General features: G+C 32.3%; 8 protein-coding genes and 1 non-coding gene across 11 annotated transcripts; 3 read left to right on the forward strand and 6 right to left on the reverse strand.

Annotated features, from left to right (window-relative positions):
* Positions 1–367: 367 nt before the first annotated feature.
* On the reverse strand, positions 368–2,279 carry LOC137816210 (putative homeobox-leucine zipper protein ATHB-51). Its single transcript, XM_068619288.2, has 3 exons — positions 2,062–2,279; positions 1,185–1,507; positions 368–807 (listed from the first exon to the last, which is right to left on the reverse strand). Exons 1-3 carry the CDS (start codon positions 2,192–2,194, stop codon positions 559–561), a joined length of 705 nt encoding a protein of 234 aa, XP_068475389.1. The 5' UTR covers positions 2,195–2,279; the 3' UTR covers positions 368–558.
* A 7,865-nt stretch (positions 2,280–10,144) lies between these two features.
* Positions 10,145–16,157, reverse strand: LOC137814520 (F-box protein PP2-A15). The gene is made up of 3 exons (XM_068617306.2): positions 15,523–16,157; positions 15,324–15,442; positions 10,145–11,284 (listed from the first exon to the last, which is right to left on the reverse strand). The coding sequence occupies exons 1-3, from the start codon at positions 15,826–15,828 to the stop codon at positions 10,822–10,824; spliced, it is 888 nt and encodes a 295-aa protein (XP_068473407.1). The 5' UTR covers positions 15,829–16,157; the 3' UTR covers positions 10,145–10,821.
* A 5,569-nt stretch (positions 16,158–21,726) lies between these two features.
* Positions 21,727–23,710, forward strand: LOC137814521 (sequence-specific DNA binding transcription factor). Its single transcript, XM_068617307.2, has one exon. It carries the CDS (start codon positions 22,145–22,147, stop codon positions 23,504–23,506), a length of 1,362 nt encoding a protein of 453 aa, XP_068473408.2. The 5' UTR covers positions 21,727–22,144; the 3' UTR covers positions 23,507–23,710.
* Positions 23,711–23,920: 210 nt separating this feature from the next.
* TRNAR-UCU (transfer RNA arginine (anticodon UCU)) lies at positions 23,921–23,993 on the reverse strand. The gene has a single exon. It is a non-coding gene; the product is annotated as a tRNA-Arg (tRNA).
* A 1,128-nt stretch (positions 23,994–25,121) lies between these two features.
* On the reverse strand, positions 25,122–36,674 carry LOC137814523 (pyruvate kinase 1, cytosolic). Of its 2 annotated transcripts, XM_068617308.1 has the most exons (17): positions 36,379–36,640; positions 36,171–36,267; positions 35,952–36,049; positions 35,515–35,670; positions 34,881–34,958; positions 34,542–34,673; positions 34,342–34,422; positions 34,140–34,211; positions 33,942–34,031; positions 33,008–33,152; positions 31,586–31,674; positions 30,407–30,502; positions 30,119–30,186; positions 29,849–29,948; positions 26,349–26,393; positions 25,943–26,002; positions 25,122–25,599 (listed from the first exon to the last, which is right to left on the reverse strand). In XM_068617308.1, the coding sequence occupies exons 1-17, from the start codon at positions 36,445–36,447 to the stop codon at positions 25,447–25,449; spliced, it is 1,629 nt and encodes a 542-aa protein (XP_068473409.1). In that variant the 5' UTR covers positions 36,448–36,640; the 3' UTR covers positions 25,122–25,446. The 2 variants fall into 2 exon arrangements, with proteins under 2 accessions (XP_068473409.1, XP_068473410.1); XM_068617309.1 differs by lacking the exon at positions 26,349–26,393 and having other exon boundaries at positions 36,379–36,674.
* Positions 36,675–40,972: 4,298 nt separating this feature from the next.
* Positions 40,973–43,443, reverse strand: LOC137814524 (leucine-rich repeat receptor-like protein kinase PXC1). Its single transcript, XM_068617310.1, has 2 exons — positions 41,909–43,443; positions 40,973–41,835 (listed from the first exon to the last, which is right to left on the reverse strand). The coding sequence occupies exons 1-2, from the start codon at positions 43,257–43,259 to the stop codon at positions 41,153–41,155; spliced, it is 2,034 nt and encodes a 677-aa protein (XP_068473411.1). The 5' UTR covers positions 43,260–43,443; the 3' UTR covers positions 40,973–41,152.
* Positions 43,444–52,471: 9,028 nt separating this feature from the next.
* Positions 52,472–54,494, forward strand: LOC137814526 (cytochrome P450 76A2). Its single transcript, XM_068617313.2, has 2 exons — positions 52,472–53,591; positions 53,685–54,494. The coding sequence occupies exons 1-2, from the start codon at positions 52,683–52,685 to the stop codon at positions 54,321–54,323; spliced, it is 1,548 nt and encodes a 515-aa protein (XP_068473414.2). The 5' UTR covers positions 52,472–52,682; the 3' UTR covers positions 54,324–54,494.
* A 6,343-nt stretch (positions 54,495–60,837) lies between these two features.
* Positions 60,838–63,380, reverse strand: LOC137814528 (uncharacterized). 2 transcript variants are annotated; one of them, XM_068617315.2, is made up of 2 exons: positions 63,089–63,380; positions 60,838–62,717 (listed from the first exon to the last, which is right to left on the reverse strand). In XM_068617315.2, exon 2 carries the CDS (start codon positions 62,647–62,649, stop codon positions 60,934–60,936), a length of 1,716 nt encoding a protein of 571 aa, XP_068473416.2. In that variant the 5' UTR covers positions 62,650–62,717; positions 63,089–63,380; the 3' UTR covers positions 60,838–60,933. The 2 variants fall into 2 exon arrangements, with proteins under 2 accessions (XP_068473416.2, XP_068473417.2); XM_068617316.2 differs by having other exon boundaries at positions 60,838–62,681; positions 63,089–63,201.
* Positions 63,381–66,287: 2,907 nt separating this feature from the next.
* Positions 66,288–67,115, forward strand: LOC137816211 (plant/protein). The gene has a single exon (XM_068619289.2). The coding sequence runs from the start codon at positions 66,570–66,572 to the stop codon at positions 67,008–67,010; it is 441 nt and encodes a 146-aa protein (XP_068475390.1). The 5' UTR covers positions 66,288–66,569; the 3' UTR covers positions 67,011–67,115.
* Positions 67,116–71,519: the final 4,404 nt, after the last annotated feature.

Genomic DNA, 71,519 nt, shown 5'->3' on the forward strand with positions numbered 1-71,519 from the left:
AGACAATTTTGGTCGTTCTCATTGAAGGTATGACTTAGGCTTTTGGTTGTGTAAGTGTTGGGAGACCAGGACACTTAGCACACTCCTCTTAATTTATTTATTCATTGCTAATAATTGCTAATAATAAAAGAAAAACAGAAAAAAAAAATCAGTTTATAATGATGTGACACAATAAAATTTTAAAATTGTTCCATCTTTTAGTGTTTAGTGTAGAGTTCTCAATATACATTAATATTTACGATTAAACAATAGTTAATCACTTATATTCAAAGCAATGCTATCTATTTTATGTTACATAATGATAAAGTGGTAGCCATAGAAGTAAGTAGGCATAGTAGGTGATAATAAGACTTTATGCAAGTGAATTAATTAATTGAAACTAGGAGTTATATTAAAGTACGCTTGCCCGGATTAGCTGTTTCAGAGTCATAAAACATGTCTGCACAGATCCTAATGTCATTAAGAAAAGGTTATCATCGTCTAGCTAACAAACTGATATTAATTAATTAAGCTCAGTGATATAGTTCAAACTTGTGGAACATGAATTAGGTATAATAGCTAATAAGGCACAATAGGCCAGTGGCAGAGAGGCAGTGAAACAGTGTTATAATCCTCCACACTCAAAGAACAAAGGCCCTCATCTGCAACCTGCTCAATGTTACTCTTTCCCCATGCCTTGTTATTAGAACCCCTTAGACCCTCTGACGTGCTTTCTACCGTTTCTTCTCCAGATATTTCTGGATAACCGCCCAATCTTTGCATCCCAAAACCTTGCTCTTTGCCTAGCATTGCCTTCAACTTCATAACCTGCTCACAACACATATAAACACACACACAACAAAATAAACAAGACACACTTCTTTTGCCTAAAAAACATTGCATAACTTCAAATATACTGATGCAATCGATATATAACTAATTTTGATATGAAAAACTATATACAGTTTCATATTTCTTTCACCCTGGTGTCTTTCATTACCCAACCCTAATCTTAGAGATGAAAATCATATCATTATATTTTTGGCAGGAGAAAGACAGGAGATAGATGACCACTATACTTAACCTTGAAAAGAAAAGATGTGTATAATATATGGTTTAGTGGTAGATGGAGAGACACAAGGATATGTGTGAAAGCAAGCAACTAAACATTTGGAATGCGTGTGTGAAATGAAGTGCGAAGGTACCTCTTCTTGAAGCTTCTGCTTTTCGTTGGAGATGACATCATATTGGTGTTTGAGAACATCGTACAAGTGCTCAAGCTGTTTGGTTTTCCACCTTGTACGTCTATTTTGGAACCAAACAGCGATTTGGCGTGGCTGGAGGCATAGTTCCCTCGAAAGCTTCATCTTCCTTTCAGGGTCTAACTTTATTTCCTCCTGGAAGCTCCTCTCCAATAACTCTATCTGCTTGCTTGTTAACCGCTTCTTCTTCTCTTTGCTTCCGTTGTCCATTGCCGGATTCGACCTTTCTCCTGTCTCCAACAATGTCGCTTGTTTCACTTCCACTCCTGAACATATGTAACACAAGGGTTAGGTTGGAAAAGCAGCAAGGTGTTTGAAGATCTGGTGATAACTATTTACAGTTCTTAGTATTAGAAAGTTCAGTCTCTACTACATGAATGGAAGCATTTTAGCTAGGGTTTAATACCTATTTTACGATCAGTATAACATAAATATTCTATCTTTGAATATACTCCTTCAAAAATAACAAGAACATTTAGGCTGTCAGATTGATTTTTAGAGATTTTCCTAGCTGAATATACAACAACTTAACTAGTGCAGCTTTCAATGCCTTGTAACGGTTCCTTTGCTGAGTGTATTCAGAAAAAGCAAGAAAATGCGACAATTACTTGGGATTCAAGTTACAATTCATGTGCGAAACTCAGAAATATTCAAATATAGTGGTTGCAAAATATAGGCTGACTCTTGGAAGCTATACATTGATTCACACACGTATATAAGGTAACTGCATTTGAAAATCGAAAACCAAGGGCAGTAAAAAAGAAATGCAAGTTGAGATTTTGGAGAATAAAGATAAATCCTTTGAAGGATGTTGTTTTACCTGGATATGGGTTGTTGTTATAGTTGTAGAAGAAGCTTAAGGTCTCTGGCTGAGGAACAAATGGTTTTGTGGTGCAATGCCAATCCATACCTTTCTCCACCTTTGTTTGATAATCTCTTCCATTGAAATCCATCTGCAAATTTGATCTCTTATATGGCTTGATGGGTTGAGTGGATGAGAATGGAGTTGGACCACATAGGCAGTGAGGTGTTGCACGATCGTTCTGACTTGTTATTATGAGAGGTAAAAGCCTGTGTATATATTATATATTCCTTTCTCTTTTTGGGTGTAGCTAATTAGAGATCTGGAATTTTTGAATGCTTCTATCTAATAAATTTCTTTATGAAATAACATTCAGAGCATTTATTTCATTAGCTAGTAGTTATAAATCAAAGTTAAATTAAAGAAAGTTGGAAAGATAATATAGAGTTGTAGCTATCTGGGGCTATAGCGCAGAGAAGGAAGGTTAGAGTGAGATATGGAAATTGTAAGTGTGAGGTTCTTCTTCCTTCCTTTTGGGAGCAACAATGTCCATCGTTAAGGTAGAAACTGTGGAAAGGGAACATGCTTGTCAGGTCAAGATGTGAAAAGGGGAAACATGTGTTGAGTTCGCCACTCAGAACCCTTCATGCTTTGCCGTTTTAAACAAATGTCCCTCTCCTATATACCACTTCTTTTACCTTAATTCTTGTAATTTTACTATAAAAAATCATTAAAATTTATTTATTAAAAAATTATATACTATTTAAAATATATATATAATATTTAAAATAGTTATTCTATTAATAAAATTTATAAACTAATTTCTAATAGTAACTAATTAAATATCAAATTATATACTAGTTTATAAATTCTATTAATAATAGAAATTATTTAAATATTAATAATAAAAATTATTTTAAATATTAATAATCTTTTATTTTTAAAATAATATCTAATTTAATCAATATAATAATTAATTATTTTTATTCCTTAAAATTAGTTTTTATTTAATAGTCTTTTTTATCGTGTTTTTATGTTTTTATGGTAAAAATGTGTTAAGATTTTTTATAATTTTATGGTAAAAATGCGGCATTGTTGGGAAAGTGGATTTGGCGTCGGGAGACTGGGAAGGATGCTTAGTCTAATGTTTTTATGGTAAAAATGCGGTACTGTTGGGAAAGTGGATTTGGCGTCTGGAGACTGAGAAGGATGGTCTATGGAAAGAAATTCTTGAATGTAAATACGGAGGCTGGAGAAATTTGAAATTTGCAAGAACAAAGGAGTAATGCTAAGGATTCCAGTTGGTGGAGAGACCTGAAGGGGGTTTGGGGATGGAGGATTGGGGTAAATCTTTTCAGAATTGTTGCGAGTGGAGAGTGGGAGACGGGAAGGATTTTCTGTTTTGGAAAGATGTTTGGGTGGGCAATGAAGATCTGAAAAATAAATTCCCAGATTGTTCTCTTTGTGTAAGTCCAGCTGTTACAAGAAGTGCATGGAAAGACCCCTATCATTAATTCTGTAGATAGGCGGGTTTGGAAGGCTGGCAAGGATAATGGTTTCTCGGTAAAATCTGCCTATGCTCTTTTAAGAGGCCCTGTGGAGGGAAAAAGTGTGTTTGTCTTCTTCTGGAAGACTACTGCTTTACCCTCAGCACAGATTATCGCTTGGAGGGTGTTGATTAATTCGATTGCCACAAAAGCTAACTTGGAAAGGCGTGGGATTTTGGTGGATACCAATTTATGTAGTTTTTGCAGGATGGCGGTAGAGTCGACAAAACACATGTTTTTTTATTGCAGAATTGCCTGGTTAGTCTGGAATCAGTGCTATACATGGTTAGGGATTGCGTCGGTTGACCATGTTGTCCCAACAACTCACTTCTTGCATTTTAATTTGCTAAATGCTCCTGTCCAGGTTAATGTAGTCTGGAATTGTGTTTGGATTGCTGTAGTTAGTGAATTATGGAAGCATAGGAATAAACATTTATTCCAAAGAGGGGTGATCGATCCTTTGGAAGTGTTCACTTTGGCACAAGTCCTGGGTAACTTCTAAAACTGTTTCTGCTAGTTTTACTTACTCTGACTGGTGCATTGATCCTAGAGCTTGTATATTTTCAATAAAGTGAGTTTATATAAGAGTTACTCCTTCGGTTGGTTGTTTGTTGTTATAAGTTTCTGTTGTTCTTTTTGCCCCTTGTTGTGGGTGCAAAGAGATTGTATTGGGTTTGATTTTGAGTCTGTTTGGGTTTGTACGGGTTATATTTGATTTTGTACGGGTTAGTTCTGATTTTGTATGGGTTAGTTTTTGAAATTATACGGGTTGTACGGGTTTTTAGTGGTAAATTTGTTTTTCTCTTTATTTGTTGGTTTGGGAGACCAGAAAAATTGTTTCATTGAACCACCCTTAATGGTTCCTGTGGTTCTTGTTATTCAATCTTTATTACTGATAAAAAAAAGATTTTGTTATAAATAAAAAAAATAAATTAAAATTAAAGTGGAGCTATGAGGATATTTCAATCTGTATGTAAAAAATAATAGGACTGTGCCTCTTACAATTTATATAATTAGTTTATTCTTTAGTTTGATTGTACATTAAGATGAAAATTCTTATGTCTCAACGAATTCTCTTAATATATTGGGTTTAATATATTGGGTTGTTTGTTCCTACCTAATCTCATCTTCAACTTAAAACTTTAAAACATATAGTTAAATACTTCTCAATCTCCTCTATAAGTGTGAGTCATTCATGTATTGCAAATTCTCCCTTGAAATCCAAGCTATACACATACAACCCTAATCATTAGACTCAAGTCAACAATATCAAGAAAAATATACAAGAATAAATTTTTTTAAAAATACTTTTATTCATTAGAAGGTTCTATACAAATATTATTCACAAGATACTTATGTAATAAAGTTCTTTATATATAAGACACCTAGACTTAAACATTATTTAATACATGTTAAACTATATGTAAAACACTGTCATAGTAAATGGTTTTTTCTACTTTTCATTATGATTTGAATACTAGTATAAATTATTCAGTCTCTTTGTTAAAATAACTTTAATAATATTCTTATTATTAATATAATATTTTATAATAACAGGTTGGTCAGTTGTATACAGAGATCTCACTCAGTACTGCATAAATAAGCCAACCTACTAATAAAGTTGGTAATATTTAAAGTATAGTTTTATAACGAATTCATTATAAGGTGATTAATTGAATATATTAAGGAGTGATGATAAGTTTAATTATAATTAAAGTAAACAAAATATGGCATGAATATGATATGAGTGGGTGAATTGATGCAGTGAATAATGCAGAAAGAGATTTAACAGAGGGAAACAAGTGAAATGAGTTCCAAAATTGCAACACCGAGGAAGACAGAGAAGCTGCAATAACCCTGCTGCACCATTAAAAGGCAAGTGAAGGACGGTAAATAAACCAACTTGGGCTCATCTTATGTTCATTCAACACCATTTCCCTTTCACCTTAATTGTGTTTCATGCACTGTTGAAGACAGCACAACTTCACTCCTTCTTCTGTCGGTATCTTCCTTTCTAAATTTTTTTATGCAGTTTATGTGTTTGAGTTACAGGACTGTGCGTGTTTGGACTTTTGGAGTACTTGGTAGACACAAAAGTGATTAAGGGTTCCAAACGACAAGGGAAGTCCTTTCCTTTGGGCCCAAAATATGGTGAAAGTGACAATAGTGATGGAAAGCACAGCGTGTGACAAAGGTCATTGTAGAATAGATTAATATTCCAACTTGTCTTGAACTGAGTTAATTTATTGATTCATGCACCATGACAACAACACTACATACTTTTCAATACCGATCAGTTCTGACGTACCAATACGATACGGCATAAAATAATTATACACTGGCGTAATCGCAATCCCCAAGCTTCCAATGCTATTTATTGCTCCATCAACCGCTGCAAAATCTTCTTCACCATTTTTATTTTGCATATTAACTCTTCATATTTCATTTTATTTATTTTATTATTATTATTTTATTTTTTATTAAAAGTAAAATTTAAGTTTAACTTAATTTATAAAATAATTATTTAAGATTTCATATTGACTAAAGATAGGACACTTTATATATTTTATATATACAAGTAAATGTAAATTTCACAATATAAATCAGTTATTTAGACTACTGGTTATTAGATAGTTATCAAATCATGTTATTGGATCATTTATAATATATAGACGCATATACGAATTAAAGAGTTTCAGCATGAGAAAATTTATAGAGTAAAAGTGTAAATCTCATCTTATAAAGATTGAGATATATTTAAAATTTAGTTGTTAATACTTTGTAATATTTTCACTTCTTTATATTTTTTTTTATTAGATTGTTGGACTTGTATGGTGTTATGAGCTAGTAAATTAGAGAAAAAAGATTTTGTTGCATGAATGACATCTACACAGGAAGGAGGAATGCAAGTGGCGAAAGAATTGGTGATTTCAACTTAACCCAATCACCAAACTTCTTGAGCTTATTAAAATCCTTGGTGATTTTTATATTCCTACCATTTCCATGTGAAAAGATATTAGAGAAACCATTTTCCTAACTATATAAAGATTGTTATAATAAAATGCTCTTTATATTTTAAATGTAATGGTTATTTCTAATAAAATTATATTTGTAAGCTTTGTTTGACACCTCATCTTAGCCGATTTCTAGCTTCTTCTTTTTTATGAAAAACTTGTACGACCCTATTTGACCAAATATTTTTATTTTTAATATTTTATAGAAAAATAATGACAATGATAAAAAAAAATATTTATTATTATTGCAATACTTTTATATTATATAATTTATTTAACTATTATATCCATACCATATATAAAGAGATATATTTTTTATAATTATTTTCCATAATATTATCCTCTATTAAATTAAACAATTTTATTATTTAATAAAATACATCATTCTATTCAAAATTAACCACATCCTTAACTAAAAATAAAAATCATTTATATCTCTCTAACTCTATCATACAAAATGAGTTATCTTTTTTTATATTTCCTTAAAATTGTATTATTTTAATATAATAAGAATGCGGAGACAACCCAGAATGATTTGTTTGATTTTTTATTTATAATATTTATTTTACTATTTTGACATTATAATTTTGATATATTGTCGACTTGATTTATTATTTTTAAATATTTTTATGTTGCAATACTTCGTACTATTTTAAACATTTTATTTCTATTTAAAAGCCATTGATTTTATTTCATTTTAAAATTGAATAAAAATATTCTAAGATTTAGTATAGCATTAATAATAAATACACAATATATATAACTAACGAAAGTATATAACCTGCATTATTTGGTGTAGATTTGTTTGAAAAGTTACTATAGTTCCTTAACCAGTAAATAATAATTTTTAGCAGAGGGAAGATAGGTTTAAACAATTAAAGCTGAAGGTAAAGAAACTGCAAACCATAAAAACCTAGGTATAGCTAGAAGATGTATAGGTAGAGACTAGAGAAGAGAGAGCTTGGTGGAGATGTTGAGGGTGGTCCTGTGTATGCCTGATGAAGAAGTCGATGAACTACACACATTTGAAGCTAGCTACTTATGCAGAACAGATTTCAAAATATTAATTAGAATGTGTGCGTGGTCCTCAACAGGCGTTGGATGATACTGTAAATGCATGTCAACTTTGTTCATCAGTGAAATGTTTCGGTGAGGGAGAGAAATTTCTAAAACTATACGTCACTATATAACCCTAGCTACCACATCAGTGATATAAAGAACTCACTACCTGCCTAAGAAATAGTTCTGAAAGACTGAAACAGAAGCAAAAGGTGTGTCACTCTACGTAAACGGCGCCGAACATAAGGGCATGGACCATTTATTTGTTAACTTCGCCTCATACCACAACGCGTAGAGATCCTATAGCCACAGAATAGGTTCCTCTGATATATAGTATACACATAGATGATTCTATACGAAGTTCTAATAATTTAAATCTAATGTTATAAAACAGTGACAAAAATCTATAGCAGAAGAACCTAAAAACACGACAACCGACATTGCTCAAAGAAAGTTGAAGTTACAGAGTATGAGATGAGAAAAGAGAACCCTAATTATGGTATAAAAAATTCTTCTCCACCGTCCCACGATGTAGATCTGTTTGTTTTTCTGGCATGACCCAAACACAGCTTCAATTTCTCTCTGTCCATGCAAACCTTTTTCTTACTTCAACACTTCTGCTTGCTATATATCTAATTCAAATATCATACTACACGGTAATCAATAATTTGTTTTTATAAATACTTTAAAAATTAATTAAGTAAGTAAGTAAAATGATTTTATAAACTAAAATTAACTTATTTATATAAATTAAAAAAATTAAAGAAATTATAAAATAACTTCTATAATTAAAATGAAACATAAATTAATTTTAGTTGTTAGTTTTTTCTACCTTAAAAGGTATTTATAAACAAATTTATTGACAAAAAAAGTTAAACATTACACTGTTTAATAAACATAGACTCAAACATAATATTATGCTCTCAGAAACAAAAAAGGCCTAAAAAATATTATAAGTAAGTATTATTTATTATAGCTGATATTTTTATAACATTAAATTTAATATTTAAAACTAACATGAGTTTTATTGGAAGAACGGATCTTTGAAGTAATCTCATTTTTTAATCTCCTATAATATATACTTCCTCCGTTCTCTTTTTTTTTTTCTTTTTTTATCGGCAAAACAAAACCCGTTCTCTTCTCTAAAGGTTGTTAAAAAAATTCAAAAAAAATAATCAATATAATTTTTTTTAATCTATTAAAATATTGATAAGATTTTTATTTTACTTTTTTCATTTTTACATAATAATTAACACATGTATGTAAATGAATTAGAGATTAAAGGAAAAATAAGAATAGAAATGATAAAAGAATAATTAATGCTTTTTGGAAATTTAAAATCAATATTAAATTAAAATAATATATTTTGTAAATATCATACTTTAAAAAATCGTTTTTTAAAATTATGTTTTTTTAAAGATATCATATGAAAAACAAACAATTTTTTTTATAGAACTCGGTCACAAGTCAAGTCAGTATATATATATATATATATATATATAATATTAAAGGTATAATTAAATTTACTAATTCAGAACAAAGTGTAAACTTTTAAGTCAAATCAAATTTTTGAAAAAGTTCTAGGCCTTTTATAAAGCCTATTATGTTTGGTCAATCATTAAATTTAGCGACTGCATGAAGTTTATTTAAGGTGAAGCTTGTTTAAAACATTCACTTCAATCTAAAAATTAAAAAGGAAAAGGGTGGGATTAGGTTAGACGGTTTGAACTTCATGGTATAATATCTACCTATTTTACTCTTAAATGGACATAAAATTTCACAAATTTCAAGAGTTTTAAATACATTAATATTGAATAACTTTTATTTTAAATATTGTATTTAAACAAAACAATCTAAATTTATTCCATTTTATTTTTTATTTAAATAGAGTATTTCAATTTCTATGAATAAAAATTATTTCATATTAAACAATATTTAATAATTTAATCAAAACATTAATAATATTTTCATCCAAATAGTTTTGGAGCTGATCAGATTGCAATCATTTCAACTCACGTCTATCAAAATAAAAATTCAACGTTATTGGTGAAAGCCAACTTTTTGATCGGTCAACTATCGAATAACTCGTCAAATTTCGTAAAACACATTTTTCAACCTATATATTCACATGTCCAAACATTTATTATATGCTTTAACTTTTTTATATATATAAGTAGTTCTAATTTAACAAGTTTGTCGTCTTAAATCAGTAAAAAAATAATCAAAATCGTGCCAATAAATTGAAATCGATTTCAAAAGGACACTAGTATGAATATTTTAAAAAGACAAGGGACCAAAACAAAATTAGTGAAAATATGAAGGACCGAAAATATATGTTTACCAAAATAATTTAACACACATAGGAAAACCATTGCATAGAAAGATCTATTTAGAAATACATGAGACTAAGACATTTTCTTTTAGCATTCTATCAGAATTTATATATTTGTAGTGACGTAAAAGAAATCAGCACTATGCAACTCAAGAGAATGAGTATTGTATTTAGTTGGGAATTGTTATAAAGGTAAGTGGCAATTTAAATAGTCAAACATCAGCTCTGGTTCTTAACATAGCACTCAATAAGGTGCACCTACATTTTCCAAGTGTATTAAAATTTGTGTTAATACCTGATGGAAGGCACAATAATACGAGGAGAGGAAAATCTACTACAGCATCACAATTAAGTTCCAGACGGAACAGACCAGCCAAGGCAAGTGTTAGCGAAGTTTGTTTTCCTGTTTCTGTATTCATCTCATCTGACAAAGGTAGAAAACAGAGAATGGACGGACACAGAAACGGTGATTACATAAAAACTCAAGAATGGGTAAAATATGTTTTTATCCCGCTAAAATTTCTAAAATTCAGTTTTAGTTTGTCTAAATTTTTTGTCGGTTTTTTTTCTCTCTAATTTTGAAATACACCTTTCTTTCCTCCAAATGCTATCCAAACCAACTTTTTGTCATCAATAAAGTGTTCTTTAAATAATTTGGAGAGGCAAAAATGTGCATTTTAAAACCAGAGAAACTAAAAACTCACAAAAGAATTAAGAACTAAAATTAAACTTCAAAAATTTTAGAGACCGAACGTATATTTTACCCCTTCATACCATGCATACCAACTATCAAAAAAATTTAAAAATAAATTCCTATTCTGTGTGGTTATTTCAGAATGCCGCTTCTGGTGCGCTCTCTCAAATCACTAGGTATAATAAATACAGAATCTACACAAAGCCCACCTTTAGAGTGTGTACAGTCAATCTGTTTCATGGAGAATCTTACTTTGGTTGTAGGTTCTGATCCCCTGACAGTAAACTCACCCACCTTGTAATCTACCCAATGTCCGCACTTTTGATTGCCGTGTGCATCATCAGGTTCAGCTTCATCCAGGCAGCACTCGAATGATGCTTGCTGACCGTCCATTGTTGACAACTCAAATTTCACTGGTTTTAAATCCCAACCATGGGTATGTTCATAATTGCGCACCCGTCGCCCAAGCCTCTTTGAAAATCGTCCAAGGTGAAGCCTAAAGGAGAGAGTATAAATATCAGCAGGAAATGGGAAGCTGATCTCCCCATCCACTTCAAACCACCATATTTGCTGCAAATATGCTACATTTTTGAACCTGAAATAAACAAAAAACAAAAGTGTAATGCAATCCTCAGAAAAAGGAGCTGACTGATTAAACCGGCATCAGGATCAAGAGTGCAACAATTTGCAGAAAGCACAAATAAGCAGCAAAGTTGACATAATTAAACCGGAAGTACATTGACAATTACACGTCCAACTATTCATGTCTAATACCAGGCACTGCAGACCAACCAAAACCACCTCTTCATGTTTTATTCCTAAGTCGGGTCAGTTTGATTGAATTAGGTTGTCTTTTGCATGGATTAGTCAAGGCTACAAAATAAGATCAACCAAGCTAAGCTAAACCAAATTGCAACCATAATTGAAAGTTAAAAAATGATTCCTAAATAATTAAAATTGAATCACACTCCTCTCCTTAAAAAAAATAAGCAGGCATTTAAAGAACAGTTTTCCCCCTGTCTATGACTCTTGGCATAATTGACAGGCAGTTTTTTAATATACTATATTAACTTGGCACCTTATGTGTTTTTTGGGTAAAATCATAAAAAAATAGTTAGATCATTTAATACTTCATTTCAATATCTACCATGTAAAATTGATAACGGTGTTGAAATTAACTGTTGGTATATATATTGAACCAAGATATTTTGTTCTTCAGAGGAGGAAATTTAGTTGAGGATGCCTTTGCCTGGACAGGACAATATGATAGTAGGGCTACCAAGTAGTCCATACTCTGTACCATAGTTAATATTTGGGCCATACAAAAGTACAAAACAATTAACTCATTAAGTTCACGGGGTTATTTGATGTGTGTGGGCAGGTATCCCCACCCCCCCTCCTTTTTTTTGAGAGAGGGAGCTAGTCTCAGATTGATCATTTGATCTAATTAGTAGTTTAATAAAATACTTGAAATTTTGTACATATTTAAATTCAAAATTGAACAAGCAGCACCCAATGATTAAACACTCGCGTTACTAATAAGGTTTGCAACTTCTAGAAGATGTACTGGACAGAAAGACCACATAACATATGAAATGTTAAACCAAAATCAATACAATATAAATAAGCTTATCTTTGAATCTAATGCACATGACAACACAGAATATTCTCCTATTTCTCAAGTGCAGAATCATCATTCACAAACTAGAAAAATTATCATGCAGGATGAAGACAATGGAAAACAAAATGTTTACACTCTCTCAAAAGGACAAGCGTGAGTCATGAAGCAATTAAAGCATATCAGAAAGAACAACAGACTACAATGAAACCGTAACAGATTGATCATGTACATAAATTAAAACTTAATGTCAGACTAACAAAATTTGGATAGTTGGATCCTAGATTGAAAATTCATGGTTGATAACAAATGGGTAGTTTGGAAATTAAAATATCAATCTCATTGAGTACAACATACAGACAAACGGTTTTCAAGACTTCATCCAAGAAAGCTCCAGGAGAATAAGTAAGATGTATAAGATAGAACTCCTAAGCATCAGCAAGCAAGATGCTTATGGGCCTAATATACTGAAAGGCCCAGAATATGGCAGATCCACACTGGGAGAAAGAGAGTGAGGCCCAATAGTGGAGAGAATGGAAAAAGAGTGGGACCCGGTAGTGGAGAGAATGATACAGAGAATAAGGCCCAGTAGTGGAGGGAATGAGAGTCAGTTACTGAATGGATGAGGTGGCATGAGGGACGTGCAGTGAGCAGTCAGTATTTTGGGAGAGGAGAGTGGGGAAGAGGCAGGCTGGATTATTGTTCAGAAATATGTTAGAAGAGTATTCTTCTCTCTGGGAGTCTTGGACTTCGGGTGTTCTTCCTTGCTTGTAGAGTCACTGAGCTCACTGATATTCTGGAATTAATAATATTATAGCCTCTTATATTCTATCCTCTATCAGTATCACTTCAACATATGAGCAGGCTTGTGAAATTCATCTAAGACACGGTTCTGTCAATATATAATATAGAACTGTGAGTACAATAAATAGATTTTGAGGCTCTAGACTATATAAGAAATTGCATAAGCATACATAGTTGATCTAAGGGTCGCATAAAAAGGTAAACATGTCTAACACCCTCTATCACCAAATTACCCCATTCACCGAATAATGTTGGAAAAGCAAAATAATAATCTTATCATTGCTTTCTAAGATTTTGATAACAAAACACATTTTGACTTACAACTTGAGTTCAGCATTCTCAATAAGGCCACCTGTAACATACATTTCATGGTTCATAGTGGCATGTAAAAATATTACAACAACAAAGCAAACACAATACTTTTCTATCACAGCAATGAATTTGCATTACTGGAAGCAAAAACAATGAATCAAAAAGCATTCTGCAGAGATGTGCAGCACTCGGCACCTTTGATTCCCTCAACCTATCCACTTGGCAAAACTCCCCACCACTACATTATGTTGGTAGTTTGGTAGAAATTGGTTATTAAAGGGGTTAGAGATATGATTTGATTACATTAAATAAGGAAATGAGATATGATTTGAAGGGAAATATCTTACCAAACCCATTATTAGATATTGATTTGGTTCCCTGCTACTCTATCTCTTCTTCATTATAAATAAGAATACTCATGTGGTACACAACATACAGAATATTCCTTCTCAGTTTCTCTCTTCTAAATATGGTACCAGAGTGGTACCATCCTTCGTGACCTATTTTATTACTAATCCATCCAACATGGTATCAAAGTCTAACGAGAAGGAAACTCAAATTCATGCTTCCTATGTGGCCCACTACTGTAAACAAAAATTAGAAACTGTGATACGCTTTCCAGTTTCTTTATTTTTGCCGTATATCATTGTTCACCACTGGTAACCTTCCCACAAAGTTTTTTCCAGGCTGCACCGCCACCATTGGCATTACCTTGTCATGCAATGATCAACTCCAGCAACCACCATGTCTTCTGAGCATTTTCTTTTTCTCTCCAACAGTCGTTGTGTCCTCTGCATTTTTACTCTCCGGCACCCATCGTGCCCCCTAACCATTTTTAACAAGCTTAACTCGTATGATAATATGTTCCAGCTTGAGGGAGTGTCAAAGATATGATTTGAAAGGACAAAGCACGCTTAAGATTGATTGTCACTTTGATAGAGATATAGTCTTGGCAGAGAAATATCTACTGGCTTTGTTATTATTTATTTTGTTAGCTTTGGCAACCCACTAACTGACATGTTTACTAAGCCTCTCAAGGAGGAATTTGTTGATGACATTTGTAGCAAGCTTGTCTTGTATTGTATGTATGATATATATGCTCTAGCTTGAGAGAGGGTGTTAGAGATATGATTTGATTGTATTAATAGGGAGATACGATATGAATTGATAGGGAAATATCTTACCAAATATTGCTCATTATTAGACACTGATTTTGTTCTTTATTACTGTATCACTTCTTTATAAATAGGAATGTTCATGTGTGTATACAACACACGGAATTCATTATATTCTTTCTCAGTTTCTCTCTTCTCAACATGGTACCAGAGTGGTCATCCTCCGTGACCTGTTTGTCACTAACAGGTTAGTTAGTTAATTAAGTCAGTTAGAAGTTGCCTATAAGTAAGAGGAATTGAGATGGAGAAGAGATCTCTTTGGGTTGGGGGAAGTCGGGAGAGAACCAGGTTTCTCGAATACCTAGAGTGTAACATTGTTTTCCATCAATAAAGAACATGTCCTTCTACAGTCTGATCCAGTTTCTATCACTTTTCAATCCTCTTGTTTTTGTCAGAACCCAGTCCAGCAACCATGCACAAACTAAAACATGTTCTCTTCTGGTACATGTCCCATTAAGGCCTCACAGAAGTATACAAACAACATTAAGCACTCCATCTTGCTGCGTGCTCAGTAGAAGCATGCATAGCATGGGTTTTAAAACTCCAACCTCAAATATCAGCAGAAGCATGATTTCTCTAAAGTTGCCCAAAGTCCTCACATCATTTTAAGAACAAAAATAAACACAGTCATAAAACAAGGTCACACACAACAAACCTAACCGTAAATCACCACAACTCAACAAAAACATAACTTAAGAAAAAAATGCAGGTTCGGAGAACCTAACCTAGATTCCTCAGTAGGAACCCAAGTCCAGTATCTGCGGTCATCAATTCCAGTAATAGACATCGCCTTCGCCGAAATTGACATGCAAACCCTTCCCGTGACCCTGTCCAGCCACACTTCCTGCAAAACCATAACCCGTCAACTAATCTCCAAAAAATCAATCACGCAACTCAGAGACACAAAAGAAAACCGCGCAGCACCTTGTTGCCGTCGTCGAACGGCACTGGCCGAGAGAGCAGCGCGAATATGTCCTTCTTGGAGAGATTCCGGTACCTCTCGGGAGGCATCAAATCGAGCAGATCTTGGTAGTTGCTAGGAAGCTTCGTTTGCCAGACGGTGTCGGCGGAGGCAGCGCCGCGAAAAGAGCGATTGAGGCGCGCGAGGTTGCATATCTCCGGCGGAGTAAGGTGGAGGAAAACGCGGGCGACGCAACTCTCCGGGATGTCGCCGAGGCCCAGAGCGGCGGCCGAACCGTTGGTTCCTAGGTTCGACAGCGAGGCCCCCATTCCCTCCCGATTCAGCCGTTCTTTCCTTTCATTGAAACCTCGGCAGAGGAACGAAACGAAGGAAGGAGGGAAGAGGAAATCGAAGAGTGAGTGCGTAATTATAGAATTGAATTGAATTGAAGTGAGAGGTGAGTTCTAGAATTGCCTTGGAAATAGGAACGATGGGATTTCTATTTTTGTTTGGGTCCTGAGGAGATTCGATAGAGTAGAATGTTTACTTCTCCTCCACCAATCACCTTCACTCCTTTTAACTATTTCTTTTTCCTGTTCCTTCCTTAATTCTCCATTTTTCTTCAATACCCCCCTTCTTTATTTTCCATACCAAATTATCCTTATTTTGCATACACATAAAACAAACATTTCATTCATAGATAGAAAAATTATGTGATAGTTAGTCTTGTTAATCAGATCCAGTGATAAAAGGATCTATTATAATCATATAAACGGACAAAGCAAATGTAAGAGAGAATAAAAAAATGTAATAAAAAAAATAAAGGAATTAATTGTTTAGCCCCTTGCATAAGTTAAACACTTTAAACTTGATTTGTTCTTTCGAAACATTTAAATTTAAAGTTTTCTATTATTTCACTGTTTTTACGAGATAGTGGTAGAAATATCTTTAATTTTATTTTCATCAATAAATATATTGTTTAATTGGTGAAACTAAAGTTGGTATGAACTTTTAAATATTTAGTAACTAATATGATTGAGAGATAAAATAAAAAATTATATAGTAAAAGAAAAAATAGTATTTCAAAATGAATTTAGTAATTTAAAATGGGTAAGTATGAAAATGATGAAATGGTATGAAAATCATAATAAGGATTACATATATTATTATTTTATTTTTTTTGTTACCAGATCCAGTTTAAAGAATTAGATATTTATCAATACTTGAACTCAATAAATATAGGAGTTTTCTATGTTAAAACTATAATTTATTTGGATAATACCTATAAAAACAAAATTATTTGTCATAGCTACACTATATCTTAAATTTTCCTTCATAAATTTACCAAAATAAAATGAGTTTAATGTTTAGAAAAATTTATAAATATTATAAAAATCACATGAAAAATCAGTGCCACAAATAACCATAAAAGAACTACAACATTTGATTTTTTTTTAATTATTTATCAAACTCAGTTTTCACGATATAAATAGATGGAAAAAAAATGGTGTAGTAGCATCTTTGTAGATTACTCTAACACCTTGGGAGGTTGTCAAATGAGGCGTAGTCAAATATTGTAAAGTTAAGTTTGGATTGAGAATTGAAAGTATGAGAAATTGAAAAAGTGAATACGTAAGCATTTGAGAGAAAAAGTAAGGAAAAATTAATTGTGTTTGAATTTTTCTATATTATACTAAATTTTTTTATATTATAGTAAATTTGTGAGAAAAAATTATTGAAATTTGTGAGTAATGAGATAGTTGTCATGATATTTTTTATTTTTGTAAAGGTGTAAAATGTAAGATTACATATTTATCTTTATCTTTCAAAAATATAATATTCAAATATTAAGTATTTTTGTCTAAATTTGGATTAATTAAAATTATGTATAATTACCTTTTTGGTCCCTACATTTAGTAAATGATATAATGTTGTTATGTTTCCTACATTTATGGTCGATATTCAATTTAATACCATGGTTTTTTTAAAAAAAATCAATTTAGTCCCAAAGTTTTTTAAAAAGTTTACAATTTGGTCCCTTCTGTTACTTTTCCACCAACGACGTTAATTGGTGATAATGTGACACACAATATGTCAAATTTATGTAGAGTTGCACTCTACGTGTAATCCCCTTCTCTTCACTTCCCCAGTTTCTCTAGCATTTAATCATTTTTCGCACCAAACAATTTGCAGATGCGGATGAATTATATGAATTCAGCTAACGAGTATGGTAGGTCATCATCAATGCCAGAGACATATTATTAGAACTCTAGTAGTTGTTCAGGCCCTCTCAATCCAATCTCAAGCATTGGGTTAAAATAATTCCATGTTATCTAACAATTTATCTTCTACTCATGTTTCTCTTTGCATCAGGTCTTAGGTGTGAATTCACCTGCATTTCGCCATCAGGTCGACGACGCGTCGGGCGAAGCACTGGTACACCAACCACCACAATTGTTCCCACGACTATAAGGTCACCGAGAGAAAGGTCATCGCGAGGGATAATCCACTGTGAAGGCTGTGAATATCGTGAAGGCCAAAAAACCCTAAAATCGAAGAAGGGGAAAACACTTTGATCGATCATTAAGACAAACCCCTAAAATAGGTGAAGGGGAAAACACTTTTGATCCCTAATTTATGGTTGAGGTTTATAAGTTATTGTGATTATTATGTGAATCAGTTAATTTTTTTTTCTTTGAAGGTATTTCTTATGCTAGGAATGTTCCTCCAACTAGTACCATTGCTCATAGCCAACAAGTTAGGGGTTTGACTCTTAATCAACCTACTAGATCACCACTATTTTTGGTCCAAAATCAAAGCGGTGAGGGTGAAGGGTGGAGTGGAGGTCATGACGCGGGAGAATGGAGAATGGATGGAGGGAAGAAGAAAAATCCTAAAAGTTGGTGCCTACGTGTACCCTTCACGGTTGCATATTAATGACATTGTATGTGCCAAATCATCATTTGTTAATGTCGTTTGTGAAAATTTAACAAAAAAGATCAGATTACATATTTTATTGAAAACCTTGGGACTAAATTGATTTTTTTTAAAACCACAGTAGTAAATTGAATATTGACTTTAAATGTAGGGACAAAAAAGGTAATTATACCTTAAAATTATTAGTAGTATAATTTGATATAGTTGAATAATTAATGTCGAAAAAAATACGAGTTACTTGACGAAAAATAATTTACATTAAAATTTTAAATATATATAAAAATTGTAAATTTGTATAAAGAATTAAATAATTTAAATATTCATAAATTTAAAATTCTAATTAAAAAGTTCTTTTTGTATTAAATGAAAATAATAATATTATATTTATAATAATAATAATTATATAATTTTTTATTATAATTTTTTTTATTATAAGTAACTATATATTTTTATATTAAAATTTTATTGTATTATTAATTTTTATTATTTCATTTTATTAAAATATTTGTGTTGGTTAAATTTATTTAATAACTAATATTTATAATGAAGTCTACTTTTTATTAATGAAAAATATAAAAAAAGTAAAATCCTAAAATAAAAAAGATAAATTTGAAAAAATCTCAAATTCTAAACTGATTTTCTCTTTTATTCTTTTTATTTCAAGGGAAGGAAATATTTACTTTTGAGAGTTATATTCTCTCATTCTCTTCTTCACGAAACCAACACTATGAATTCAAAAAGGAATATACACTCACGTCACATTTACTTGTATTAAAATTATTTATTCTGAATATTTTAATTTAGAATTCAAATTTTGTATTTCAAATTTTATTAACTAAAATACAATTTTTTACATTGTAAATTATAAAATTAAAAATACAAAATATTCATTTTTGAGTTATTACAATCTAAAATATAAATTTATATTTTAAATTGTAAAGTTTATAAGATATCTTTTATTTTGAATTGTAAAGTTCATAATATATTTTCAAATCAAAAAAATATTTCGAACTCTACCATTCGGAAAGAATAAATTAAAATTTCACAAAAAGAAAGATGTGGAAGAAGAAAACACTTGGGATTTTTTTTTCCAATTTTCTTCTTTTGTCAAAGATAGTATACTAATACAAGTTTCTCCTCTTAAATATATAAAAGACAAATCAAGTTGTGTTTAAAAAGGAAAACAATATTCAAATAAAAATAAACAAATATTTCTTTTACCACTACTCAAAATTTATTAAATAAAAACTAATTATTAAGAAGAAAAATTAATAGATTAACTAAATTGGATATTACCTTATATACTAAAACATAATTGATATCTGAACTATTTTTTATTAATAATAAAAAAAATTAATATATAATTAACTAAAATTTTAGCTACAATTTTAGAATTAAAGTAATTAATAGTTAAAATATTGAAAGTTATGTAATTAGATAATAATTTATAAATTTTTATTTAAAAAATAATATACAATTTAATTAATATAATAACTAATTATTTTTTTCTAAAATTAATTTTTATTTAATGAATTTTTTTAATGTATTCCATAAATAATTGTAGTTCTAATATCAATCTTATATTTACTAGTATTGTTATTTCTCTCTTCTTTTCACTTTTTATGACTGCATGCATGCACTTCAAAGATTTTTTCCCCAAATCCTAGTAAATAAAAATCGTGAATTGGTATAATATAAAATAACTTACCAATTGGAATTAATAAAGAAGAAAAGACAGCATTTGGATAAACTAAGAAAGAACTACAAAACCAGCGGCACCGTGTCGTGGTGCGCAACGGTGGTGTTATTCGACCGCGAATCTTCAAAAGAATTAGTAAAAAAAGTTTAAAACTGAAGCGAAGAGAGAGATATACATTTTTTATTGCTTGAGGAAATAAAATATCTATATACATTTTCTAAGCTTTTTGCCTATAGTAAAGTTGTAACATACATTTACTTTAATATATATTTTATGAAATGATATTAAAACATATACATAAATAGTAAACTCTTGAGTTAATTTGAAAAATTGTATAACCAAGACATGAAAATTCGAAATTCTATGTTAACTTCTAATTCCATAAAAGATTGTGGACTTAATATCACATTTAGATTTTTTAACTGTTATAATGGTATAATTTTGGCCTTTTAGATATTAATTAAACAATTTTGTAATCTTTCACTTATGGTAAGATTGTTCAGTTTTGATTCTTTGATAAAATTTATTAAATATTGACAACAATTTTTTGTCACCATTTAAATGACACGAGGATTGATGTCTTGTTTGACATAGTTTAATTATATTTTTGGTCATTTATAACTATAATTGAAAAGAACAAAAATATAATTAAATTATATTGCCATCATGAAATAGTCATGTTAACAAGTTTGTTAATAAAAACCTTTTCCAATTACTACATTTTTGGAATTTTCAGTTGACAATTATAGAACAAAGTGACCATAATTGAATAATTAGTAAAAGTATGCGAATTTATTATTTATGGTAATTTATTATTAAATGAAACTACAAAATATATATATATATAACCCTAAACTACAATATATATATATATATATATATATATATATATATATTAGTTCAAAACACATATCAAATGAGATGAAAAAAGAATTAGTAAATATTTTTTTCTGAAGAATACTCTTGCTTTAAATTGTAAATACAATACATTATATTTTTTTTGTGAGAAAATATATAATACATTATAAAATTGATGAGAAAACAAGTTAAAAAGGAAAAATATTTAGATTAAAAAAAATCATTCAAGATGTTATTCATGGTGATGTTTGGAGACTATTTCAGAATTCAGTTTTGAAAACTTAATTAAAGAAAAATGTATTTATAAACTAAATTTGAGAATAAAAAATGTTTATAAATTATGTTATAGATGTGGAATTTTTGAGGTTAGAAGAATGAAATTTCTTTAGTAATAAATGAAAGGTTTATTATATATTTACAACTCCAATTTTTTATTTACAATTTTTAATACTATTATTTTAATATTTTTTATATCATTTAATTATAAATTTACCTTGTTCTATACAACTTCAAAAATTATCAAATTATATTTTCCTAAAGAGAATGAGAATCTAGTGTAGTGTGTGGTTGAAAGAAGAGTTTAAGAGGACGTGGAGCAACCCATTTGGCACAAAACCTGTGGGTTATGTTTTTCAAAGCACAAACAAAACCATGGGCAGTTTTCTGTCAGTGCTGTAGCATAACCAGCTGCTTCACCCTTTGTATTTTATTTCTATTATATTATTACCATATGCTATATATCCTCCTTCTCTTTCTTCCTTCTACCACCAATCCACCATGCTTCTGCATCATCATCTTTCCTACAATACCAGCTCAGCCCTTTTACTTTTTCCTCTCCACCATTGACTTCTGCATAGTCTTTCAAAGGCTGAGGAATAATTCCATGCACGAGATCTTCGTGGAAGCACATACCATGTCATTTTCCACAGGCCAAGCGAGTTATTGGTAAGGTGAACGTGTGTTATGATGTTAATTACACTACGTGGATCTAACTATTTCTCAAAACCTGAGTCCTTTAGTCAAATTGCTTTTCACCCCTTTTGAATTTTGAAGTGTTCTAACTCCAATTTGGTTCTAAATTTCCACAAGAATTTAGTGGAATTGGTGATTTTTATAGACTGAAATATTGGTGAAGTGGTCTTCAGGAGTTGATGGAACCCAATGCATTAGGTGGTGGAATATTTCCTAACATAAGTAGTGGTTTGCTAGGAGTAGAAAACCTTCAAAAGCTTCAAAACCAGCAAAACCCTCCTCACCCTTTGCACCACCCCCAAATGGTTTCCTATGCCTCTCACCATGACACTGACACACATCAACAACATCCACCACAATCAATCAAACATGGCTACAACTATTCTGCCGCGAAAACCAACAAGTTACAAATCACACTCAGTGATGAAGATGAGGCCGGGTTCACAGCAGAAGACTCTGGTGACCCCAAGAGAAAAATGTCTCCATGGCATAGAATGAAGTGGACTGACACCATGGTAAGGCTTTTAATAATGGCTGTTTATTACATTGGAGATGAGGCTGGTTCAGAAGGCAGTGATCCCACTAAGAAGAAAGCCACGGGGTTGCTGCAGAAGAAAGGGAAATGGAAATCAGTGTCAAGGGGCATGATGGAAAAGGGCTACTATGTATCTCCGCAACAATGCGAAGACAAATTCAATGACTTGAACAAGAGGTACAAGAGGGTCAACGACATTCTGGGCAAGGGCACAGCTTGTCGGGTGGTGGAGAACCAAACCTTGTTGGACACAATGGATCTGTCCCCAAAGATGAAGGAGGAAGTTCGAAAACTGCTCAACTCCAAGCACTTGTTCTTCAGGGAAATGTGTACCTACCACAACAGTTGTGGCCACAACAACAATTGTGGCACATCCAACGCGCAACAATCAAGTGAGGCTCAACCACAACATCAACATCAACATCAACATCAACAGCAGCGGTGTTTGCATTCATCGGAGAACGGGGTGGGGGGTCTGAGAATGTTGAAAGAGGATGAGGATGAGGATATTGAGGAGGAGGATTCGGAGGATTTTTCTGATGAGGAGGAAGATGAATCGGGAGAAGGAGGATCAAGGGGTATGGAGGAGGATGAGAATGATGTGATGAGGAAGAGAGCGAGGAAAGGAGGGTTTGGTGTGTTGTCATCCTCATCATCCGTATCATGTCAGGTGATGATGCAGCAATTGAATGGCGAAGTGAGCGGTGTGTTGCAAGATGTTGCGAAAAGTGCATGGGAGAAAAAGCATTGGATGAAGAAGAGGGTGGTGCAGTTGGAGGAGCAGCAGGTGAATTATCATATGCAGGCCTTTGAATTGGAAAAGCAACGGTTGAAGTGGGAGAGGTTTAGCAGCAAGAAGGAGAGGGAAATGGAGAAAGATAAGCTTCAGAATGAACGGAGGAGGCTGGAAATCGAAAGAATGCTCTTGCTAATTCGCCAGAAGGAGCTTGAACTGGTTACTGTTCATCAACAGCAGCAGCATCAGCAGCAGCATTCTTCTACCTAGAATTGAAGAAATTACTGTGTAAATTTTATGTATGGTAGTTTAAATTATTATAAGAGCATATGTAGACTTGGAGATTGTTCATTTTCTGGGGTGATCATTCCAAGTAATTTCGAAACATGTCGTATTGTTGCTTGTTTGTAGAAAATTTTTGTTCGTTCTTGTTTTTCTGTTTTAAATAAAATATACATCAAATTTTTCCACTCACGTCTGATTTTGCGGGAGCAAATTAAACTTAATAAACACGAGTTGTTTATTGGGGACCAAAAATAGAAATGTGGAAAAGGAGAAAGCAATTGAGGACTGTCTGATCTACAGAGTGAAAATTTTGTTTATGAAGTTTTAGTAAAAGAATTGAGGTGATTAATCAAAGCAAGTAATAAAAATTAATGTTAAAACAAAAAAAATATTCAAATTCACGCCCGGTGGGACTCGAACCCACAATCGCCTGATTAGAAGTCAGGCGCCTTATCCATTAGGCCACAGGCGCTTATTGATTATAATATTTAATTGTTATTATTTATCGCATTATATTTAAAAATAGCCTTATTTTGACCTTGCATGATTCACGTTCTAATATCTTAAACCAATGCTCCAAATAACAATTTGTTATATCTTCCCTTGTGAAAAGTGATAATTTGGTACATAATTGAATATTGCATAATGTATTCAATTATTAAGATGAAAACCAACATAAACTCTATGTAAATGAAATTTTAAACTAATACAAAAGATATACCAAATGTCTTGTAAGATTAAAAAAATACATAATAAAGGTACTTTCGGAATAACTGTGAAATTAATTTTTTTGGATAATTAATTATGATTATAATTTGTTTTTGTTTGGACAAGTTTATTGAAAATTATTTTAAGATTATTAATTTCGTTTGATGCAATAAATAATTTTTTGTATAAGAGAATGAGTATGAACTTTCTTTTGTAGATTTCAGCTTTGTCCCAAACTCTGAATTACAAACAGCTTTTTAATCCAAAATACGGCTAAATTTATAAAATTCTATATTTTTCAAACGTGCTCTATGAGGCTAAACGATAATCATAATCATGTCCTTTAAATAACCATACGTTATAATTAGTGCTTCATAGTCCTGAGGGACAATCGATAAAAAATATGAAAAAGGATGTTGAATCATCTCACGTGCTTAATCTTGGTAACTTCGTATTCAACCTTCATTCCGCTCAAGAAGGATTTGTGGTTTCATTGTCGATTTTTTTTAAAAAAAGACTTCAAGACCATACTTCGGAGGTAAAATATGAAAAATTGAGATTCAACAGTACGATAAAGAGATTTGAGTTGTTTAGGGTTTTGAGTTAGAGAGCTTTGAGTTGTTTAAGGTTTAAGGTTTTAAGTTGTGGTTCGATTCTCAAGGAGCTTAAAGAGGTAACACATGCATTGGTTAGTGGCAGAACCTGATTAATTTATGCTTCAGAATCACAACCATTGCTTTTTGGTGCAAAGTGAATGCAGAGAGTTGAACTAGTATAAATCCAATATGGATTATATCTTGTTTTGATAAACCTTGAGATAAGCGCGGCTTTGCGTGTCAACAAGTTATTACTTCGTCTTATATATAGACAAGTTCAGTAACTCAGATCAATATAAAAGGTAAAATAGGGTCAATCACGAATTGTTTGGTCCGTATGACACATAGCATATCACACTCTTGTTCATGATTAGACTTACACTGCTGATACAGTATAAGCACTACTCTGAAAAAATTGGCATCAGGGCATATTTCCTCTGATTTTTAACTGACAGCCTATAATATAACTATTCTAACATTCAGTTTCAATCACAAAATATAAACTAGTCACCAAACCCGGTGGAGATAACCTCAAAAAGTGGTAGCTGAATGATCTGCTACTGCCAAAAACTTGTAGACCAAAAAACAAAAGCCTAAACTGTAGTTAGATTAATGCATCACTTAATCTTCAAGCTCGATAATCTTAACCACAGATGAATCACCAACTTTCTGGCAAACAACTACACGATCGTGCGACTTTATAACTCCTGCTGCTTTTCCATGATCAAGGGCAACCTTTAGAATAGATTCGTTTGAGGCACTAGTTGAATCGGCCTGCAGGCAGAGTATTAGATCAAGTCTGGTAAGTCTCCGATCATTAAGTGATGGAATCATTGTAAAGCAGCATGTATACTAGTCAAGCAAACTGTAGCTTACGTTTCACACTGTAGCCATGACGGTGATTACTACAGAAAAATATAAAACTCATTTCTAGATCTCCCTAAAGGAAATACAAGGACTCAAGGAGCTCAGGAGTCACGATGAATTGAAGCGGAACAGATAAACAGTACCCAACCCCGATAGTCTAGCTACTTTTAAGCTTGATCAAAATTCAGTAGTCATTTCCTTCCCCCAAAAGAACAATGCATAACAATAATGCGGATAAAGATTGACTTACTGGATGTCGAGGATCGGCAAGTATGGGAAAGAGACCTCTTACAACAAGCGATTGCCTAGCCTGTGCCAACAAATTGAATTATAAGTTGGTAAACAAGATATTTCAACATGACACTATAAATCCTGGTAAATGCATGCTTCTAATCATTATACGGAACAACTGTGACCAAATGCAGGCCGATACAGCATCATCTTCCAAAGTAAGTCAGTACGTACTGTTTATGGCGTATTTCCATTACAGAGGATACGGTACAATTAATTACGGCTGAGAAAACTGGAGTAAGATTAGATAGTTTACTAAATGATATGTAAACAATGTCTAGTACATAAAAAGTCGAGAATATTTGACATAAAAACAAGATTGCAAAAATAATAAATATATATATAAGGAGAAGTATATTAATTACATTAATTGTAAATAGGCTTTCCCACAAATGAGTTGGCAGTTGATCCTGGAAAGGGCCGGGAATAAAATGAGCAAAGCATAAAAGAAATGATTTATTTAAAAGCTACAAAGTTAATTAGAAGTATTCATATATTAATCTGGGGGGTCAACTAATGCCTGGTGATCTCTTTATTCGATAACCTATCGCCGCCACTCAATAGTTTCTTACAGAAAATGATTTGGATCAACAACACATTAATTAAAAAATAACTAATTTTATGCAATTCATGCACGAATAAATTCAGAAAAGTTAAACAAAAAAAAGTTTTGCAATGTAATGGATGTTTTTCGTTTTCTTAACAATTTTAATACATTTCAATAGAGCAAAAAATGATTTTGGATAAATGTAAGATTATATGGACACGATATTTAACAAAAATGTTATTCATTAATCATTAGCGTTATGGTGTTTTTTACTTCAAAAGATATGTCCTAATTCAAATTATCTTAGCAAATAATATCCTTAAAAAAAGTAATATAGTTTAGAAAAGCTATACCGAAAATTAGGGTGGTCATGCATCCAATCTATATTCAATCTAAATCCAAATAAATGGATTGGATTTAAAATCTTTATTTTTTAACTAGATCAAATTTAAATGAATTTTTTTTAAATCCATTTAAAGTGGATTAAATCTAGATTCAATTTATTTTGTTAATTAGATTAAATCCATTTTGTTAATTACATTAAATCCATTTTGATATGGACAAAGACTAATTTGACTCGAATCGGGCCTAAACCGACTCAACCTTAACACGGACCAACTCGGTTCAACAAGCCCGGACACGGACGACTCGACATCAGCCCAGACCCAGACAACTCGACAATGGCCAGGGCCTGGATAATTTGACATCAGCCCGAGCCCGTTCAACTCGACATCAGCCTGGGCCAGCTCGGCTCAACATTAGCCAGGGCCCAATCGACTCAACTTTGACTCAAGCCCGGACAACTCGACATTAGCCTGGACCTGATTGACTCGACATCAACTCGAGCCTGCTCCACTCGACATTGGCTCAAGCCTGGACGACTCGACACCGACAAGGGCCCACTTGGTCAGGGCCAATCGACTCAACATCGACCTAAGCCCGAAAGATTCAACACCGGTCCGGACGACTCGACAATGACCCGGGCCCAATCGACTCGACATCAGCCTGAGCCCGAATGATTCAACATCGGCCCGGACGACTCGACAATAGCCCGGGCCTGGATGATTCGACATCGGCCCGAGCCCACTCGACTCGACATCGATCCGGGCCCGTCCACTCGACAAAGGCTCGAGCCTGGACGTATCGACAATGGCCTGGGTCCGAACGACTCGACATCGTCTCTGGCATCCTCGACTTGACATCGGCCCGAACCCGTTGGACTCGACATTGGCCAACTCCAATCAACTTGACATAGACCCGGGCCTGCTCGACTTGACATCAGCCCAGGCCAGCTCGGCTCGACATTAGCTAGGGCCCAATTGACTCGGCATCGACCCAGGCTGCTCCACTCGACATTGGCTCAAGCCCGGACGACACGACATCGGCCCAAGCCCGCTTGGCTCGACATTGGCCAGGGCCAATCGACTCGACATAGACCCATGCCCGCTCCACTCAACATCGGCTCGGGCCTGTTCAGCTCGACATTGACCCAGGTTCAGACGACTCGACATTGGCTCGAGCTCGGACGACTTGGCAATGGTCTGGGCCCGGACGACTCGACATCGACCCGAGCTCAAAAGATTCAACATGAGCTCGGGCCCGGACGACTCGACAATGGCCCGGGGCTGGATGATTCGACATTGACCCGAGCCCGTTCGACTCTACATTGGCCCGACATTAGCCAAGGCTTAATCGACTCGACATTGACCCGTGCCCGTCCACTCGACATCGGCCCAAATCCGAACAACTCGACATCGGTCCGGGCCCGGACGACTCGACAATGGCGAGGCCCGCTTGGCTCGACATCAACTCGGGCCCGTTCGGCTCGACATCAGCCCGAGCCCGGGAGACTCGACATTTGCTCGAGCCAACTCGGCTTGACATTGGTTTGAGTCTAATCGACTCGATATTGGGTCGTTCGGCTCGACATTGGCTAGGGCCTAATCGACTCGGGCCCACTCCACTCAACATCGACCCGGTCCCATTCAGCTTGACATCAACTCAGACCCGATCAGCTCAACATTGGCCCGGGCCCAATCGACTCGACATCGGCCCGGCCAGTGCAATTTAAGAGAGGGGAAACGGTACCGTTTAAGCGGTTTTCGTGGAGGTCGAGGAAGCGGAGGTAGAGAAGTGGGGAAAGGGAATCAATTGGGCCACGGAGGTTAAGGGAAGGGGGGGAGAGGCCCACCACTCTGCCATATGGGGAGCACTCCACTCCGAGCCACGCGGCGGAAGAGGCGTCCGCTCCAGTCCAGTTGGAGAGAAGGTTGCCGTGGGTGTCGGTTTGGAGGCGGAATTGGGTTAGGGCGAGTGTATCATTTTGCCATGCAGCATCTGCAACATAGAGGAAGGCCAATGCCAGTGACAGGTTTATGGAAGAAGGGTGTTTCATGTTATGGTGTGGGAAGGGGACAAGAATGCTTATGCTGCTGTTTTTAATTTGAAAAGAAGGGTGGAATTCAGATTTCAGATTTGGGATTTGGGATTGAGAAGGAAAACGTGGCATGATTGGAGAGAGTGAGGGATTGAGGAAAAGTGTTGCGGTGTTATTATAAGTCCCTGAAAGGTAATTAGGACTAATGCGATGATTAAAGTTTGTGGTAGCGTTCATGATTACTATTGTCGCTTCCTCCTAAGATATGGAAAGATAATAATATATTAAATTAAGTTATTTAATCAAAATATAAATTAAAAATAAAATGGGTTGTAGAATAAAGTGAAATTTGTTTAGAGCGTAAAAAAATTAGGATAGTTTCAAGACATTGATGAATCGACTAAAATCATGTGCGACAACAAATTTAAATTAGAAATGATAAGGTTTCAAAACCAACTCTGGTTCATAAAGGTCAGTTTTTGAGTTACTATGGAAGGGTAAAGGGGGTTCACTGTTGCCAATCATCTAGTCTAGAACAACTCATCCTAAATAATTCTGAGTCATCCATCTAACTCGACATAGACTCGGGTCCGCTCGACTTGACATCGTCTAAATTGTCTTTGCTTAACTTGGATATGGCCAAGTCAAAATCCATCCCAAAATACAATTTGGATAATCTAAAAAGGTATCCAATCTATATCTAATCCATATCCATGGATTGGATTTAAAATCCAAAAATATGAATTTGAATTTGAAATAAATTCATTTAAATAGATTAAAACTAATATAAATATAGATAATTATGGATTGGATTTTGTGTCCACCCTTACCGAAAATCATATCAATAATATAATCCAGACTGTAAAAAAAAGACAGGGGTGTCCGTGCAATCCACGTACACCTAACAGAGGATAAGATGCAAACAACATAAAAGATCTAACCTCAAAAGCTCCGCTAAAGCTCCATTTCAGCTGATTTGTCTTGAGTCGGGGGATCACAACAGAGAGAACTGGCATGGTTGGCCTATATTTTGCTATCAATCTAAAAAGTGCAAGAAACCCTATTAGAAAAGCCTCAAAGACACAAGTACACAGGGAAGAAAAATTGTATCGGACATTACTTGAATATTGAATCCAATTTAGAAGTTGGGTAGTTTATCTCTCCTAGATATTATATGAACATTCACAACAAATTATTCATTGAGACAGTACCTTGCGGCTCTTCCAGATGAAGTGAAGCAAATAATAACAGAAGCCTTCACCTTAATAGCTGCTCGTACCTAAAAAGTATAATTTGCATATAAGTTTAAAAGATGAAATGGAACCAACCACTAAGACAAGAAAGCAAGATTCGTAGACAAACTATATGTTTTCAATGTAGACAGGCAATCACTAGCAAGAAGAAACTAAAACTGGCCCACAGCACAAGGCTACCTCTCACCATTCCATGCACTAGGAGCCACATAAAATAAATAAGAGGAAAGATTGAAATGAAAGTACCGCAGAGGAGGCAATAGATTCCAAGTGGGACATGGGTTCTCCAACATATTTGACAGTTCTCTTAAAATAACGGTCTTGATTAAAAACTTTCTCAGCCTGAAATAGAAGGTGGAAATCTCAGCCAGCATTTTGAGTGACATTTCAAACAGGAGACTATTTAATGAGTCAAATCAACTCTCTCAACAAAGGATTGACATTCAAAAAACTAATGCCACAGTATTATACAAAGATATTCTTTAAAACCACTATAAGATAGAAAGAAAAAAGGCTAGGAGAAATTGGAATTCAGAAAAAGAAAATTTGTGAGAACAACGTAGTTTCCATCATTTCTTAGCAAGTTTTATCTAAATGAAGTCAATAGTATCTTCATCTATTTAGATGAAACTTCGGAGATAAAATAGTACATAAAATTAGAGAGAAAATGATATTCAGATAAAGAAAAGTGATGAGAATAACGTAATTGCCAGACTTTCATACTCGTAGCAATTTTTATCACAAATAAATCATACAATAAAAGAAATGAAAAAATTAAAACATTTCTTGCAGTCAATGTTCTTATCAAGCCACTCTCAGGTTTTAGTTTCACTTAGCTTGTTTTTCATGAGAAATGGATGAACATGGAAAGATAAAAAGAAATTAGATATCTGGCTTATCTCAGGTCATTCAGAATATAGTATCTTCATCTGGTTACACTAACTCCAGAAGATAAAAATTTACTTTTATTTAATATTATCTTCAGCCATAAAGTATGCACACATGTAAAAAATGGTAATAAAAGCAATAAATACTAGATCGAGCAAGAGAGAATTATCCTATTACAGAGTAACTACTATACAACCAAAAGATTAAAAGCAATTTTTAGTTAAACAACTGAGATATTTGGTTATATCAATGATAATAAGTCTAATACAGAAGTTCCCTAAGCCTGTCTGAATGTCTTGAGCAAAAACTAGATGCAGCATAGGAACCCCCCAACCATACAATTGCAAAATCAGAAATGCTTGAAATAGTGAAGTTGTCAAACCACAACACTAATATTCCAATTCCAAATTATTTAGGCAACAGGCTTCTCAATACACAGAAGAATTTCATCAGAAATGTTCCATAAAATACAATACTAACATACTAAAACAAATTTGAAGTATCAAATGAAATTAAAGAGCAATCAAGTGCACTTACTTCTGCACAAATTTTGCCAACTGTAGAAATAGTTTCAACAGGGTATAACCCACGTAAAGTCTCGGCACCTAGAAGTATTGCATCACTCCCTGTATACATGTTAATAACAGTTCAACAAATATCCAATAAATGATTCTGAGAAAAACATGCAGAGCAAACAACAAAAAAACTCAATGTGAAAGGTCAAAATGAGGGGGAAAAAATCAAGGGATAGAGATTTTGAAGTTGGGTAACACAAACAAATATCAAAAGCACAGCAAGATGCACAGCTATATATAGTCACCAATGAAAGAATGACTAAATTATTGAAGCAGGCCTAAATCTGAAAATGAAGATAGCAATACATCAAGTCGATAGTCATTTACAGAAGGTTTCAAGTTACCATGCAAATCAATGTTGATGACTCCGTAGACAACTTCAAGGCTCAAGCACATAGATAGGAACTAATGGGGAGATAAATGACATCAGTGAAATGTGGGGAAAAAGAATCCAGTATCATTGTGTACAATAATAAAATAGTGCCATAACTTCCTCTCTCCATATGAACACTCTCCTCTCCTGGTAGCCCATCAGGGTTATCAATGGTGGATGGTGGAACACCAAAATTTCATCATATAAACATGCCATTGTGGCCTAAGGAGCTCCCATTACGAACCTCCATTCACCAACCAAAAACACCATGTTATGGTGTAATGGCAGCAAATGGTTATTTAACAACATTGAGCCCCCATCACACTTTGTTTTCTGCTTATCACAGAAGATATGGCCATTTCAACTTCTTAACTCGCTTACCTTCCCTTCTCACACAAGCACAACAGTTTACTGGACCATTTCTCATATTTACAAGTCCTGTCGTTGGTTGAATTTCACTATTTTACAATACCTAGAAAATTCAATGTAAATCACCTTAATTACCAAATTCTTAAATCTACAATATTCTAGACCATTGCACCTCAAATGTCTACTAAAAATCAGAACTTTTGGGGATTAAATATATTTCATCATGATATAAATATAAACTTAACAAGATAAAAATTCCAGGACATCCTAGTAGTCACCACCACCCTGACTAGTGGGATCATGTGACAGGTAACTTACCATCTAAAACTCGCTTACCTTCCCTTCTCACACAAGCACAACAGTTTACTGGACCATTTCTCATATTTACAAGTCCTGTCGTTGGTTGAATTTCACTATTTTACAATACCTAGAAAATTCAATGTAAATCACCTTAATTACCAAATTCTTAAATCTACAATATTCTAGACCATTGCACCTCAAATGTCTACTAAAAATCAGAACTTTTGGGGATTAAATATATTTCATCATGATATAAATATAAACTTAACAAGATAAAAATTCCAGGACATCCTAGTAGTCACCACCACCCTGACTAGTGGGATCATGTGACAGGTAACTTACCATCTAAAACAGCATTGGCAACATCAGTGGCTTCTGCACGAGTTGGTCTTAAGTTGTCAGTCATGCTATCCACAACGCGTGTAAGCACAGCAGGTTTCCCAGCCATATTACACTTGTAAAGGGCAGATTTTTGAAAGAAAAATACCTACAGAAGCAAATAGTAGTTGATTAACACCTCTGCAATGGTCAGTCTATAAATGATTAGGTTTCACTTTATGGAGACAATTATGATTGACAATACGGACATTGAAATTAAGTATCAATTCAATACAACTGACTCAGGTCAAACATCCAATTCCACTCTAGATGATATATTCCCTCGCTCAGCAAAAGTCTCATTTATTTCTTTGCTCGAAATTTGTGGTTTTAACAGCAAACCATACTCACTCAATGACTATTGGTACATTTATTTACACTTATAAACAGATGAAGACTCACAACACCAGTCATGTATAGTGGTTCAAAAACGGACATTTGGAACATTTGCACAAGCTTGGTAAACTATGTTGTTTTGAAAAAAAAAAACTAGTCAAGTTATTAGTAAAAAGGTACTCGGGGAAATTCATAATTTCACAATCAAATATAATATAAAAGACTCCATACTTAGGATATCAACCTACTAGCTAAAACTTATTTGAACCACCAAGTGCCAACCCCATCCATTAAAAAAAAAGTGGACCAGATGATCTAGGCAAGAAAAAATTGATTCAAGCATTTAAATAAAAAAATCATTTCAAAAGAGAGCAAGAACATAAAGTAAAATAGGAACTATTTTGTCCAGTATCAGCTCTTACTAAAACCTATTGAAGCATATACTTATTTCAATTCATTATGAAAACAAATCTATAATATTTGAAGTAATAAATACTTTCTTGACATACACAAGTAGAGCCCTCCAGTCTACAAATAAGATTCGTTTATCAAAGAATCTAACCTTCTCCGGGGGAAGATCAATGCCCAAATTCCCACGGGAAAGAATAATACCATCTGCTTCTTGTAGAATTTCATCAAAATGGGTCAATCCCTAAAAAACAATACAGGTGTGCATATGCTGTTGAATCAGAACACTGACAGGAATTTAATTTACATAAAAACTAAATTGTCCAGTGAATTATGAAAAAATGCAGTTCACCTCAATATTTTCAATCTTTGCAAATATATGAGTCTGGCTTAGATCTCCTAACTTAGAAAGGAATTCACGGGCCTGCATTTCAAGCACACAACAGTTTTTTAATAGAAAACCTGAAATAGCTCTAGAAAAATAAATTAAATGGCCAATTATGAACTCCAAAAAACTAAACAAAGTAAAGAATGTGGAAGACTAGACAAGTTACCTGGCGAACATCTTCAGCATGCCTAGTATATGACAATGACAGAAAATCAATTTTGTTTTTTACTCCCCAGGTGCTTATAACCTACAAGGAAAAAATAATAGCCCAAAATTTTTAAAAAACCCTATATTTAGGCACATACAAACTATACATATTTGATGATAAGTGACTCATTTAAACATGCAAGTAAAAGTAGAAATTACCTCCTTGTCTTTATCAGTGAGGGTAGGCAAATCAATATGAACCTGAGAGGCATGCAAAGTGAACAATGACCCTGCTAATGTTGCTGAATTCTTTATAGTACAAACAACGTCCTGACCTGTAACTTCGGACACCTGCATAATTTCAGCATAACTACTCAACATGCATGTAGGACTTCAACTATTCCTACTTATGTCAGCCTATGCCATTGCCATAGATTTTGATAACATCAACAAAGTTTTAACGTCAACTATATGAAAAAAAAATCACAATATAGACTGAGACAAATGACAAAAAGGAGCTTATTAGAATACATTTTGTCTTATGTACCCAACTCATACCTCTAGCCAAACAGAAGTAGTTTCACTTCCCGTGAACAAGTATTGACCAACAAAAATTGTGTCTCCCTTCTTCATTGACTGTGAACAATCCAAATAAGATTAGGGTTTAAACCAATTCAAGCATTGCATTGGGAAAAAAATGAAATGAGTCTTAATTATGTATTGAAGAGAGTAACAAATTACAATTTCAGCAAGGGCCCTCCAAGGAAAAATCATGCAAATGGAATTTACCACTAATAAGTTCTAACACCATAAGCAAGAGCAAAATTGCTAAGCAGTGCCATGAAGGTGCAATAGACTCCAAACCAAGTACAATCACATGCATGAAGAGTATAAATGACTAGACTAAACCGCTCAGGTTAATTCGGAGAAAATATGTACATGAAAAGTAAGTATTAAAATCCTAATTCAATCTCACAAACAACTTGCAAGATGATAGTTGTTTTCCACTTATATTATATTATTTTGATCTTATCACTAGCCATGTAGAACTAAACCACCAGCCTTGAGACTGCAATTAGGAAATCCCCAAAGAGGCCAACATTAAGGGGGCTAGGGGTGATCAGAACCAAGACACTTTCCAATAGTAAGTCAATCAAAGAATATCACGACAAGGATGAAAAGTTTAATGAACCTTTGCCAGTCCATCATAATTGATAGGCAGTATCTGTGAAGATGCTTCTTGTCCCCGGTCAGGAGTCAGAACTACCTGAGCCTCAGCCTGCAGCGAGATAGATTTCTCACTTTTGTTAACAACCTGCATCTCTGCTCCCACCGTGTCCAGCATTACCTGTTAACAGAGTAACCACAACACTCAGCACCTTTTCCATTACATTAACAAATTCAACAAGAAACCTAAACAATAACAATGCATGCATGAATAAATTTGAGGGTCAAAAAAAGATATTCCTCACGCACTCAGAAAAACCTTAATCCCAACGAAACGGACAACAAAGATGTGAAACACAAGGGTTTCATGGGTAGCTTCTAACCTAAGCAATCAATTCTTTTTGAGAATGTTTGAACCAAAAAACGATATTAAGTAAAAAATAATGAAAAAGAAAAACTCACAGCACAGAGTTTCTTAGTAGATTTGATAGAAGTTTTCAAATTCTCCAAAGTCTCTTGGTGATATTCAGGATCGCACCAAGAGAAGTCGAAACGAGCCACTACAGCAGAAAAGGAGAAAAATCATCCAACATCAAATAAGCGTTTCACAAACGGTGGAGAATCAGAAAAATGAGAGAAATATCAGAACAACAATGAAGCAAAAGGAAGAGAAATATATACCTGACATTCCAGCTTTAAGGCAAGAAGAAATAACCTCGACCGATCGAGATTTGGGACCGAGCGTACCAACGATCTTCGTCATTGCGGGAAAGAAACTCTGAAAATGCAAAATAAATATAAAAAACAAACAAAAGAAAAGAGCGTTGAGGAACAAGAATAATAATAAGAAGAACAAGAACAAGATGAAGAAGAAGAAGAAGTTACTGACGGCCTTGGATGGTTTGAGGATGGAAACCATACGAATGGGTTCCTCGAGAAGTAAGTGACCGGAATGCATCCTCGCTTCTTTTCCACGCACACAGAGTCAGAGAGAAGAAGAAGAGTTGATGAAGAAGTATATGAGCACAAGGAGTTTGCGATTATGCTTGCACTCTTATAATGCTCTTTTTAAAACACTTTTTGTTTTTAGCTCTTTCTGTGCGGAGAAATTGTTTGTACTTAGTCCAAGGAAGAAAAAGATGATGATGACCTATTGTAAAACCAAATTCCGTGTAAGATAACTCCACTGTTACAGCAAACATTTTTCTCCTTTATTATTATAATTTAAAAAATCTACATGTCTATTATAAATTTAGTTATTTTCAATTAAAAAAATAAAATTTATTTAAATTTATTGTTTTGCCATCTGAATTAAATATTTATTTGATCATCCCTATAGAGTGAAGAATGGGAAGAATCAGCACACAGTATTCAAGTTAGGTGTGCACTAAAGCTACAATTTTTATTTATTAAATAAGATAGTATAAAATTAAATTCAAACAAAGCATTAATTATTTTTTCTAACAAATGCAGAGTGCTTAATTTTTTGTTAAAAAAATAACACTTCTGACATTTTTTACCTAGAAAATCTTAATGAACATTTCACTTTATTTAAGTAGCTTTGATTGGATAAAAAAATTTAAGACCCAGCTTTTTACAGTGGCACCCTGAATTGCAGGGCCCATCTAATTTCTTAGTCAAATGTCAAATTCTGTGGGTGGTGTTTACCACTCATGACTTAATTTACTTTTATCTTGGGACTTTGATTTATTGTTAGAAACTTAATTTTGTAAAGAGTCAAACCTAAAATTAATCTGATAAAAATTTCATTTGTTACTTATTTATTGTTTCGATCTGTCCATTCTATTAAAAAAAATCTCATAAAAACTATGACAATGTTTTCTCAGAATGTATATTTTGAAAACATTGCTCAGCTATCTCAATATTACACTATTTTTTTCATATCTAGTTAACTTTTCTAGAATCACCATATTTTTTAAGTTAGATATATACTCCATTTATAAAGAGCTTGCTGAGACTCCTGATTTTGTAATTATAATGAAATTTATAAAGAAAATTATTGGAAATGTATTGTTAATTTAGTCTCTTAAATGTTTTTTCATTATCACTTTAATTTTTGTTAAGTATGTATGATTTTGGTAGACTTTTGATATTTTAATGAATAAAGCATTATTAATATTAATAATATAAACTAAAATATACAAATATATGTTAGTTTAAATTTAATTCAAGTGATTAGTAAATTGATTTTTATTGGTAATATGCGGAATCTGTTCTGTATTTCACATTAGTTAAAGGATTGTTTATTTGGTCAGTTATATATACTTTCTAGACTATTTATATAGATTTTTAGCAAGTAAAAGAAAATCACGTAGAACTTTTCTAAAGCCTTTCATCGTTATTTACTATACTATTAAATTACATTATCTGAATTTTTTATTTTTTTCATAATTTCTTTTATATTATATAATTTGAAATTCATTTTAAAACTTCAAATGGTATAATCTAGAAGTCAAAAAATGAATTATTTTACCGTCTAAAACCAAAATGATTTCAAAATTGATTAATCTGAAAGTCAAAATAACAAAGCTTCCATAATTATTATGCTTGTTAAAAATTCTAAGATAACTGATTAAGTCACGACCATAATCGATTATCAACTGTTTTTAACTACATAATCGATTATGTAGTGAGTTATTTTGCAATGATAATCGATTATGCATGAAAAAAACGTAACTTCAAAACAAACATGAACTACCAAACTCACTCTCCTACTCCTATACTTACTAAAGACCCTCTCCAAGCACCATATATCAATGCAACTCTCTGTGTGAAGGCTAGACAAATGTGGTGTTTGCTTAGCTTTGAAGGCCCATTATATAATTGTGCATCACAATTATGATGCACCTACTCTCTCACCAACACACTCCTGCATTCATTTTCATTCAAAATGGTCAAAGAGATTCCTGAATCAAAGTCAGGAATCTCATGCATACTGACTGGACTGACATGTGGTGCGGTGCTTGCAGCAGCTGGTTCCATGCAAAGTGAAAGGTTAATGTTGTGTAATGTGAATAAGGGCACCATGGTTTTTCAACCAATCATACGTGGCTTTCCATGCTTTCCACTCTCCTCTCTCTTCATATTTCATATGACCCTTAAACCACTTTCCTTTTCATTCACTCTCACCCTCCCCCTCTCATAGAACCAAATGAGGGTGACCACCCTATAATTCGTCCACGCTACAAGACCATCCCCTGATCCAAACATTGCGTTAAATTTTTCACAGAAGTTATAAAATTAATTTTTAGATTGTGCCAGAAACGATGTAGTCTTCTCTTCTCCAACTCCTCCTCATTCTCTCCACCATCCTCTAATTGAAAAAGGAACTAGTGTAATTAAGGTATTGTTTAGTGCTCATGATCCTTTCACCGGAAGTCACCACGATTAGGGAGACAACAACATCATTATTGAGAAATTCAATTTTGGTGGTGGTTTTCTTATTAGGAATGAGTAATGTTAAAGAAGACAATTAAGATGATAGAAGTCATCTAGATTTACAATTTAAAAATAAAATATGACTTTTGAATTGTATATTCCAAATATTTTTTTAAAAATAATTTGTAGACCATGTAGTTTAAAAATACTTTTAATTTTCAAATTACACAATAAAAAATGAAAAAGTTGAGAATTTTTATATTTATAGGATTGAAAAGAAAAAGTATAATATAAGGGTGCAAAAGAAGAAATAGACTTGTAGAATACTTGGCAAGGCCTCGCCCGAATGGGCTTCTGGATTGATTTCGTGTTTTAAAGAACGTAGTTCCTGTGGAGTTGCAAAACTTTCGATAAATATCTTAAAACAAGTTTTGGATTAAAAGTTGAATATTGATTCATTAGTTGTTTTTTTAGGATTTTGTATCTACATATACACTTCAATATTATATTATTTGTCTTTGTTTTTTTTAAAATTATGTTATGTATTTTTTACTTTATATTAACATATCACATTATCAATAATAATAAAAATAAATATTAATTTATGTTTATATATTTAACTTTTATGTGGTTGTAGAGTTTGATTTTTTATTATTTTTTATTTTAAAAAAAATTAAAACTAAACATTTTAACTTATTATTTTTTATTTTGTAAAAACTCATTTCTTTCTTCAATAATTATATTTCTAACTATTTTAAACATTAAAAATATTTTTTTACAATCAATATATTTATTTTTTTAATACATCCAAAATTAAAATTATGATTTTTTTTAATTTATTAATTCTTTTTCCTTTTGAAACAATGCTAGATATGGAAATAGAACAAAAATGTTAAATAGAAAAATAAAAATAAAATGGTGCTAGATGGGGAAATACAAGTGAAAATAATGGTATATGAGAAAAATAACCATTTAAAAAGTCTTACACTCAAGGTATATTTGGCCAAGTCTTTTTAAGAAAAAAAATTATTTTTTATAAGTATAAATTAATTCATGTATAAATAAAAAGTATATAAGATAATTTCTACAAATCAATTCAAGATATACATAAATTTTAATTTATAAATAAACTAATTTCAAAATGTTTGGAAAAAAATTATGGAAATACTTATTTTTTTATATAATTATTTTTTTTAATTTATATAGTAAATAATTTTAGTTTGTGATTTTTTTCTCACCTAAATGTATGTATGAAAAACGTGTCTAACATACATAAAATTACATTTTGAAATAATAATGATCTTTTATATGTTTTTATTATCTCACTATAATCACAATTCTCTATTTTCTTAAAAAAAAACATTTCTCACTTTATTATTCACATTTTACCAATGGGATCTATATATACCCAAGTAGCCAGTGCCAATTCCTCTCACTTATACAAAGTTAAAAAATGAAGAAAACAAACAGATATAAATAGGAAATTTTAGTTTCTTATAAGAAAAGTAGAATATATATCTAGTTGGTTTGAGACAAACCAATAGAATAATGATAAACTTACACAACTTTGATAAGTCGAAGAAAAAGAGAGATAAAGAATAAAAAAAAAGAGAAAATAGTGAAAGTGTTGTGATGAAAAAAAATGGTAGTAATGAAAAAAATATATATATATATAAAAACATGCAAAAGACAATAAAATAAAAATATCTATAACAATTATAGTAAAAGGTGTAATTAAAAATTACTATAAGAATAGTTTATCTTATAAAGGCAAATCTCTCATGGTAGAGCATTGGTTGTGTCTTATACGAAGAACAATTTAGCAGACAAACAAAATTAAAAAAAGAAAAAGGTATTTTTTTTGGTCAATTCATATTTTAAAGAAAAATAATAGTTTCGTAATTCAAGCTCATTGATATGACTAATTTAATAATGAATATATATAATTAAAGATAATTTTGTAATTAAATTTGGGAGTTGTAATGTGGTTTAGGGTTTTAACCATTTTGATTTGTTTGGAAAAAATTAAAAAAAAATTCTAAATCTAAAAAGTAAAAAAAATTAAGAGAAAACCCAAAACGACATTATACACAAACGGGTTGCCATTGATTAATTTAAGAGAATTAAGAACAGCAATTAACAGCACTTCACAAAGAAAATAAGATTTAAGCAGAAGAGGAAGACTGTGAAACTAAAAATGAGGAGGAGCAGCATGACACAGTAATAAGTTAGTGCAGCAACCATAACAAAGAACGCCGTTACGATTAAGCAAGGCCATCTTCGGTGGTGGGAAGCGACGGCGAAAGCGAATTGCGTGACCGTGCCTCATCATAATCCTCCCCCAGAGGAGACTGTTCCACCCTCAGATCCTCAACCATCTTCACAACCTCCAACATACTCGGCCTCTTCTCCGGTTGCGCCGCCACACACGCCACTCCCACGTGCAACATCGCTACCAACTCCTCCTCGATGTTCTTGTACCGCAACAGCTCCTCGTCGAACACCTCAGCGGTCCACTCCTCCTTCACCACAGACCCAACCCACTTCGGAAGATCCACCTCACTCTCATCCTCCACGCGCGGACGAGCTGCGGAACCAGGGTACGGTGTCGACGGTGACCTCCCTGTCAACACCTCCAACACCAACACCCCGAAAGCGTACACGTCAGCCTCCTGCGACAGCTTCTTCACTTCAACCTGTTCCGGCGCTCTGTACCCTCCCAACCGTGCAATCGCGTGAACAGGGTTCAACAGCAGCGATAACCCGAAGTCGGAGATCAAAGCGACTCCGTTTTTGTCGAGAAGCACGTTGGAGGATTTGACGTTCCCGTGAGGTATCTTGGACGCGTTGTACTCTGCATGAATCCTGGCCAACCCTCTAGCCGCACCTAACACCAAGCTTATTCTCGTTGTCCAATCCAATGGAATCCTTCCAGGTCCACGGTTACCTATCATTAACATCAAAACGTTAAAATTCAAATAACCCTAATAAAGTATAGTATATCAGAGGAATAAACTAACCATGAAGAAGAGCATGCAAGCTTCCATTGGGGAGGTAGTCATACACAAGAAGCTTTTCTTCCTTGGCATAGTAATAAGCTCGGAGTTTAACAATGTTGGGGTGTTTCAGCTTCCCTACAACGTCCATGTACTGTTCAAACTCGTTTCTCTCGCAGGGGTTTGCGTCTTTGAGTCTCTTCACTGCCACGGTGCACCCATCGTCGAGCACCGCTCTGTAAACCGTCCCCAAGCATCCTTTTCCCAGCATCTCCGCCGATGCTCTAAGCAGATCCTCCAACTCAAACTGGTTCCTCCTATCGAAAAACACCAGCTTGCTTCGTTCCGTCTCGGTGTTCGTCCCATCGCTATCTCTATCGAAGTTGCCACCATTTCCATACACCTTCTTCTCGCTCCCAGAACTACTCCCACTCTTCCTCTTCCCACTCTCGCTCCCCACCGCCGACCCATAGCCTTCCCCTCCCCTCGCGCAGCAGTGCGCCACCACGAATGACATCGCCACCAGCACCGTCACCAGCACCGCCACCACAATCGCCACTATGACACCCGCCCTCAGTCCTTTCTTCTTCGGAGTGTCAGAGAGAGTGACACTACTTGTTTGAGGGAACGAGCTCGGTTTTGAAGGAACGGTTATTGTGGTCTCCGTATCTGGTTCGGTTTCGGAACATTTGGGCAACGGGGTGGATCCACATAGAGCGTGATTTCCGGAGAAGCTGGCGTTGCCGAATTTTGCGAGCATGGAATCGGGAACGTGGCCACGAAGTTCATTGTTGGTTACGTTGAGTTGGGTGAGGTTGAGGAGGGAAGCGGAGAGGTCGGGGACGTGGCCGGAGAGGGCGTTGTTCTGTAACCGAAGAGTAAGGAGGTGGGTTAGTTTGGCGACTTGGTTGGGGATTGGACCGCGGATGTTGTTGTCGGAGATGTCAAGGCGGAGGAGGAGGCGGAGGGAAGATATCTGCGGCGGAATATCGCCGGAGAAGTCATTGTGGGAGAGGTAGAGAAGTTCGAGGGCAGTGCAGTTTAAGAGAGGGGAAACGGTACCGTTTAAGCGGTTTTCGTGGAGGTCGAGGAAGCGGAGGTAGAGAAGTGGGGAAAGTGAATCAATTGGGCCACGGAGGTTAAGGGAAGGGAGGGAGAGGCCCACCACTCTGCCATTTGGGGAGCACTCCACTCCGAGCCACGCGGCGGAACAGGCGTCCGCTCCGGTCCAGTTGGAGAGAAGGTTGCCGTGGGTGTCGGTTTGGAGGCGGAATTGGGATAATGCGAGTGTATCATTTTGCCATGCAGCATCTGCAACATAGAGGATGGTGAAGGCCAATGCCAGTGACAGGTTTATGGAAGAAGAGTGTTTCATGTTATGGTGTGGGAAGGGGACAAGAATGCTTATGCTGCTGTTTTTAATTTGAAAAGAAGGGTGGAGTTCAGATTTCAGATTTGGGATTGAGAAGGAAAACGTGGCATGATTGGAGAGAGTGAGTGATTGAGGAAAAGTGTTGCAGTGTTATTATACGTCCCTGAAAGGTAATTAGGACTAATGTGATGATTAAAGTTTTTGGTAGCGTTTATGATTACTATTGTCGCTTCCTCGTAAGATATGGAAAGATAATAATATATTAAATTAAGTTATTTAATAAAAAATATAAATTAAAAATAAAATGAGTTGTAGAATAAAGTGAAATTTGTTTAGAGCGTAAAAAAATTAGGATAGTTTCAAGAAATTGATGAATCGACTAAAATCATGTGCGACGACAAATTTAAATTAGAAATGATAAGGTTTCAAAACCAACTCTGGCTATAAGGTCAGTTTTTGAGTTACTATGGAAGGGTAAAGGGGGTTCACTGTTGCCAATCATCTAGTCTAGAATAACTCATCCTAAATAATTGTGAGTCATTCATCTGCTCCTTTTCCTTTATATCATCCACAGGTTAATTCAGTGGAAGAAAGTGCTCATTATTTGGTTTGCTCACTGCTCCTCTTTTACCTATGTTGTGGAAGAAAAAAAGGGGACCTCTGCTTTAAGTCATAAACAAGCAAACTTTTTCTCACATCACACCCTCAAGTCAGGCATGGAATTCAATGATGGAAAATGTATCGGTAGGTCATGTACAATGACTCACTCTCCGGTATAAGTAGACCGACACTACAAAAATCAGATTAATAAAATTAATTAACGATTAAACACTAGATAATGTATTTAAGCATGATTCAGCTCCTCCAGTTAAAAAATGTTTATAATAATCTTATAAATAGCACAACTTTCAATAATCAAATATTCAAATATTAAATTCTGATTTAAACGTTTAAGTGTTGTCTTTTGTAAATATATCATAACATGTAGAACAACAGAGAAGAACAAAAGAGTCAATGAGTCTACTTTGAAAGGAGAGAAAGAATAGTTAACCTATTCATAAGAACAGAAAAATATATTTTCACAATACTGCTCATATAAAATAATAATGAATGATTATATATTGACAAACCATCATATTACAACTGAAAACAAAAATTGCTGAAATCTTAAAAAGATTGAATAATTTTAAAATTTTGACGCAGTGACGAAGTAACATTTTTCAATAATAATATAGTTGAAGAGGGAAGGAAGTTGGATGATAAAGACTTAAATTCTAGGGACATGACTGGAATTAAAGGTTTAGTTTCACGACAAAAGTTGACCTAGCAAGTCAAAACACACAGAGTATAGTACAGAACTTGTTCCAATCAATTTGATATTTGAAATTGTCGGTTTTCAGAACAGTACAACCCAGCCCAACCAATTAGTTCTTTTTCTTATAATCTCTTTACTTTTCATTTGAGAGCTTTATTCTTCTTATTATAGCTGAAAATTGCACACACAAGTTTATCAACACACCATCTTTCTTTAGGATTGAGATCTTTCCAATCTCTAAATATGTAATCAGATTCTTACCATGCACACTTCCTCCTTTATCATCATTAAAATGTTTGAGAGTTTTTAACTTCGTGACGGTTTTAAAAGTCTTTGTGAACTGAGGTATAAGTAAACTATTATTAGCTTCTGTATCTAAACGATATGAAACATTTTTAATAATCTTTTTATGTTACAATATAAAAAAATTATTGATTATAATTATGAAAATATTAATTTTATTTATAATTTAATGATTAATGATAGAAGATGATGGGGTGATGGGTAAATGGCACATGGGTGGGGGCATTGGATGGTACAGTGGTATCGCTTCTGATCTCCATTGGAAACCTTCCGTAGAGTTTCCACCACTATGCTAATGTGTGTTGTCCCAAAAAGTGAGGGAATTCTTTCAGCTTTTCTCTCTTTCATTCTTCATTACACTCTAAAGCAAAACCCTTCAAAAAGCAGAGCCTTTCAAGCCGAGATTGCCGCTCCAAATTTTAAAACTACCACCACTTTCTTTATCAACTCACCTTTTTCTATTAGTTTGCTAGAAACATTCAAAGAATGTGTAAATAAATTTGTTAGAAAGTGTCACAACAGTTTCTAATTTTAAGCAAGTGGACGATCTAGCAACAATATTAAAGAAAATAGGAATATGATTATTTATAACAGTTTCTATTATCTAAATTAAAAAAATTTATTGTCACTTGCTGATGAAGCAGGACAAACCACAGCAGAAACCAGCAAGGTTCATGTTCAATTTATGTTTGGAAAATGGCGCAAAGAACAGAATCTGAATTTGAAGAACTTTCTGCCTAGATAAAAGCCAAAGCTGAAATTGTTGTCTTCAAGGTGTCTCTTTTAGCATTTCAAGGTGTCTATTTTGCCATTTTGTCAACATTACAAAAAAAATAAAATAAAAATAAATAAATAAATATATATATATATAAATAAGTGGGTGCAAATCTCATTTCATGATCCAGTTTTATGAGGTTGACTTAGGTTTAAAATACATTTTGTAATATGATATCAGAGTCATTTAAAGTTTATCTTAACGAGTGTTTGTTGGAACTATCGTGTCACCCGCTATCGGACCGTTGTTGCATCCATAATATATTATCTCACGTACGAGTTGTCTGGATGCAACCTCACTCCATGATCCGATTTTATGAGTTTCATATTTTATATATATAGAAGGTAAGTTGCATGGAGTTTAGTATAGCAGTTAAAACATGGAGTTGTTGTTAGTTTCAGAACTGTATTCTTTATTCAGAGGACAATTCAAAATTGCAAGAGTTATTGTTGAATATTTCCTTTGGCTCTTTTATGGGACTGAATATCTGATTGTCCAATGGAGTGTTGGATTGAACCTTGCTCAAGAAGTCTTTTAACCTTTTTATTTCATAATCTTGTTTCTTCTTTATTACTCCCTGGATGATTCATGTTTTGGTTAAGTATCTAACTTTTTTTATACATTAATAATCCTATACCTAATATGTTTGTTCTTAATTTATATAAGTTAATTAAACGGTTATATTAAGAACTCCGATTTACACTAGCAGGAAAATTTAACCAAATTAAAAGAATAATAATTTTCCCGATATCCTGTGTTAAATATTTACTCAAATAGTATATTATGCTAAATAATTTTTTAAACAATATGGTTTAGCATAACAATTCGAAATTTGATTTGATTTTAAATATTTTTTTTATATTTTTTTGGTCATTTTAGGTTTTTAAAAATAATTATTTAATAAATTGGTTTAGAAAATAATTTCTTTAAAAAATATTTAGAACAAAAATTATATAAAATATAATTTTTTTAAAATAATTATTTATAAAACATATATTTTAAGCAATAATTATTTTAAAAAAATTTGTTAACAAAACTAACATTTATAAATTTTGAAATAATTTATTTCTAAAATTTTGGTTTGAAAAATTCATAGTAAAAAAAAGGAAAGAATGTTTTTAAAAAAATAGTGGAAAATGTTTTATATAATTTAAATTATTGATTTGTGAATAATAAATATAGTAATTAAAATATTTATAAATGTAATATTAAATATTGACTTTGAATATTTTTAATATAGGATTTGTTTTTACATTTTTTACATTTTACTTAATTAGTACTTTATTAATAAATAAATAAATATTAATATCACATTTTTTAATTCAGTAAAACGCTAAATAATCACTTCTCTAAATATTTAATTTTCTAACAAATTAAATTTTCACATTTTTAATTTTCTAATTAATTAGTTTTTAAAATTTTATAAATGATTATTTTTTAAAATTATAATATTTTTAAATGATTATTTATTAATATAATTATTTTACTAAATTATTATTTTTTAATATGTTTATTTTTATAAAATATTATTTCTCTATATAATTACCTTTTTAAACTTAACTTTTAAATATATATATTTTTCTACAATTTCATTCAAAATGTTTTTTTTTTAATATTTTTCAAAATAAAAAAAATTATTTTAAACTTTTAAAATTTTATTTTCTTTATTTTAAAATAAATAAAAACAAATTTTTAATAGAACTGAACTGTTAAAATAAACTGTGCTATTTGCTTAATTATTTGATGTTGGAGAAAATAAATGATCCACCAAAATATATTGTTTTTGTCAAATTTTTCAATAGCAACAATTTATCAGTTATGTTTTCATTTAAAAATAAAAGGACACCCTCCATTATAGACGTGATTAAGTTTGTTTGTAGTTGGGTTGGTTCTATTTCGGTTGAATCAAATATATAAAAAATATGTTTTTGAAAAAGAAAATCCTAACTAAATAATAATTAAAAAATATGTATCTTATTCCATATAATAATACCAATTGGGCAAGACTCTAAACCTTTGGGGATATTGCACTTCAAGGCCACGCCATGATAAGTGATAACACTTTTTTTCCTATCAATAACATGCCATTCCGATTCCAACACCTATCTATTCAAATACATTTAAAACTAAAAAATCTGCAATTTGGGGTTATATCAGAGTACTGCACCACAAAAGTGAAATTAAAGGCATTATAAGAGATGATAGAAGACACTAAAAGGTCACGCCTATCTAAAATATGATTACATTTTCTTTTTTGCCATTAATGCAATTTGGGTCTTTTTTCACTTTACATGTACAATTTTCTAAAAGAATACTATTTCATCTTCATTTTGTAGTGTTCATTGACAGATACAAAAATACTTGCTTCACTTCATTCAGCAGATTAAGTTTGGAACAATTTGTTCATGACAACCATCGTCTTGCTTCTTAACAATCTGTAAAAGTTTCCGCATAACGCAATTTTCATTATAAATCAGCAGATGCATATTCATACTTATGATATTTTTTGGGATCCATGATTATTTTCGTAAGAGGCCCAACAAAATCGTGGATTCTAGACTCTTTCTTCCTACACCTCCATACCTTCTTCTGCCACCCCCATACTAAATGTAAAAATACCGTTTTCTCCTTTTTTATGCCACCTCCATACATAATCCGGAAGCTGTTTTTGAATCCGGAAGTGTTCTTGAGATTTATAAAATCCGGAACTCTTTTTTGCATTTGAAATAAGCCTATGGATTATGTAATCTGGATATATTATGGATTGCATAATCTGAAAATCAATCTCATATTTAGAAAAGACTTTCGGATTATGTAATCCGGAAGCTAATCACTCATCTGGAAAAAAAGCTTCCAGATTACATAATCCGGAAGCTAATTTTATGTATAGAAAAGACTTACAGATTATGTAATCCGGAAGCTAATCACAAAAGACTTCTGGATTACATAATCCAAAAGCTAATTCTGGATCTGGAAAAAGACTTCCGGATTATGTAATCCGGAATATTAATAAAGGGTATTTTTGAAATATAAAAAATATATGGGGGTGGCACAAGAAGGTATGGAGGTGCAGGAAGAAGCAGCCTGGATTCTATGAGCTTAGCAGAGATTGACCATTGTTATTGGGCTCAAATGTGCAAACCCACAACTTTAGGAGTATTTCTTCCTGTATCCCGTTAAATTTTTTCCTGGAGTGAAATGATGAAAATGTTCTATCTCATTTATTTCAGAAATTATCAGAAACATTGCACAAAAATTAATCCAAAAGTTATTTTTAGAAAGGGTGAAAAAATATTTTCCAAAATTTATAGGTGAAGAGATAAATTTATTGGGGTGCGGGAAGAAACACCTCAACTTTAGTTTGCTAGCTGTACGGGGCAAGAGAATCACAATTTATCAAACAAGCCATGTTTTTCTGACTTACGAGGCTTTATTTTGTTGTTAATGAAATGATATTATCATTATTTTTATTTTCTTTCAATTTTTCTCAAATTGAACAATCAACTTACTCTTAAATAAAATAAAAAAGAAATAAATAAATTGATTCATGAGTTTGAGAAAATGAAGACAAAATAATTTACTTGATCGATAAATTGAAAACAGAAATAAGAAAATAATATTTATGTTATACCGTTGGCAAATAAAATCAAGTAATAAATTATTTAAATAAAATTAAAACATATTTTAAATAATTAATGACTTTATTTTAATCAAAATTCATTCCAAAAATGCAAATTTACAAATATTTAAACATAACACATATACAAAGAAGAAAATGTGTATCTTTAAGACAGCAAAGCAAATCACAAGATCATTATTAGTCTTAATGGAAGAAGCCATGCAAGCATGTTCTTTAGCAAACTATGCATTGAAATCGCGTTTTCCTCCCTCCTTCATTCACGTATCTGTTACTTTACGAAAGGAAAAGTGATAACAACACTCGAAATAGTCACAATAGAGATGAATATTAAATTTGTGCAAAAAGACAATAAAATTAAGACGAATATATTGTTGTGAACTAAAATAATTATTTAAAAGTGGAATCACACTCTCTTGGGTTTTGAAATACTTCCCATAACTAACATTTAATGAAGATATAAACTTATTTCTTTATTTTCTGATGAGTTTTTGTTTGGGAAAAAACATGATTATGGTGAATCTAATTCTAGTATCTGATTGATACGTTTAAGATTTCTTGAATATAAAGAAGACGCATGAAAAGATAAAGCCCCATTAAAAGAAAAAAAAAGACAATTATATGAACCTTACATTTTACAGTTAACAGTTGAGAAAGTTTAGAAAGTTTAGCTACATGAACTCATTAATGTAGAAATGGCCAAGGCAATCAATTTGTTTCAGGAAAAAACATATGCAATTGGCTAATCCATTATCAAATGTCACCTAACCCATCATCAAGCTAAAGACCAAAGGTGCTAGAATTAGAGGCATTAATTGATTCTTTGAATGTAAAGATGTAATGTGGCTATAGATATGTTATTTTATCCATGGTTAAAGAATGAAGAAATAAATTAAAAGCTTATAGTATGAGCAATATAATATTACTGATGCATTAGGGTGATTACAATAAGGATTTTATCATACATTTAAAATAATAGGATAATGTAGGAGTAGAAAAATAGAATTGGTGGGTGAAATATGATGAAACCTCATATCAAAGTAATTTACCTTATATTTTTTTAAGGATAATAAACAAAATAATATTTGTTATTAAAAATTACCATACGAATAGTTTAATTATATATATATATATATATATATATATATATATATATATATATTGTTTTTATCATAAATGAATTTGGGAAGTGTAACTCAAGTATAATTCAGGAATGAACTTTCAGTTAATCTTTAACAAAAAGTAAAAAAAAGTAAAAGATTCTCTGATGCATAAGTCAGTAATAAGAGTAATTAGATGATAAGTATTTAACCGTATCAGATTTAAAAGTATAAAATAAAGTTTAGTATATCTTAAATATTATATTAAATGAGTGATTATTGATCTAAATATATTTGATTGTAATTGAATATATATATATATATATATATATATAATATTAGAATTTTTAATGATAAACGTTTTCATGAAGTAAGAAGATGTATTAATTTTTATAAAGGAAAAAATATGTTAAAATTAATTATTTACATATTCTTTATTGATTAGTGTACTTGTTTCAACTCAAACAAACAAAAATAAATAAAATGATAAGGAGAATGAAAGAATACTCAATTCCAATCTAAAACTCTATATCTCATTTTAATGATAACATTCTAAAAAAAAAGGAAAGAAAAGCCTAGTCAAAACTTCTAAAATCTCACCATTACCCATTCCTTCACCAGCTTCTATGTGTTTCTTTTGTCTTATTGTAAATTCTCCATCAATTTGACTTTTTAATTAATTATGATGCAGGACCAATTTTAATATTCCTTATAAATGATACCAAAATTTAAAGTTCCAAGAGCATCCAATGATGCAGGACCAATTTTAATATTTCTCATAAATGATACGAAAATTTAAGGTTTTAAGAGCATAAAAAATTTTGTCAGTAAGAAATTTTATAAACTCTAGTTAGTTATTCAGTTATTTCTAAATTTTAATTAATATCATCTAATTTTAAAGTTTATATCTTTTTCATCCAATTTCAGTCCGATAAACATGTTTTTTTTAATATACTACTAAAAAATTATTAAATAAAAATTAATTTTAAAAATAAAAATAATTAATTGTTATATTAACTAAATTAAATATTATTTTTAAAACTAAAAAAATTATTAATATCTAATTTAGTTTTTATTATTGATGAATAATATTTAAACTATAAATATTTAATTATCAATTTTTTACTTTATAAAGTTGGTAGTTAAATTATTTATTAATAATATCAAATACTTATTAATAATATAAACATACCAATTTATAAATTATTTATTAATAAAATAAATTAATTTAATTTTTTTTTAGTTTTTAATATAATAATTAAATATTTTTTATTTTTAAAATTAATTATTAATAGGTCTTATAAGTGACTCATTAAATAAATCACATTTAATTTTAATATAACATCAGACTAACTATCTAGACAAAAATAAGAAAAGATAATCATATAACACAACACAAGAAAATAAACTAAAATAATATGTATAATAAAAGTATATGTTTAACAATAGCAACGGGAACAAGAGTGAAACAACAAATGAGAGTGGAATGAGGACAAACGGATTGAAATTGACTAGTATTTTTTTTTTTTTTGTATAAATCTACAAAAAGAAAAAAAAATATTTTTCAACTTTCATTTATAGAAAAATTTAAGTTGTTTTCAAAATGTTACATTTCAACTATGAAGTATGATTGTGTTTAACATTACATTTATTTTTCTTATTAGTTATCTAGCATAAATACTCACACAGACACTACAGACACTATTATACGGACACGGATATAGAGATATGTATATTTTTAAAATGTAAGACACGAAAACACAAATTTATATATTATATAATTATGAATTTTATAAATTGACAATAAATATTTATTTGCATAAGTATTTATGGATATTTTTTTAGTAGAAAAATGTTTTTCATGACTGATTCAAAATATGTGTTTTTTATTTTTATAATTATAATAAAAATTTATATAATAAATTTAAATTAATAGAAAATTAATATATTTTTTAAAATTATATTAAAACAGTGATAGAATAAATTCAATAAATATAAATTTTAATTGGACACTTCATATGGTGGAGAGCTTATTAGTAATAGTAAAGAAATGTTTTAAGAGAAATGATTTTTTTCACACCCACTTTTTCTTTCCTCAACATTACACCTTCTTTTATGTGTTAGATTATCATTGGTGTGAAATAATCAGTACTCAATGTTTAATAACCCTCCATCTGAAAGGATTTATTGTAAGCGGTGACAGAATCTTTATTAGGTGATTATATATATAAACATACACACACAGAGGTAGAGATGAGAGACAGCACGGAACTTCCAACAACCCATCCCAGAAATCATGACGTTGACTCTCGAATACTCTTCCCTCTTTCTTCTACTACTTGTGTCTCTTCTGTTTCTCTTCCTCTTCCGCCGCAAAACCGTCGCTAGAAACCGCCGTCTTCCGCCGGGACCACCGGGATGGCCCATTTTTGGAAACTTGTTCCAACTCGGAGACATGCCTCACCGCACCCTCGCCGACTTAAGGGCCAAGCACGGCCCCGTCGTGTGGCTCCAAATCGGCGCCATGAAAACCATGGTTATCCTCTCAGCCGACGCCGCCAGCGTGTTCTTCAAGCATCACGACCACGCCTTCGCAGACCGCACCATAACCGAAACCATGCGCGCCCACAACTACAACAAATCCTCCTTGGCCTTGGCCCCTTACGGCCCCTACTGGCGCCTCATGCGGCGCCTCGTCACCGTGGACATGCTGGTGGCGAAACGCATAAACGAAACCGCTTCGGTGCGGCGGAAGTGCGTAAACGACATGATAACATGGTTGAGCAAAGAGGCTGGGAAGTTGGAAGAGGGTGACGGGGTCTACGTGGCGCGGTTCGTGTTCCTGATGTCGTTCAACCTGTTCGGGAACCTGATGCTGTCGCGGGACCTGTTCGACCCTGAATCAGAGACCGGGTCGGAGTTTTTCGCTGCGATGGCGGGTTTGTTGGAGTGGACAGGGCACGCTAACGTCGCCGACATGTTCCCGTGGCTGAAGTGGCTGGACCCGCAAGGTTTGAGGAAGAAGATGGATAGGGACATGGGCAAAGCTCTGGAAATCGCGTCGAAGTTCGTGAAACAGCGTTTGGAAGAGCAGCGACGCGATAAGGAGACAAGGGACTTCTTGGATGTGTTGATTGACTTTCAAAGCAGCAACACTGAAGAAGCACTCACAATATCAGACAAAGACCTCAACATTTTTATATTGGTACAAACTATCCAGTGTCAAAAATTTGATTCCAGTAGCTTCTGTTTTGATAAAAAAAGCTTAATAAAATCAGTATTTTATACTTGTGTACAGGAAATCTTCATGGCTGGGTCAGAAACAACAAGCAGCATAATTGAATGGGCGATGACGGAGCTTCTGCGCAACCGGGAGTGTCTGGAGAAGGTGAAAAGCGAGCTTGATGGAGTGGTTGGGAATGGAAGAGAAATTGAAGAGAGTGACATAGACAATCTTCCCTACCTACAAGCCGTGGTTAAGGAAACACTTCGCTTGCACCCTCCGATTCCGTTGCTTGTTCCTCGGAAGGCCATCAAGGACACACAGTTCATGGGATACGACATTCCCAAAGACACCCAGGTTTTGGTGAATGCTTGGGCCATCGGAAGAGACCCCAGTTTCTGGGACCAACCCCTTGACTTCAAGCCCCAGCGCTTTGTCGATTGTAACAACATCGATTACAAGGGACATCATTTTGGGTTTATTCCTTTTGGAGCTGGACGAAGAATGTGTGCGGGTGTGCCCTTAGCGCACAGAATTCTTCATCTTGTGTTGGGATCGTTGCTTCACCGATTCCACTGGGAACTTCAGACTCATGTCACGCCCTCCACCGTTGATATGAAGGAAAAGCTCGGTATCACCATGCGAAAACTTCAACCCTTGCTTCTTGTTCCTAAATTCATTCCATCTTCCTCCTCCATCGTTAATACAGAATAAGGATCTATTATTTGTATTTTTAAATAAAACACATCACACGTTTCCAGTACTAAATATTTCTTCCCCAACACCCAGGTTGATGGGGTAGTTCAAAAGTTTGGGATCACAACATCTGTCACTGCACTTCTACTGTAAGAATAAATAAATACAATTTCTAATTTATTTTTTCTAGGTTTTTTTATGCCCCAAAGTCATTTCTTAGAGTTTTATAATGAAAATATTATAAAATTTAGCCATCCATAGATAATATAGCTAACGTGTTCAACATGTCCCGCAGCTTAGTTGATGTTAAATATGATTTAATTAAAAAATACTACAAAACGTGTATGCATTTAGAAAAGATGATATATATATATATATATATATATATATTTACTTAAAAATGCATTTTTAGTTATCACCAAAATTAGTTCTTAAATTTCAAAATTTGGTCGATAAATTAATTTGGGACAAAAATAGCGGCAAACCACAATGATATATAAAAAATTTTAATCGTAAATCATTAAGCGATTATTTTTTCATTAATCACAAAACTGTGATCGATAAATTATGTTACTATTCCAATTACAAAGGATTTGATCATTCCTAGAAGACTAGTTAAACAACTAAAAATTGAGGAAAAAATATCACTAAATCAATTACTAATAGAGTTAAAATTATAATTAAAATAAAATAATTTATAATGACTAATTTAAAATTATTATTATTGTTAATAATATTATTATTATAATTAATATTAACAATATGTAAAAGGAATCGAACACAAGTCCTATAAATAAATATATAACTTATAACTATTACTAAAAAAATTGTTATGATATTATAAGTATATTATTAAAATATATATAATATATATTTGGATTGGTTATCTTAGTTAAGATAAAATTTGAAATTAATATATTGGATTGATTATCTAATTTGTTAATATATATACCTATTATCCTAGTTAAGATAAAAATTATATTTTTTTCCAATGATATAATTTTATTATAAGAAGGAAGAGTCTTCTTACCTTTGATAAAGGTAAGAAAAATAAAATATAATTTTTGTTTTAAAGTATTTTGAAATTTAGTTGTAATAGTTATGGAATTTTAAATATTGTCAAAAATAATATTTCTAAAAGACAAATGCTCCTTTTTAAAATATAATTAATTTACTACGAAATGGCTTGGAAATATCATTGCAAAACAATTATTAGAGTTCGTACAATTATTAGGGGTGACAATGTGGGTTGACTCGCTCTGTACAAGGATTGGTCCGTGAACTTGTGGGACAGCATGTATAAGAAATATTTATTAAAAAAAATAATTTTTTAAATAAAATTTTTGATTTTTTTTTATTTAGATGCATTAGGTAGATAGTCTTATAATATTATTTTCATAAAACATGCATACTAAGATGCTATTAAAAATTTTGAGATGTAAAATAAAAGACTACATGAAAAAAATATGGAGTGTAAAAAAAATTATACATTTTAAAGTTATGCGGGCCAACCCGCCCCGTCCTGCACTTGACTCGCGCGGGTTGTGAATTATGCGGGACGAACCTAAACAGACTAACGGATTGAAATAAGCAACCCACCCTACATTTTTTTCAGCGAGCCACGGGCCGGCCTGCACAACTCATCCCATTTTGCAACCCCTAACCACTTTGCCACCCCTAATTTAATTGGAGTATGTTCTTAAAAGTATATGTCAACCATAAAAATATCCTTGAAAAACTAAAATCAATCATATAAAATATTTCAATTAAAAATATCCTTATAAAAATTAATATCGACCATAAATATCATCACGAAATTCTAGTTCAATTGAAATCTGAGCTTAAAACTAAGAACAACCATAAAATATCATACTTAAAACATATCGTGTAAAATCCTGATTGAACCTAAATAAGATTAGTATACTATTTATAAACTACTGTCATTAGAAAGTTAAAAGGGACAAGAGCATCCGCAATGGTTTGCTAAACATCTACATGCAAAACTCAAGCTTCAAATTACATTAACAGAATTAAAAGACATTTTTGTGGAAAGTATTATTATATGAGTAGATGAATTGTGGGTAGAACATTTTCAAGATTGGTAGTTATAATTTTTCAATTAAAAAGATAATTATAATATTTTTTTCTTCCCTAAAAAATTATTATTGTATATTCTTACTATTAAAAAATTATTTTTCACCTTAGTCCAACTGATAAAATATAATTTTCTTGAAAAGTGATGTGTTAAAATGATGATACTATCATATGGGGCAATCAAAGAATAGGGTCTACTCTTCCAGACACCCTCACTTCCATCGCTTATTTCTCAATTTAATAAGAGTGGTGAATATGTTAACATCACAAAATATTATTTATTTTCTTTGGTGAAGAAAGGGAATATGCTTAAAAACCCCTATCACATTTTGTTTCTGGGGGCAGGAGCAAGATGCCATTTTCTGGAACTATTATATCAGTTGCCTCGAGATGTAGTTTAATTGAATTTAAAATTTACTGCAACTACCATAAATAAACACAGAAATATTTAACTTATCTTAACCCCACAAAATGTTAAAACATGTTGGATGACGAATAAAATTTAAATATAATATATGTCATATAAAAAAAATTAAAGGTATAATATTTTAAGGGAAAATCTTTTAATAATGAAAAACATCAATAGTACATTAATCTATATATTTTCTCATAATCTAATCAATGCCACATATTAGTATGCGCTTATATTACATTTATTTGGGACAAAATTCACATTAGAGTGCATTAACTAGTTTACTATTTTCATATTTAAATTATCTTAGAATTTATTTTATTCCAAATTTTATTACAATTTTTTTTCTAATATTTCAAGTTAAACTAAAAATGCGCCAAAAAATATAGTGTAGTTGGTATTTGAAGGACCCAACTTAAGACTGGTTTATATTAACATTAAAGATTCAAACATTGGGTAAAGACAACCCACGTTGGGTTGGAAAGGGAATCTCCTTGAAAACATTGGACTAGGTTCCTTGTATCCCTTTCAGATTATGTGTTGAGAGATTTTCTTTTATTGGTGTTTGATTCATCTATATTTCATGAAAGTGTGTATTGATACTTAATATATATAAGTTATAAGTGGACTAGAGATATTTTCATGTATATTTCACTTATTTTGATTGGGCTAGGAATAAGTTTCTATTTGAAAAAAAAAATGATTTTATTTTTTATTCAAAATTTACCATGTTTTTATTATTATTATTATTATCGACTATTACAATTTTTTAATGTTTCCTGTCCATTTAAGAGTTTTGTTTTTCAAAATTTATGATATAGATTTATTAAATTTTAAATCAAAAAATATTTATCATAAAAGGATTTAAATTCTTATGATAAAATCCAGGCTAGCTACAAAAATCTTATATGTTCATATATGATTATTTAAAATTTCATAGAAAAACTATATGTCAAAATAGTCTTTAAAGTATCAATTTTGCTGTGATATATTTTAAAACAAAATTTTAATAGTTTTTAGTGGATATCAATATTTAGTTTATTTCCCCTGACATGTTATACATGAATTAATGGAATTGAAGACGTTACCAATATTAAAAATGGATCAATGGAATTGAAGATGTCGTCTAAAATGTTATTTATTTATGAATGATAAAATAAATAAATAAAGTAAAATTTAGACTAATATAAATTTTAGTTAAAACTAAAAATGAATTTGGCAAAAATTAAGATACCATCCATATTGCACTATAAGAAAATAACAATTTAATCACTGAATTCAGCGAACGAAAATAAGTGATCGCAACTTGCGATCGAAATAGTTACCAAATACCTTCATAAATGTGATCGGTTGAGTGTCTGATCATGTTGTTCGGATACCTAATCGATAAAGGCCAACTCATTTCGATAAAGTTCCAATTAACTTATAACTTATTTCATTATGATTATGTCTATTTTATAAGGATATTATTTGTTTAATATTATTTGTCTAAAATGTTGGAAATAAGATATTTTTTAGTCACCATCTTGATAAGTGTTGTGTTGGATTTAAATTCCAGTTAAAGATTTTGTTATTATTCCTTGAAAAAGAGGTGATTAGAGGATATTACAAAAAGAGTAAAGACCCTCAAACAAAAAAAAACATTATTTTATGTCATATATGTTACACAGTTTTTTTTATGTTCTCACGAACTTCATCCCTTCATCCTCATTCTCATTCTGGACATTCAAAAGCTTCGATTACAGATAAATCATCTCAAAGATCACTTCAGTTTGACAAGAACAAATATATATTGAAAATTGTAAATTAGAAAAATTAAGATAGTGAAACCTATTAATTATATATATATATATATATATGACGAAAATCAAATTCCTATTATTTATCACTTTTATTTTTTATTTATTCAACACTCTGTTAAGATTTTCATATTAAGCAATAATCTTTTTTAATGAAAAAATTGTTCCTTTAAGTGAAATGTAGTACAAAGAATGCATTACATTCTTAAAAAATATATAATAAGAATTAAAGTTTTTCATGTTGACAAACAGAATAAAATTTTGGGTTTGAGAAATTTTGTAGAGTGTCAACCATAAATGTATTTATTAGTATAAAAGAGTTTCTTTTACTTCGGTTATTTAGGATTAATTAGGTTAGACAAGAGTCTAATGTAAATTTACATCAGATATTAAATTTGATGTTAATTTAAGTCAAATTAAGCACTGAGCAAGGTGAATGGATATGAAAGAAGGAAAAAAAATTGCTCGCAGTCAAACTCATACTATTGTTTTTTTCACCCCTACACGAAGCTTTCTCTAGTAGGTTTTTTTAGTGATGCTGGTTGGGGTTGTGATTTAGAAGATAGGAAATCAATCATGGGATATTGCACCTGCCTTGGTTCCATTCTTGTTTCTTAGTCATCACATAAATACAAGGTTGTCTCAAGGAGTAGAATGAAATATAGGAGTATTGTTCGAGTTCTAACTCAAATCAAATGAATTGTTTCTCTTCTACGTGAACTTCCAATATTCGCGTCAACACCCTGATAATCTTGGTGTCATCTTCCTTAGTCAATCCTGTCATACAAACTAAGTTCAAACATTTTGAGCTTGATTTCCATTTTGTGCGTAACAACGAAGCTTCTGGAGTTGATTTATTTGTCCACTCGTTTTCAAGTTGCTGAAACTAGACATCTTCCTTAGTCAATCCTGTCATACAAACTAAGTTCAAACATTTTGAGCTTGATTTCCATTTTGTGCGTAACAACGAAGCTTCTGGAGTTGATTTATTTGCCCACTCATTTTCAAGTTGCTGAAACTAGACAAAACATTTATCCAACTCTTCCTTTCACACATTCAAGCATAAACATGGTTGTATTTAAGGAGAAATGTTACGCATGATTTCTAATATAGGGTTCTCTTATAAGCCTTTGCATGTTTTTTTTTTAATCAGCATAAGCCTTTGCATGTATTTTGTTCTAAATAAGAATATTGGGAATCTCAAACCTAAAGCATGAAGTTGAGGTTGGTTACAATCTGAGGGGACTCCACCTACAAAAGATACTCCGACGCTCAAGTCAGTAAGAGCATAAATATAATGAGTACAATAAAATATGAGTTGAGGGTACTCTCGGTGTTGTTATGTATATTGTGAATTTTTTTTCTTTCCCTTATATAGGGTAGTGTTCTCCTCTTTCTCCTTGTAACTGGTCTTATTATTGACTTAATTTAGTAATAAATGTTGTCTCCTCCTATTTAAGATTGATTATCCAACATTCATCGATTTCCGCTGATATGACATTAATGTCCTTAAATATGAATATCGGTAGACAATCTGTTTATACGCAATATCGGACTCGACCTATGATGCTACATCCCCCTAACGTCAGACATAAGTTAATGACACTAAAAGCCAAGTTTATCCTGACAATTTCCAATCAATCTACACATCTCTTAACATCAAATTTCTTAACATAGGATTTGACCCATAACGCTACATATTTATATATATTGTGCGCTCTTTCCATGTCTAATATAATATACTTGATTCTCAAAACTCAATCTCTTTTCATTTTCCTATCATCTTTTATATTCTCTTTATATTTCTAAGTCTTTTTTTACATTTCTCATATTTGCCTTTCTACTTTTTCTGCATTAAATTTTACGTTATGATTTTAATTTCTACATTGATTGAAATTGTTTCAACCGTCGACGTTGGTTGGTAACGGACTTGTCTTGCAAAGAGATAAACATGAAGAAGTAGGAAGACAAATTGAGCACATTTACCAAGAAAAAGGAAAGGGGGTAGTGTATGTTTCGTCTTCGGAAGTGGACCATGCCCGTTTTCACATCGATCAAAAAAGTGTATGTGCCCTTAAACCAAGAAAATTGAAAAAAAAAAGTCATATACTTTTTTATATATCATAAATTTGCTAATGAATAAAGTTTATTATTTATTTTGAAAAAATTAACTGATAGAATACCTTGTAAACTAAATTGATTCGATCAAATGTAACTTTCCTAAGAATATAATTAACATACTATTCGCCAAAGCTTCCCATTTGAAAATAATAGCTATACAGAGTTAATGACATTAGCCTTAAGATGTTGTTGATGTCATAGTCTATAAAATTTCATTGTACATTCCATTCTTTCTCAAACGAACACCATTAAAAGTTCTTGTGCTAGCACAATCCAGTGTATCTCTTGTGCCACCTTTTGTATCAATCCTGCACACATAGTTGAGACCCACAAGAAGATCAACTATAGCAGCCTCAGTTTTTGCTTGGTTTGCAAAGTAAAGAGTTTGAACAAGTAAAACATTTGCGTTAAAAGTTGAGCACTCCTTCTCAAAATTTCTCACAGAATGCCAGCTTATCATGTTATGTGCCAGTGGAGCCAACCATTCCAATATCTGTGCAAGTACCAGACTCCATTCAGCAGCAAGGTTTGCATCATGATGATTGGAGGAAGATTTACCTTTTGCATGGCTCTTAAGCTTAGCCCTTAGAGCAGTTCTTACAGTAGTTGGAAGCATGCTGTACAGATCATCTCTTGTGGCAAGATCAACCAGCTGAGGTGATGTTACCATCCTCTCAATCAATACAATCATGTTTGCATAATGTAGGGCAAGAGCTGCATCACCAAGGGATTTGGAAGCAGCCTTTAACTGGTTATTGATGGATAATTTAGAGTATATTCTAACTCTGTTGGAGTGAGATAACTCATTCACTATTTTCATTTTATCAATAGATTTCAAATGACAATCAGTCAACCTCATGGAGCCACCATTTGTCTGCATACAGTTTTGTATGACAGGAGAACTGTTTGCAGCAGACATACAACCTTTGAAGCCCACAATATGTCCTAACTGTTTGCTTTCTGAATATGTGTTTTTTCTGAATAAAACAGGTTCATGAAGAGCTTGCTGCTGTTTCTTCTTTCTTTTGCCCTTGCCTACTAAAAAGATCGAGTTTGATACTGGCCTCCCTCCAACAGGACCTGAATTGAATCCTTTGAGAGTATTCTCTGAAGGATAAACAGATGAATGCATAACAGAAAATGAATGACTTCGCAGAAGATTGTTAGCGTTCATATGCGGAGAATAATTATGTGGTTGTACAGTTTGTGTGTGAGTATTTGCAAAGACAAGTACGATCCTCTCCAGGATAGTAAATAGTGATCTCGCCAACAACCGGACAACATAATCACAACTTCTATTCCATGGAGACATGTCTCTGAGATTTCTCACTTCCTGCCGCTGCAACATGACCTTCTTCTGAAACTCAAGCAATTTCACCCGATGCAAGTCCGGATTTGCCTGCATTCTTCGGAAAGTCTGTTCAACCTCTGCTAGCACCTCAACCTCTTCGCAAAACTGGGTCATAGCAGCAATAAATTTTTCCATTTTCTTCACTTTCCTCTCCATCTTTTTCCACCTATACTCCCACCCAGACCATTGAAAATAATTTTGAGCTGGGTTATGAACAAAATGTTCAAAACGATGATAAACTGGATCAACGCATTTCTTACCCAACCTAGCCACAGAGCGTGCAAGAGATTGAAAGTTATCAAGTATTTCATTCAACGCAAGTTCCATCAAGTAATCATCATTGTCAGACACCAGCATTTTGACTCCAACTGAATTCACCATCCCTTCCCTTAGACTCAATACCTCCCCATCACTCAAAGACAGCCATAAATTAACCACCTTCAACATCAACCCTGTAACTTCTGATGCCAAAATTCCCACCACTGCCTTGTTATCCGATGATGCACTCTTGCGAGAGACTGGCCAAAAAGAACTGAACCATGACCCGTTCACCGTTTCACCCCCCATCGAAACTCAATTCCCCAATCCAATGAATTCACCTGATCAACAATCCTAATGCACACTCAATCAGTATCCTGTACACCATCAAATCCACTAATTCAAATTAGAAAGCTAAAATTCACTGGGTCATGAACAAACCAGATATACCAAAGTCCAAGGCATGGATTAAGACAGTTATAATTGCCTAACTAAGAAGAACAAAAACAAAAAGTAAAAAAAAAAAAACCTAACCCCCAATTGTCGTCTTGGTCATGAATAAGCCAAAACCATGAGGTCGGTCAATATAGACTCATTAAAACTCACTTGAGGGAATACATGAGCTTTCAAGGGCCCAAAACCCACTATTCAAAATTCAAAATATTTGTCTCTTTTGCTGTCATTAACAGCCACCTAGTAAGACGTGAAAGAAAACACCATAGGGAGAGAAAAAATAACATCAACATACCGTGGAGTGACATTGAGTTGAAGGAGAAGAAATTGAAAAGTGTAGAAAGAGGAGAGATGAACAGAGGCATCCAAAACTTGACAAAGGTGAATGGTAACGGAAAAGCGAGTAATGTTGGAACAGTATAAAGAGGAGAAAGAAAAAGAGAAAGAGAAAGAGAATTCGGTCAAAACGAGGTGTGTGGGGTTTGGGTAGAACGTGGAAATTACGTTGACAGTTGAGGGAGTTGATTGGGTTTGGTAATTGCTCCTTCGTTTGAGTGTGTCTCACGCTGGATGCAGATAAGCCACTCACTGTTGCTGTTTTCTTTTGCCCTTTTATCTTACTTTGTCAACCTTCAGGTTTATAATTAGTTTAGTAACAAATGTATTAGGTTTCAACAAATTCATGTTCAAAAAAGTAATTTATGTTTAGTAATGTGCGTTGACATAAAAGACATATATCTTAAATTTTTGATACAGTAAGCGTCGAACTAAATGATAACTGGAGTAAATTAAGAATTATATGTAGCTTCAAGAAAAGGTATTGCCAAAAACATCCTCCAAAACTTTCTCGTTCAAGCTTCAATTTAAGGTAACAGTTAAGTTCATTCATTCTTTAAATATATTTTAACTGTTGGAGGGAGAAATCTTTATCTACATGTTCAGGCTAAATGTAGCTTTTGAGGGTTTAAGAGTGAATCAAGATAGTGTTAGTATGTTATTAGTGTTTAATATAAAAGTATTACAGTTCCTTTTCCATTTTAACACTATTATTCACAAAATAAAAGTTCTTTTTTTGTGTGTGTTTCTTTTGTTCATCTAACTTAGAATAATAACTTGTAAATTTGGTCAAAAACATTGTTCAAAGTTTTACAAAACAGTTGCCATAAAAGTTACTCTTTTAATAAAATTAATAGCATTTTTAACGTAAAATTTTAAAATAAAATCATCCATTTTTTTTATTTTTTTATGCTACATAAATCATAAGATTTAATTTATTTTTTAATATTTAATTTTATTTTGAGATCTAAATTTTATAACCACGTAATTTGATTTTAGGATGTGAAAGTATAAAAAAATATTTTTAGAATTTCTTTTATAAGAAATCATATTTTAACTTCAGTACAAGTTTCATAAAAATCATATTTTGTGTTTAGGATGGAAGATGAAATTCTTACATCAAAGAGGCTTTAAGAAATCTCGATATGGGTGTCTAAGATTAAATATAACTTTTATCATAAAATAATTTTAATTAAATTGTTCATAATAAATTTAAATAATAGCATATGTAATTAAAATACTTATTTATTATAAGTTTTATGTATTTATTTATTTTAGACAATTCATAATTATTTATAACAATATAGAATAGGATTTTTTTTCATATGTACACGTTTTATAATTATCTGTTATTATAACTATATTTTAAAATTACTGTATTTTGAACTCTTTAATTATCCCTATAATGCAACAATAAAAAAAGTGAGCATAAATTAAATGCAAACTATTAGTTTTTTTTCTACTGGTTCACGACCTAATGCTTTTTTTTCTCTTTCACACAGATGTGTAATTTATATTACTTCTCAGCATTATTTTTATTCAAATTACAGATTACACATATCAAATAAAGAAATAATAATAATAATATATTATTTAAATAAATATAAAAATGAAAATTTATTACATTAAAATAAATAATTAAAATACGGAAAAACTACCTCTTAATAATAATAATAGTTCTTTAACTTCTCCGTCGTCTCACCCTGTCAGTCACAGTTGGAGTTGGAGAATTTACAGGAGTATATATGTTGCTGTAACTTACAATTGTAATGCCTTTGTTTTTTTTCTTTTGCAACTTTCCAAGGAATTCGATTCAAATAATCTTTGGTCAACATGTTGTAAAAGGGTACAATGCTTTGGAACTACTCTCCCCTATTACTTACTCCGAATATTAACTAACAATATTTGTATGAACCAGGTACAGTGAAACAACTATGTTTATTGAGAAATACTAGGAAACAAGAGCACCATCACCTTTTCACAATAACATTTGGAACACATACTGCCAAAAATTACAAGAAATTGATACTTTCGAAGATAGTTCCAGTTCTACAGCCAAACCAAACAAGTTTATTGGTTAAGGAAATTGTATTGGGGAAATCAGTTCAAATATTAATCAAGTAAGTGATAAGGAATGTGTACTTTTTCTCTTAAAAAAATCCTTATTGTTAAGATCAAAAAGTGGACAAATTAAAAATTTATTTAAAAATTGTACTCAGACATGAAATTTTTTAGCTTTTATCTTGAACCAGCCATAAATAATCTTTAAAAATTAAATTTCTTCTTATTTTTAGTGATGTTGCTTTTATGAAAGAATTTTGGTAGTAAAGAATATAATTAAGATAAAATAATATCATTTGGACCAATGTTTTAGATATTGTACAAGTTTTAGAATAGAATAACGAGCTTTTGATCGCCTTAATTTTATAACATGATATTATCTTTTCATCTCGATCTTTATTGGATGAGGTGAATAAATTAAGTTTTAAGTTTAGGATTTAGGTCACATAAATTTCTTTTGTGTATCCATAAGGTCATTGATCTCTCTAAATTATGAATAGATTTTAAAAAACACAAAAGTAAAAAGTCATGAATTTTACTGTATAAAAAAATCATATAATTAGAAACACCCTTTTTAAAAAAGTGATTATCATCCTATTTTATAATGAATTAAAAAGAGTTTTATCAAATTTATTATAAGAAAATATTTTAAAATATTTGAGACTTTGTTGTAGATGTAAATAAACAAAGAGTATTGAACCACCTAATAGTTTCAATTAATGTTTTTCATTTCCTTTGTGATATTGTTTTGTTTGTACATAATACTACTTTGATGTTTTTAAGCAACATACCATTTTCCTTTTGATTGTAATATAAATAAAAGAATTAGTTTTAACTACATTAATAGTGTTTAGCTTTCAACTTGAAGACGCTAGTTAAATTAAAATCTGAAGCTTCAAAATTCTTGGAAGAAATTATAATTAATAAGTAACTTAGTATACAATTTTAATCACAAGTCAATGTTGAGATTTGTCTTCAATAGCGCTTAGCAATGAAATTGGCGCTTAAGCACTTAAATCACTAATTCAAAATTTAAAAGTGCTTTAGCGTGAAATGGAATTTATTTTGCCACTTTAGCTGTTGGCAAAACATGGAAAAGAAAAAGTTGAATATAAATGAGTCGTGGCAGTTAAAATGTGCAGAGACAACAATATTGACACGTGTTAACCCGGAGGTGAAGCACGTGGCAGAGAATTCTAGCACAACCGCGAGTGCTCCATAGCTCGAACATATCCTCCTCAACTTCCAGCACTTTCCAGTGACCAAATGTTCCCAACACCGAAGCTCTTATTTAAAAAGAACTTCAGATATTGCATCATAGCATGGAACAACATCACTGAAGAAGCAGAAGAGAGTGAAAAAAAAAATCAAAATCAAGAATGAAGCCAATTGACGATAAACAAGAGAAGGTGACGATCAGAGCGGTGAGCCGCGACGAGGAAGGAAGAAAGAGGGTGGAGAAGATAGAGGTCGGCACTCACAACGTCGAAACCCTAAAGTACGTCGAGAAGAAGCTCATCAACAAGGGTATCCAGCGCCAGGACCGCCACCCCGCCGGTGGCATCGGCATCGGACGACAGCCTCCAAAGTCCGGCCACGGCGGCAAGTTCACTTGGGAGGGCCCCGCTGACATGGCGGAGAACGAGCTCATGGCGGCGCCCGCGGCCATTGACGAGGGGGACCCCAACTATGAGGATGGCGAAGAGAAGGGAGAGGAAGTGGAGGAGTTAGTTGTTGGGGAGGTTGAAGTGGGCAAGGTTGGTGAGGAACACGTTGGGGTTGCAAGGATTGACATTGATCCTCGTCTGAATACGAACTAATTAACCATGATGTTATTTGGTTTGCTAATGTACATTGGTTTTGATGTTTTCCTTTTACTTACTTAATCTAGATTTCTAATAAATCCCATATTAGTTTCTTTTTTAGCTCCATTCTCGTATTAAGAGATAAATTATCTTTCTTGGATTTTATTAAACGTTTTATACACAGAATTGTCTTGGTGTAAATGTTTAATAACCCTTTTAGTCCTATTAAAGTTCAAGAGTCTAACTATATCCCAATTCTTTATGATTCATGATTTTTCTATTATTAAACACAGATTTATTTTTCAATTTTGCCATTTATTTTATCATTTATTCTATGCACATTGAACTACATCATATTGAATAATAAAAAATTAGAATCACTATATTGAATTACGTTTGTAAAATGTAATATAAATATTTTTTTCTAAAATATTGGAATTACGTTAAACTAGGGATTACCTTAAATTAAATATATACTAATATTCGAAAACATTTTTATAAGAGAGCATATAAGATAAGATTTTATTTTCAAACAACTATTTTAAAATTAAAATTTGGGGTTATTTCTAAGAGCTATTAATATAAAGAATATTTAAGCATGAAAACTAAACTTTTTTTCATTTTTATTATTCTTAGAGCTTGCTTGAATCTAAAAGAAAAAAAAAATCAAACTTGTTAGTTTTGGTAGTTTATTCATGCACCTTTACATTTTTTTTTCCTGCAACCCCACATTGTCCCTATAGGTTGGACACAGTAGATAAAATTGTCCCTATAGGTTGGACACAGTAGATAAAATTGTCCCTATAGGTTGGACACAGTCAAAATTTACATGGACAATGATATGAATGACAATATTAATTCAAAATAAAATAAAAAAATCAACATCCATAATTAAAAAAAATTATTCGGATCCATCAATTTATAATAAAATTTATGTAAACTTTGCTGTTGGAACATCCCTTATTTGAAAAATAGAAAAAAAATTAATGAATCCGTAACAATGAATCCGTAACATATTAAAAATTGATGAATCCGTAACACACTCTAAAAAAAAAAAAAAAAAAAAAAATTGATAAATCTGTAACACACTGTCAGTTTCGAGATTTAAAAAAAGAAAAATGTAAAGGTGAGATTTAAAAAAAGAAAAATGTAAAGGTGCAGGAGGAAACTGCCGTTAGTTTTGGTGGAACTATGAGAATACGGGCCTTCTCTAAGCCCATATCATGTTTATCGTTTATAAGTAAAGGGCCTTCTCTAAGCCCATATCATGTTTATCGTTTATAAGTAAAGGGCCTTCTATCACTATGCGCAATTCATTAATTAGATTGGTTTGAGTTTCAGAGGTTGAATAACTCTTCATTAGCCCCTCATTTTAAATTAAACTCTCTTTTTTCATTTAAGCACCAATATTGTTATATCGTGTTTGGACCTTTATTTGCTATGAAAAAAAAAATTGTTCATTAAAAACATGTACTTTTTGGTTTTAATCATAATTTTTTTAAATAACATTGTTTTTCTAATTTCTTGGTTACACTCGAAGTTCATGTTTCACCTGACTAAAATTACGTTTCTAAGCAATGATCTGAAAAAAAGTTCATCGCTGATTATAAGAACACTTGAAGAGAAGCATTGCTTAAACTTTGTCTTTTTTATAAGGAGTCCAACCTCAGTTACCATAGCTCTTCATATGCATCTATATCATAAACTTAATCATGTAAGTAACGTCATGGACTGTGTATAAACTTATGCTTAATAGTGTTTCTGATATTACAACACAAAATACAACATTTAATAAGTTTATTAATTTTTTTTAAAATATCTCGAGAGTTATACTTATCACTATGCTTACCAGTAAATGTTATAAATATTTTTATATGCGTAGAGCATAGAAATTAAATTCAAGCAATGTTTATATTTGCTTAAATATAATTATTTAAATCTCATTTTATTCTTCTAAACTTTCGAGTTAAGAAAAATTATTTGCCTCAATTTTAATTATGTTTTAGCATTTCTCAATAGATATTATCATTAATTTAAAAAAAAATGGGTTGACATGTAAGTATATATGAATTGTTTTCTGGTACTAATTATCCGTATAATGTATACTTTTTTTGTTTCATGACCTTATGTAGGATAAGAAGCTCTTTTGGAAAAATACAGAACCCCTTCTTTAGTTCTCTGTTGCGACTATTCTTGGAGCACAAATTTGACTTTTGTATAGGATGCGCATAATGAAGGATTTTTGTAATTGATTTTGAGGGACTAGTAAACTATTCTCCTGGTTCATAGTTTTGTGTTGGATGGTACCGTTTAGGCAACTAGAGGGGAAGTCTATTTGTAGGTTTTTTATTGGGCAAATTCTTTCTTCACCTCCGCACCTTCTCCCTCTTGTAAAGTAGGTTTTAACTTTTTTAAAAGTTTTAAATAATTTTAAAGGAAGTATAACTTAATATTTTAAAATAACCATCTATGCACTTTATACATTCTTTCTATAGTAATACTTTCATTTTTTAATCGCTGAAAGAACAATTTCATTATTTAAGTGTGCGTGAGATGTTTAATAAAAATATTTCTTCTATTAAATTTTTCCCATTGCAAAGATGATTTATTGTGTTTTGTATTTTTTTTTTTTTGCACCTTTTTTTTTTTTTTAAAGTTTTGTGGCTTCCAAAAAAATGAAATAAAAGGAAACAAAAACATAACCATAGCTATCACTAGTAAAAACACCACAAAACTTACCTCAACCACTAATATTCACCACAAGCAACTACCATCACTTGAAAATGAAGAAAAAAATACCTTGTTTCCAACATAATCATAAAAATATTATTGAATTAAACAAAAAATATTTTTTCTTTTTATTATCTCCCCTTAGTGTCACATTTTTTGTTTTTCTTTTTTTGATATGGATTGGCACAACTATCTTTACCACACTTCAATTTATTTTTTATTATTAATAATAAAAAAATTAGTTAGTTTATGTCAAATAATATTTTATTAATATTTGTAATTGAAAAATCAATAAATTCATTTTTAACAAATTGATAAGTGTGGCCAAATTTAAATTCTCAAAGTACAATTTTCAAGTTTTGGTAAAAGAACTTGATCGAGAGAGGAGTCTCCCTTAAAAAAAGTTAATTAAATTTTAGGATTTTTTTTTTAATTTCACACTTCATTTTAGATTTGGATAAATTGTATTAATCTTTTTGTTGTGTTCTAGTCTGTTCTAGTCTGATCTGTTTGTTCAGGTTGGTTCAGTCTAGTCAGGTTTGGTTTGGTCTGATATGGATTGATTTGGTCTTGTTTAGTTAAGTCTAGTCTATCTCGGTTCAGTTTGGTCCAATTCGGTCTAGTCTATTTTGGTTTAGTTCGTTTCAGTTCGGTTCAGTTCGGTTTGATCAGGTTTGGTTCGATTTGGTCCAATTCGGTTTGGTTTGGTTCAAAAATAAAGTGTAAAAGACGAATAAGGGTGACAAAGTGGGTCTGTCTTAGGTTCAATCCAATTCGGTTTGCTCCATTCCGATATGGGTTGGTCTAGTTTGGTTCGGTTAGGTATGGTATGGTTCACTTTAGTTCCGTCTGGTCCGATATGGTTTGGTTTGATATGGTCTAGTCCGATTTTGTTTGGTCTAGTACAGTTGGGGTTGGTTTGGTTTGGTCCAGTTCGATCCAATCTGGTTTGGTCTGGTCTGGTTTAGTTCAATCTGGTTCAATTCGGTTTGGGTCGGCCCAGTTCCTTTTCGTTTGGTTCGGTCCGATTCGGCTTGGTCTGGTTCGGTTTGTTCCATTTTTGGTCCAATCCAATCTGATTTGATTCAATTGGGTGGGTTTGGTCTGATTCGGTTCGGTCTTGTCTGGTTCGGTTCAGTGTGGTTTAGATTGGTCCGGTGCGGTTTTGTTTGATCTAGTCCGGTTCGGTCAAATTCGGCCGAGTCCAGTCTGGTTCGATTCACTCTGGTCTGGTTCGGTTCGCTCAGGTCTGGTTTAGTTTCATTTGGTCTGGTCTAGTTCGATCCGATTTGGTTTGGTCTGCTCTGGTCCTGTCTGATCTATTTTGGTTTGGTCTTGTCCGATTCGGTCTAGTCTATTTCAGTCTGGTCTTATCCGGTCTGATCCTACCTATTATGGTCCTGTTCGATCTAGTTTGGTCCAGTTTAATCCGGTCTGATCTGGTTCAGTTCGGTCTATTATGGTTCAATCTGGTTTGGTTCGGTTCGGTTCAATCCGGTTTGGTCTGGTTCGATCCGGTATGGTTTGGTTCCTTTTAGTTTTGTTTGGCCAAATTATTTTAGTTGCATCCGGTCTGGATACCGGTTTGGTCTGGTTTGGTTTGGCCGGTCGTGTTTGGTCTGTTTTGTTCTGATCTTGTTTGCTGTATGGTTTGGTCTAGTTCGATTTAGACTGGTTTGAACCGCTCAATCCAATTTATTTCGGTTGGATCCGGTCCGATCTGATCAGTTTGGTTTAATCTGATTTGGTCAAGTTTAGTCTCATCTAGTCACAAAATGATATTAAAAAAATGAT

This window comes from Phaseolus vulgaris, chromosome 1, assembly GCF_051622355.1.
Source record: "Phaseolus vulgaris cultivar YP4 chromosome 1, ASM5162235v1, whole genome shotgun sequence".
Taxonomy (NCBI): Eukaryota; Viridiplantae; Streptophyta; class Magnoliopsida; order Fabales; family Fabaceae; genus Phaseolus; species Phaseolus vulgaris.

Coding starts and splice junctions, on each gene's coding strand:
- LOC137816210 (XM_068619288.2), bottom strand. CDS start 2,194: ATGGATTTCAATGGAAGAGATTATCAAACAAAGGTGGAGAAAGGTATG. Junction 1,508..2,061: donor TAACAACAACCCATATCCAG/GTAAAACAACAT, acceptor ACATATGTTCAG/GAGTGGAAGTGAAACAAGCG. Junction 808..1,184: donor AGCAGAAGCTTCAAGAAGAG/GTACCTTCGCAC, acceptor TGTTGTGAGCAG/GTTATGAAGTTGAAGGCAAT.
- LOC137814520 (XM_068617306.2), bottom strand. CDS start 15,828: ATGGGGGCCTCGCTGTCGAACCTAGGAACCAACGGTTCGGCCGCCGCT. Junction 15,443..15,522: donor CGTTCGACGACGGCAACAAG/GTGCTGCGCGGT, acceptor ATGGTTTTGCAG/GAAGTGTGGCTGGACAGGGT. Junction 11,285..15,323: donor GTTCCTACTGAGGAATCTAG/GTTAGGTTCTCC, acceptor TGTTTATTTCAG/GTTCAAAAATGTAGCATATT.
- LOC137814521 (XM_068617307.2), top strand. CDS start 22,145: ATGGAACCCAATGCATTAGGTGGTGGAATATTTCCTAACATAAGTAGT.
- LOC137814523 (XM_068617308.1), bottom strand. CDS start 36,447: ATGCATTCCGGTCACTTACTTCTCGAGGAACCCATTCGTATGGTTTCC. Junction 34,032..34,139: donor CAAAGATTGAAAATATTGAG/GTGAACTGCATT, acceptor ATTGTTTTTTAG/GGATTGACCCATTTTGATGA. Junction 31,675..33,007: donor TGCCAATGCTGTTTTAGATG/GTAAGTTACCTG, acceptor ACATGTATACAG/GGAGTGATGCAATACTTCTA.
- LOC137814524 (XM_068617310.1), bottom strand. CDS start 43,259: ATGAAACACTCTTCTTCCATAAACCTGTCACTGGCATTGGCCTTCACC. Junction 41,836..41,908: donor CTTGCATGCTCTTCTTCATG/GTTAGTTTATTC, acceptor TGTTAATGATAG/GTAACCGTGGACCTGGAAGG.
- LOC137814526 (XM_068617313.2), top strand. CDS start 52,683: ATGACGTTGACTCTCGAATACTCTTCCCTCTTTCTTCTACTACTTGTG. Junction 53,592..53,684: donor ACCTCAACATTTTTATATTG/GTACAAACTATC, acceptor ACTTGTGTACAG/GAAATCTTCATGGCTGGGTC.
- LOC137814528 (XM_068617315.2), bottom strand. CDS start 62,649: ATGGGGGGTGAAACGGTGAACGGGTCATGGTTCAGTTCTTTTTGGCCA.
- LOC137816211 (XM_068619289.2), top strand. CDS start 66,570: ATGAAGCCAATTGACGATAAACAAGAGAAGGTGACGATCAGAGCGGTG.